This window comes from Pseudophryne corroboree, chromosome 12 (assembly GCF_028390025.1).
Source record: "Pseudophryne corroboree isolate aPseCor3 chromosome 12, aPseCor3.hap2, whole genome shotgun sequence".
Classification (NCBI taxonomy): Eukaryota; Metazoa; Chordata; class Amphibia; order Anura; family Myobatrachidae; genus Pseudophryne; species Pseudophryne corroboree.
The window spans coordinates 16,155,282-16,227,370 of record NC_086455.1 but is presented as its reverse complement, the minus strand read 5'-3'; the positions used below and the strand labels follow the sequence as shown (position 1 = coordinate 16,227,370).

Genomic DNA, 72,089 nt, shown 5'->3' with positions numbered 1-72,089 from the left:
CAATCGTAGTCCACGTGGATCGTTAAGTATGAAAAGGTTCAAAAAAAGAAAAAAAAATCGTGAAAAACTCATGTCGACCTTTTTCCATGTCGACCTTGTCCCTGTCGACATTTTGTCCATGTCGACCTAAGGTGTTTCGACCAATTGGCGTCGACCTAAGGTGTGTCGACCTTTGTGCTGTCGACCTGGAGTCCGGATACCCACAACAACGGTGAGCAGCACTTGGGGGAAGGGGGGGGGGGGGGATCTGCACTGGGGGCATAGCTGGCACTATGGGGGCATGTGGATCTACACTGGGGGGCATACCTGGCACTGTGGGGGCATGTGGATCTCCACTGGGGGCATACCTGGCACTGGGAGGCATGTGGATCTGCACTGGTGGCATAGCTGGCACTGTGGAGGCATGTGGATCTGCACTGGGGGCATACCTGGCACTGTGGGCGCATGTAAATCTGCACTGGGGGCATATATGGCACTGTGGGGGCATGTGGATCTGCACTGGTGGCATAGCTGGCACTGTGGGGACATGTGGATCTGCACTGGGGGCATATCTGGCACTGTAAGGACATGTGTATCTGGCACTGGGGGCATATCTGGCACTGTAAGGACATGTGTATCTGGCACTGGGGGCATAGCTGGCACTGTAAGGACATGTGTATCTGGCACTGGGGGCATATCTGGCACTGTAAGGACATGTGTATCTGGCACTGGTGGCATAGCTTGCACTGTGGGGACATGTGGATCTGCACTGGGGGCATATCTGGCACTGTAAGGACATGGGTATCTGGCACTAGGGGCATATCTGGCACTGTAAGGACATGTGTATCTGGCACTTGGGGGCATATATGGCACTGTAAGGACATGTGTATCTGGCACTTGGGGGCATATATGGCACTGTTAGGACATGTGTATCTGGCACTGGGGGCATAGCTGGCACTGTGGGGGCATGTGTATCTGGCACTGGTGGCATAGCTGGCACTGGGGGCATGTGTATCTGCACTGGGGGCATATCTGGCACTGTGGGGACATGTGTATCTGCACTGGGGGCATATCTGGCACTGTGGGGGCATGTGTATCTGGCACTGGGGGCATAGCTGGCACTGTGGGGGCATGTGTATCTGGCACTGGGGGCATATATTTATCTGGCACTGTGTGGATATATGTGTATCTGGCACTGTGGGGGGGGTATATGTATCTGGCACTGTGGAGGCACCCATTTTTTGTCATTTTTATATGTATGTGGCACTGTACTGGGGCATTATATGTATGTGGCACTGTACTGGGGCATTATATGTATGTGGCACTGTACTGGGACATTATATGTATGTGGCACTGTACAACATGACTTAAAACGGGGCTATGACACAAGCTCATACTCCTACAAATGTCATACCGAAAGGTGCGCGCACAAAAATGGGGTGTGGCTTTGTGAAAACTAGGCCACGCCCCCATTTTTGGGCACGCGCCTACGGCACGCGCATGATAGTGGCTCTTGCCCTTTACTACGGATCTTTTCTGGCTCTTTGCCTCTGACTGGTTGGCCACCCCTGCTTTAGTACATACTCTCCTCTTTTGTGGGGAGCATTATTTGGAAGACGTCAGTGACTGAGAAAATTATTATACCGGTAATAAATACATTGTTGGATGCAGTTATATAACAAAAAAAATGCTAAATAGTCATTAGCGATGTGTATGCAATAACGTATTCATTCTCAGAACTTCATATTTGTAAGCGTCATTTCCAGGAACATGCTACTATTAACCAACCAATGAGACAATACCTTTCACTTTGTAATCCGCAGCTGAAAAATGACATTTAAATTATAACTGGCTGTTAACGGTCACAGCAGTTTGTTTTATTTTTACGCATGCAGCACTTTTGACAACTGTTCCCCACAGACTTTAAAACTATCATTTTTATTATGAAAATCAAACCACTTTCTTTTGCATTTCCCCTAAAGGAAGCTTTTTCCATCTCTTTAATAATAAACCACCGATTTTATGTTGTAAACAGTATTAGGTGCAGTCTGAGATTAGAGAGACATAAGACAGTCTCCAGGCGGAACTTGTCGAAACTCAGATGATCGGATAAGAATACGCAATTAAAAATGAGAAATAACATGAAAATAAGACAAGCAGTTTCGGTTAATTGTAATTTTTGGACATTGGTCGTTTAGCAGCTGACAAACCCCGAGATGTACAATTTTCTGATGTTGTGGACTACAGATCCCAGCAGCGCTGACCGTTTGTACTCAAAACCACATTCCCATAACAGCTGGAGTTACCCACTTATCCTCTGGATAATGAATATAAATGGTGAAAGCTAATGGAAACTCTTTGCTTGCACTGCTATCTAAGGAAATTTGGCTACCCCCACTAACGGCATAGCTATTCTCCACTTGTATATAAAATAAATATTCTTTTTATTCTTTGATCTGTTGTGTGATCCCGTTTGTCAATAACGGGAGACTTTCCAATAGTATTACACCCCGAGAATGATTTTAAGATTGAAAAGGTGCTATTTTTCTCACAGCTTTTCCCATTTGTGGTGGCGCTGTCCGCCTTTGTCGTCTGTAGAGCATTAAGGCTGTACACACGGAGATTGTTATTGCATTTACACAAAGGCCTTTCATTCATGTCTTATTTTAGGTGCTGGGATTAATCCTGCAAGTTAACGTGCAAACAAAATGACAATTAGCTGAGATTCAAAATGATCATCCAAGTGTGTACAGCGCTTGTAAGGCAACGTTGCTGAAATAACGCAAGTATATTTGTCGGCTTCTGAGAAAACCCTTATAGATGGCCTTTGTGGCGTTTGTTCTATGGTTGGCCATGTTTCAGTGGCTAGAATTCATTCCTTGGCGGAATATGTAAATTACACAAAATATAATTTATATAAGACGGTTCTCGGATCTCATGTACAAAATGTATACATAGTACATTTATTAATGGTAGGAGTGTATTTAACTGGGCTTTTTATAGGGAAAGATGTTGACCATCATGTTTTCAGGTTGATAAATCATTTAGAATTAGAGGGAAAATGTTGACGTCAAGAGAAGATCTGAAAGTCTAATGGTGTGTACACACGGTGAGATTTTTTCTTACGATTTTGACTATATAGTCAAAATCGTAAGAAAAGTTAGTGCAGATGGCAAGGTGAAAGTCACCTTGCAATCCCGATTCGATACCGATGCGCGGTCGGCATCGCAAGAATAGATAGACTGTGCAGGCAAGTCAATTTTTACTATCTCTATAGAAGAGATAGTCAAAATTAACACTTAGCCAAAATCGCACATAGGGGGTCATTCCGAGTTGTTCGTTCGTTATTTTTTTCTCGCAACGGAGCGATTAGTCGCTAATGCGCATGCGCAATGTCCGCAGTGCGACTGCGCCAAGTAAATTTGCTATGCAGTTAGGAATTTTACTCACGGCATTACGAGGTTTTTTCTTCGTTCTGGTGATCGTAATGTGATTGACAGGAAGTGGGTGTTTCTGGGCGGAAACGGGCCGTTTTATGGGAGTGTGTGAAAAAATGCTACAGTTTCTGGGAAAAACGCGGGAGTGGCTGGAGAAACGGAGGAGTGTTTGGGCGAACGCTGGGTGTGTTTGTGACGTCAAACCAGGAACGACAAGCACTGAACTGATCGCACTGGAAGAGTAAGTCTCGAGCTACTCAGAAACTGCACAGAGAAGTCTGTCTCTTTTCGCAATATTGCGAATCTTTCGTTCGCAATTTTGATAAGCTAAGATTCACTCCCAGTAGGCGGCGGCTTAGCGTGTGCAAAGCTGCTAAAAGCAGCTTGCGAGGGCCATAGTCAGTATCGCAAGCACATAATGAGTGTGCTTGCGATACTGACTATGTGCCGACCTAGTCCCGGTCGCATAGTGAGAATCGGGCATAGCCCGAATCTCACCGTGTGTATTGGCCATAAGGAAGATCCTGTTGGAAATCTGATGTTAAAGTGGTCAGATGTGCGAAATAATTTATGTATTTATTTACAGTTTCTTATATAGCGCAGCAGATTCCATTGCGCTTTACAATTGAAAACAACAGTAATAAGATAAACTGGGTAATAATAGACAGACGTAGAGGTAGGAGGGCCCTGCTGGCAAGCTTACAATCTATAGGAGCAATACCCACATTATACGCTGGGCTTTGAGGTATACTGTATGTAGCAAATCTTGGAGAGAGAGAAAGTGTCAACCACTCGGCTCCTGTCATGTTACAGGCTGTGTTTGGAAAAAATGACAGGAGATGATTGGCTGGTACTTTATGTCTCTCCAAGATTTGAAACAATCCACCCTCCACCAATGCAGTTGCTGACACAAAGTTTTGCAAATCCTATAAACTGAGGTCCCAGAATCAGTGAAGAAACCAAAGCAGCGTAGAGGATGGATTTTCCGGCAAGGCAGTGATCCAGAACTTTACAGGAAGGCCTTCACGGTCTCCAGGATTTTGCATTAGGGAATATTGTAGAAGAGTCCTGCAAGGAAGAAGACTCTAAGTAGCTGCAAGAAGAAACCTTTGTAAGCCAAAGAAGGGGTTACACAGCGTCGATTGACAGGGTGGCCACAATTTTGAACAGTGCGCCCCCCCCCCCCCCCCCCCCGCCCATGCATTGAATTTAGCAAATGCACGTTGCAAAAAATGTGCAGGTTAATATGTTTAGGGGTCGTGTTCATTCCCTAGAGATTCAGTGACACATAGTCTCATTTATGAAATTGCAAACTGATCATTTTCATTGTTCGCTGATGTCCTTGTAAGGAAATGGCTATGGGCTGTGTGCAAAAGCATTTTTCATCTCTCAAAAGCTTTTAAAAAGCCCCCATAAAAACAATTAGCACACTTATGTGACAGGTTCACCATAAAATGTCATTTTTCCTCTAATTATGGCAACAAGTACAGTAAAATAGATACAAATGACTACTTATGACTAAGGCTATACATAGAAATAAAGTAGGTGTCCGAATGATATAAGAAAATTAAGCAATCTGTTTTAAGACTCCTTGGGCTATTTATGAAGAGCTTCCTTGCGTATCAGAGGAGAAAATGTAAAACTGCACTCAGTCCGTGTAAATCACACTGGCCCAAATGTATTCAGCTGTAACAAGAGATTTATCTCTTGTTAAAGCTTAACACATTGGGCCTAATTCAGGCCTGGTTGTAGCCGTGGAAAATTTAGCATAGCTACGATCAGTCGCATTGACATGCGGGGGTACGCCCAGAACAGGGCTAGTCTGCCACACATGTCTGGCCCTCCCCCCGCCGCACAGCGGCAATGCTTTTGTACCTGAAGAGTAGCTCCCTACCAGCGCAGCTCCTGCGCGCAGGCTGGGAGCTACCCGTCACTCTCCGGGTCGCGGCGGCTGCGTGGCATCCGGGCAATGCAGGCATCCCACAAAACGGTGTCTCAACGCCGTCAGCCGGCCCAGCGATCGCGTCTCAATCAGGCAGAGGCGATCGCTGGGCTGAGATGCTGATAGCATATCTGGCATGCGCCGGCGCACTGCGGCGCCTGCGCAGGTCAGACGTGATCACCCATTGTGCGAAAACGCACAGCAGCAATCAGATCTGAATTAGCCCCTCAGTCCGTGTAAAGCACACTGGGCCAAATGTATTCAGCTTTTACAAGAGATAAAGTGTAGATGGATAAAGAGAGATAAAGTCGCAGCCAATCAGCTCCTAACTGTCATTGTTACAGGCTGTGTTTGAAAAATTACAGTTCGGAAGCTGATTGGCTGGGACTTTATCTCTCTTTGGGGTCTATTTATTAAGCCTTGGATGGAGATAAAGTTGCTGGAGATAAAGTACCAGCCAATCAGCTTCTATTTATCAAACACAGCCTGTGGCATGGCAGTTAGGAGCTGATTGGCTGGTACTTTATCTCCACCCAAGGCTTAGTAAATAGACCCCTTTATCCATCTCCACTTTATCTCTTGTTACAGCTTAATGAATTTGGGCCACACTATACTTTACGATGACCAGCGCCCTTTTAAGTTTTCGACTCGTCAGAAAGCATCGGTGGCTTATAGAAAAGCCGCCGCTTCATAAATAAAGGACTTTGTGTAAGAAAAAAATGATTCTTTTCAGCGAATGTCTTATTAAATGACATTTGTTAAGTAATTTAAATGATGCCTTTGTTTGAATTTTTTTATTCTGTTTTGTCATATAACCCGCTGGTTTACTTATACTATTATGTCATTTGTTTCTTGATGTGATCATAGAGTGAGACTGAGCGGGCATAATGCACCTTTCATTAAATTGAATTGACAACCCACAAGAATGTAAGTGCAGAATGGTAAATGTTTCATTGTATTCCCACAGTTACTCCAGCAAAGCTTTCTAGGTAAAACAGAAGAGTCTATAATCAGACAGATAATAGGAGGAGAGAGGTAAGAGGAAGCGTCTTGTTGGAATATTTTAGTCTTCCCAACATGCTGCCTGCAGTACCCCAGTTTGACCACAAGGGGCTGTAACACACCACACACCTTCCTGTAGTACTCAAATGCGGTGCTTATAATCATTTTCATCCTTCACATCTTTGCTTCTGGCTACCCTTTAAAATCCTTGACTGAGAGGAATTTCGTTCGGCGTCGGGTTTATTTTTGTGGCCTATCAGACAAAGGAGATTTTTTTTGTTAGATCTTCACCTTTGTCTGCAAAACCCCCAGCTGCTCCGGGCTGATATCTCCTAATACATTGCACGTTCCAGCCCTCTTGGATGGATTCCAGTTGATGTTGGATGAGTTTGGGCTTTCTGCCATAGGATCAGGTGGTGTCGAAGATTTTCAATGGGAAAAATGAAGTTGTTTTCGTAGCTTTTAAGGAGCTGTGAGCTTATTGGGAAGAGTAATCTTTATTTTGTGTCGTTTGTGAGGTAATATTCATTTTTCCTATTTTTTTTTTACATTTTCAGTTCACATTTAAAGGGTAACGACACCTAAAATATTATTTTTTTTACACAGCATCCAAAAAAAAATCTCCTCCCCCCCCCCTCCTCTCTTACAACCGTATAGCTTCCTGCGCTAGCTTCACCCACACAGATCCAAGGAACTTACACTCATCAACGGTGTAAAACGTCTTGTCAAGGTGTTGACAACTGACAGAAGGAGATATTCAGTGTTGTCTCCGTGTCTAAGAGAGGAGCTTATAGTGCAGAACAGCGGCTCCGTCCCAAAAGCACTGTAATAACATCTGCTAGCCGATTATATAGGCCCATATTTATCACGCCTTCGAGAGTGATAAATTACATGGTGATAAAGTACTAACTAACTAATCAGACCATGCCTGTCATATTACAGGCTGTGTTTGAAAAATGACAGTTGGGAGCTGATTGGTTGGTGCTTTATCACCGTGCAATTTATCACTCTCCGAGACTTGATAAATCTGGGCCCGTATTTGTCTAAGGTTGCAGCTACCCTCTGTATTTGCAGGACTGAAGGTCCATTCTGGCCATTGCAGCCTATCACCGGTCTCTTCTGTCCTGGAGTCTCCTGCAGTAATAGCAGATTGATATCCTAAATGGGGTGTAGTATGGTAAGCCGGCGGCCGGGATCCCAACAGCCGGCATACTGCATACCACCCCCTAAATTAACATTAGTTCATTGCAATCACCGGCAATCAATTCATTTTTCTTAGGGAGAGAGATCGCAGTCTGTTTCTCTCTGTCTCGTTATGTTATAAGGATGAGCTAGCCTTAGGGTGTGTACACACGGTGAGATAAATCTGTGAGATTTTGACCATATAGTCAAAATCTTATGAAAAGTTAGTGCATATCTCATGGTGCTAGGCAGCTTACGATACACAGATTCGATCCCGATGCGCGCTCCCGTGGGGTTGGTATCGTAAGGTTAGATAGACTGTGCAGGCAAGTCAATCTTGACTATCTAGTGTACAATCTGAGATCCCTGCTATGTTCGATTTTGACTATGCGATTTCCCTTGAACTCCCCCAGAGCCCAGATAGCACAGATTGTACAGATTTTGACTATCTGTGCTTGAGATTTTGTCTATGTACGATTTTGACTAAGTGCCAATTTTGACTATACTTTGTACTAGATTGTACACTAGATAGTCAAGATTGACTTGCCTGCACAGTCTATCTAACCTTACGATACCAACCCCACGGGAGCGCGCATCGGGATCGAATGTGTATCGTAAGCTGCCTAGCACCATGAGATATGCACTAACTTTTCATAAGATTTTGACTATATAGTCAAAATCGCAAGAAAAGTTAGTGCAGATCGCAAGGTGAAAGTCACCTTACGATCCCGATGCGCGGTCCCGCCAGGTCGGCATCGCAAGAAAAGATAGACTGTGCAGGCAAGTCAATCCTTGCTAGATCGGTGTCCTATCTAGTATCTACTATCTAGTTCATCTCACATAAGCCAAAATCGTAAGCACACATAGTCCAGATCTCAAGAAAAGTTAGTCAAAATCTGTGCTATCTGGCCTCCGGGGAGTTCAAGGGAAATCGCAAGTAAAAATCGGCCATAGCAAGGATCTCACCGTGTGTACACACCCTAGAGAGAGATAAAGTGGAGAGAGATATAGTACCAATCAGCCTCTGCCATTTTTTAAACACAGCTGGTAAAATGACAGAAGCTGACTGCTTGATGCCTCATCTCTCCCCACTTTATCTCTCTCCACCTTATCTCTCTTCAAGCTTCGATTCATCTAGCCCAAAGACCAAAGTGATATAAATGGGTATTATTTTGCACACCTGACCACTTTGCTTTGCACACATGACCCTCTTCAGGAGGCACACAATACTCTGCTCCTGGACTTCCCTCTTAATGTCTGATTGCCATCACCTGTGGTGAAACACCTTTCTCATCCATTCACCTGTTCAACACAGGTGCCGGCAATCATAAATTAAGAGAAAAGTCCAGGAGCAGAATATTGTGTCCCTTCTGGAGAGAGTCATGTTGGGAGGTATGTACACCTGGCCACTTTGCTTTGCACACCTTGCCACTTTATTTGCACACCTGGCCACTTTGCTTTGCACACCTGACTACTTTGCTTTGCACTCCTGGCCACTTTGCTTTGCACGCCTGACTACTTTGCTTTGCACACCTGGCCACTTTGCTTTGCACACCTGACTACTTTGCTTTGCACGCCTGACTACTTTGCTTTGCACGCCTGACTACTTTGCTTTGCACGCCTGACTACTTTGCTTTGCTCTTACCACTTTGCTTTGCACGCCTGGCCACTTTGCTTTGCACGCCTGACTACTTTGCTTTGCTCTTACCACTTTGCTTTGCACGCCTGGCCACTTTGCTTTGCACGCCTGACTACTTTGCTTTGCACGCCTGACTACTTTGCTTTGCTCTTACCACTTTGCTTTGCACGCCTGGCCACTTTGCTTTGCACACCTGACTACTTTGCTTTGCACGCCTGGCCACTTTGCTTTGCACACCTGACTACTTTGCTTTGCACTCCTGGCCACTTTGCTTTGCACACCTGACTACTTTGCTTTGCACACCTGGCCACTTTGCTTTGCACACCTGGCCACTTTGCTTTGCACGCCTGACTACTTTGCTTTGCACGCCTGACTACTTTGCTTTGCTCTTACCACTTTGCTTTGCACGCCTGGCCACTTTGCTTTGCACGCCTGACTACTTTGCTTTGCTCTTACCACTTTGCTTTGCACGCCTGGCCACTTTGCTTTGCACGCCTGACTACTTTGCTTTGCACGCCTGACTACTTTGCTTTGCTCTTACCACTTTGCTTTGCACGCCTGGCCACTTTGCTTTGCACACCTGACTACTTTGCTTTGCACGCCTGGCCACTTTGCTTTGCACGCCTGGCCACTTTGCTTTGCACACCTGGCCACTTTGCTTTGCACACCTGGCCACTTTGCTTTGCACACCTGGCCACTTTGCTTTTCATACCTGACTACTTTGCTTTGCACGCCTGGCCACTTTGCTTTGCACGCCTGGCCACTTTGCTTTGCACACCTGACTACTTTGCTTTGCACGCCTGGCCACTTTGCTTTGCACGCCTGGCCACTTTGCTTTGCACACCTGACTACTTTGCTTTGCACGCCTGTCCACTTTGCTTTGCACGCCTGGCCACTTTGCTTTGCACACCTGGCCACTTTGCTTTGCACACCTGGCCACTTTGCTTTTCATACCTGACTACTTTGCTTTGCACGCCTGGCCACTTTGCTTTGCACGCCTGGCCACTTTGCTTTGCACACCCTGACCACTTTGCTTTGCACGCCTGGCCACTTTAACAGCAGATTTACAACAGGTATTCCTTCTAGATCTTCCCTTAACTTCAGCAGTTCCCCATAACTTCTATTTCCTAATGATTTTTCAACACAAAAACTGTTATTTTCAACATCTGTACCCTACAAAAAAGCCCAGTCAGGAGCTGATTGGCTGGTACTTTATCTCTCTCCACGGCTTAGTAAATAGACCACAATGTGTCTTTATGATGTAAGAATGAAATAATAAAGGAATATATAAAGAACACCTGCGTATTAGTATATAAAAAAAAGAACCTTACTGCTGGGAATAGTCTCTGTTGACAACCGTCTGACAATTTACTGACAACCACCAATTTATACTGACATTATTTAGATAAAAAGAAAATGTTTATAAAATACAAATCGTTACTGATCTACAGGACAAAGGCTTCACACACTGGAAATACGGCTATATAACAGCTGTGCTAGTCTCCTGCTCCTTTAACTGCAAAGACCCCCTCCGCAGGCCCCTGGATTGGTTTGTTACATGCCAATATAGGTTTTCATCTTTTGAAGAGCAAAAAATGAAAGTGTATACCTTTTATTTCCCCAAAGTAGGCAACTGCCAGATCCCCCAATCCCAACGCAGAAAGCGTAAGCATGTCCCCTATAGGAATTCTGGGCAATTTTTTAAAAAGTTCTGGCCCAACTATAACCCCAAAACATCAACCCTGGATTTATCAAGCCTTGGAGAATGATAAATGGCATGGTGATAAAGTGCCAACAAACCAGCTCCTAGCTGTCATTTTCAAACACAGCCTTCAATATGACAGTTAGTGGCTGATTGGTTGGTACTTTAGTACTGTGTAATTTATCACTCTCCAAGGCTTGATAAATCTGGGCATTAATTCTGAAAGTGATGTCAAACAGGGCAATCGGATTGGGTGATAACAACAGACAGACCAGACCTTTTTACAAGTTTCTTATTGTATCAACAGGGTGTTGGAGACCCTAAATTGTGATGAAAATTGAATACAATATACAGAAAGCTTTGGGGGCATGATGTCAGATTGGCCCTGTAGAACCAGATAAGGTCTTTGATGTTTCCCCAGACTTTGGCTGGACTCCCGTCTTGAATATTTTAAGTGATGTCCCATTCTACCAGTCTGACTTGATGGGGATGGGGGGCGGCTAATTTAGTTATTTCTCAGACACTTCCCGCCGATCCGGCTGGATGATGCCTATTCATAAGGATTTCACGGCCTGTCACTGCCCTCATTTCTCTATCTGGGGGACGTCTACCCTACAGGAGTCTCACTGCAGGCGTGACCTCCCCCCACTTCTTGTGTGGACCGAAGGCCAAGCCTCTCCAAACGACACTCAGCAACAGGAGACAAGCCTCTTGTATGGGCACTTGGGAGAAGCATAGGCGATAAATTAAGGTCATCAATTCATTCAACATCAGAAAGGAAGTGGTTCTCACTCTGAAGTCATTTTGGGACACATTTGCTCCTTACCCCCAGAAACAAAGTGCCCCTGCTAGCGATCATCTCACAGATAGATGTGAGTTAGGTCTTCTCCCGAGTCATCTCTCTGGTCTATGTTTCAGATGCTTTTGAGAGAATGGGAAAAAATAAACTTCCTAGACATTTTGTTTGACGCCCCTGTATATAATATAGAATAATGAGTTATCACACATAATATAAAGTTAGAAAACAAAGCACATGCGTTAGACGTTTAATGTAATATTAAAAACATCCTCAGCAATACTTGGGATTCGGCTGTATACTAGATGGTGGTAGAGTACCTCAGCAACGTCAGTTTCTGGCGTGACCATCGCAACTAATGAAATTGCGCCCAAAAAAAGTTATTGTAATTGCTGAGTGGAGAGTATACCGTGTGCTTCCTTTACCAATAAGACTAACTTATACTTGAATTACAAAGGCGCGAAATCCCAGTAGTAACCCATAACTGCGGGGTCGGGGGGTGATAGGTACACCAGTGTTTTCTAGCCTTCACATCAGGATTTATTTATGTGCTTTTCCTACCAGGAAACATGAAATATTTGTGAATGCTGAGACAGCTGCTGGATACACTTCAGGGGTCACATGGTTGGTACCCAGGGCTGCATATCACCCGTAGGGCCTGAGTTGGATGCTCTAATGCCAGAGTAAGGGCCAATTCTAGACGTGGGCCAAGGGCGAGAATTTCCTTTGGTGCCTCCCCCACACTCACTACCTCCCACAGCCACACACACACACACACACACACACACACTGCCCCACAGCCTCTCACACTAACTGCTACATAGCCTCATACATGCACTGCCCCCATAACCTCACACGCACGCTGCCTCCATAGCCTGTCACACTCCCTGCCCCACAGCCTCATACATACGCTGCCCCCATAACCTCACACACACACTGCCCCCCCACAGCCACACACACACACACACACACACACACACACACACACACACACACACACACACACTGCCCCACAGCCTCAAACACACTCACTACCCCCCACAGCCACACACACACACACACACACACACTGCCCCCACAGCCTCTCACACTCACTGCTACATAGCCTCATACATACACTGTCCCCATAATCTCACACACACACTGCCCCATAACCTCACACACACGCTGCCTCCATAGCCTCTCACACACACTGCCCCCATAGCCTGTCTCACTCACTGCCCCGTAGTCTCATACATACGTTGCCCCCATAACCTCACACACACACTACCCCCACAACCACCCATAGCTTCACACACACTACCCCCATAGCCTCAAACACACACACACTTCCCCATGGCCTCACACACACATACACACTACCCCCATAGCCTCACACACACACACATGCTGACCCCATGGCCTCACACACACACACACACACACACACACACACACACACACACACACACACACACACACACTGCTCCCATAGCCTCACACATGCTGACCCCATGGCCTCACACACACACACACACACACACACACACACACACACACACACACATTGCCCACATAGCCACACACACACACACACACACACACACACACACACACACACACACACACACACAGCCCACATAGCCTCACACATGCTGTCCCCATAGCCTTACACACACACACACACACACACACACACACACACACACACACACACATTGCCCCCTTAGCCTCACACATGCTGAACCCATAGCCTTACACACACACATACACACACACATGCACTGACCCCATGGCCTCACACATATTTCCCCCATAGCCTCACACACACACATGCTGACCCCATAGCTTCACACACACACACACACACACACACACACACACACACACACACACACACACACACACACACATGCACTGACCCCATGGCCTCACACATATTTCCCCCATAGCCTCACACACACACATGCTGACCCCATAGCTTCACACACACACACACACACACACACACGCTGACCCCCATGGCCTCACACACACACACATGCGCTGACCCCATAGCCTCACACACAAACATGCTGGCGGAGGGGTTAACCAGACCACACATCGATAGATCTTTAGGGCAAATGACCTAAGCAGGGACACTACCCACCATCAGATATCCCACACACAGCTAGAAGTGAAGGGGTCAAGCAAGGGAACCATTCCCCCACCACAAACCGGCATTGCATGGGTTAAGGCCCACAAAGGGGCATTATGGGCCGAGAAAACTCCATACAGTGACCGCCATTTCCATGGAGTCGTCGACGTTGTCCCTCCCTTGATAACTTTTAACAGAGGTAGCCGAAGTGCAATCCCCCAATGCTAAAAAGCATTAATCAGTTAACCCCTGCTACCCCTCCCCCCCAATCCCCCACCCATCGTTAACAAATATCCACAACCCACCTTTTACTTCCAGGGACTCTGAGTCATATAAGTCCTCCAGAAGCTGATCCGGCCTCAGTATGTCCTCCTCGCGGTGTTCTCCCACCCACAGTCTGTTATCGAGATCACTCTCTCCCTGCCCCTTGTTGGAGGAAGTATCCACAGTTTTCCCTGACCAAAGCCGGCCCCTCATGCAGGAAGGCCCGCCACAGGACTCAGCAGCAGGGGCTGCCTGGGGCAGTGGTGCAGAAATCTGGCCAGGTGAGTGCCGGGTTCCAGGCGCCATCCTGCAGGCCAAGGGATGTACCCAGCATGGATGTCTCCTCTGCATGGTGGGCCACAGGGCGCGTCTGAGCCAGAAGATGAGCCCAGTGCAGCATGGGCCAGTGGTTCAGCCGGCAGTTGGGGTGGGTTGCAGGGCTGTGCCCTTCCAGGCTATGGCGCTCTCGGGGTGACATGCCTGTGACACTCGCAAAGTTTGTGTCGCCCCTTCAGCCTCGTAAACAAAAAACACATGCAAAAACTAGTTCGAGTAAGCCGAGTCCTTCAGCGCACAATGAACCCTAAGCAAGGTCTAGGTTGCTTAATGAGTGACCTGGTTCTACCAGGGGCCACATCTGAATGTTCCGAGGGACACCTGCAATGTCTGCAGGGAGCAGTCAGTCTGCATTAGCTGAAGATTACTCAGAGTGTCTGTAGGATCCAGGCAACTGGGTCCAGGGAGTGTGTGTCCGATGACACAGACCTTGGACCTGGCAAGCCGACGAAACGGGGCGACACGCCCCCTAATTTGGAAGACCGGTGCCGGTTTCCGTAACTGTTCCGGCTCTCATATGCTGCAGCACGTCATTCATGCTGAGTCTGACGGGAGCCCGTGAGCGTTATCTCACATGCACAGAACGGGTCCTAAACATTGGATTTTCACGTAAACCAAATCTGGTTGAGGCCTTGAGCACATATTAATATACCTATAAAGACTTTGGTTATGAGGCAGTAAGAGGACAGAGAGCGGGCAGCTCAGCATAAGACCTCTGGCGATAACGGGGAGATCTTCGAGTCCCCCTCTATCCTTAGCGCTGATGAAAGACTTACAGGAGCCCTTCATTCGCTGTCAGTATGTGGCAGGTGTAAGCAGTGAAGTGAGCAGGCAAACAGTGACCTTTGTATAGAGATTCACATACAGCGTGCGTGCAGGGGACCAGCCTCTCTATAGCACTCCAGTAGAAGGGGGGCTGGGGGAGAGCGGAAGAATATAATAACCTGCTTATGATTTTATGGCAGCTGGGAAGCCAGTCCACAAAGAGAAGTCTCTCCATTTAAAAATGATCCCTTCATTCAGAAGACATTTCAAGTGTTTCCTTTTTTTTCTTCCCTCTCTCCTCTCAGGATAATCTCCCTTTACAGAATCATGTGAGGTAAATGCGGGCGACGGGCTTAAGTCTGTACGTGGCTGTGGTAACGTGATGCAAATAATGGCTTTAGCCAGAGAAAGAGAACGAGAAATGGAAAAATAAGCTCAAATATGCGCACTTCCCCCACTCACGCAATACTGCGCAGCCTGACGCATGGGAAGAGCGACGGAACAGCTCAGCCATTAAAACACATTGGGGGAGAGATATCAAACCTTCTTAAGAGGAAAAGTGGAGGTGTTACCAAGCTGATGTTTTACACTTTTTATACTAGATAGGTGACAGCTAGAATCAAATTGCTCATTGATACATTGGCCCAGTACAGTCACATATTTCACTGTGATTCTGGGTGCTAATATCACGCCCAGATCACATTGATTATGCGATTAATGATAAATGGGCCTCTATAACTTGGATCAGCTAAAGCAAGAAATAAGGAAAATACATTCCAAAATCAGTGGTAAATGGAAAAAAATAACTCGTACCTGGGAGCCGCCCAGAACGAGAGAGCAGCTGGAGCAGCTGAATATAATGGTGTTTATAGATAACAGCTGGTGTACTACTGTGCAGGCAGAAGCAATACTGCAGACAGAAACAGAGCAGAGCAAAGCAGAAATACCTGTGCAGGACGGTGACCATATTCCTGGGGAGCTGATGCTGAAATACCTGTGCAGGACGGTGACCATGTTCCTGGGGAGTTGATGCTGAAATACCTGTGCAGGACGGTGACCATGTTCCTGGGGAGCCGATGCTGAAATACTTGTGCAGGATGGTGACCATGTTCCTGGGGAGCCGATGCTGAAATACCTGTGCAGGAAGGTGACCATGTTCCTGGGGAGCCGATGCTGAAATACCTGTGCAGGACGGTGACCATGTTCCTGGGGAGCTGATGCTGAAATACCTGTGCAGGAAGGTGACCATGTTCCTGGGGAGTCGATGCTGAAATACCTGTGCAGGACGGTGACCATGTTCCTGGGGAGCCGATGCTGAAATACTTGTGCAGGATGGTGACCATGTTCCTGGGGAGCCGATGCTGAAATACCTGTGCAGGAAGGTGACCATGTTCCTGGGGAGCCGATGCTGAAATACTTGTGCAGGACGGTGACCATGTTCCTGGGGAGCCGATGCTGAAATACTTGTGCAGGACAGTGACCATGTTCCTGGGGAGCCGATGCTGAAATACTTGTGCAGGATGGTAACCATGTTCCTGGGGAGCCGTTGCTGAAATACTTGTGCAGGACGGTGACCATGTTCCTGGGGAGCCGATGCTGAAATACCTGTGCAGGAAGGTGACCATGTTCCGGGGAGCTGATGCTGAAATACTTGTGCAGGATGGTGACCATGTTCCTGGGGAGCCGATGCTGAAATACCTGTGCACTGCAGGACGGTGACCATGTTCCTGGGGAGCCGATGCTAAAATATTTGTGCAGGATGGTGACCATGTTCCTGGGGAGCCGATGCTGAAATACCTGTGCAGGACGGTGACCATGTTCCTGGGGAGCTGATGCTGAAATACCTGTGCAGGACGGTGACCATGTTCCTGGGGAGCCGATGCTGCAAAACCTGTACAGGATGGTGACCATGTTCCTGGGGAGCCGATGCTGAAATACCTATGCAGGACGGTGACCATGTTCCTGGGGAGCCGATGCTGAAATACTTGTGCAGGATGGTGACCATGTTCCTGGGGAGCCGATGCTGCAAAACCTGTACAGGATGGTGACCATGTTCCTGGGGAGCCGATGCTGAAATACCTATGCAGGACGGTGACCATGTTCCTGGGGAGCCGATGCTGAAATACTTGTGCAGGACGGTGACCATGTTCCTGGGGAGCCGATGCTGAAATACTTGTGCAGGACGGTGACCATGTTCCTGGGGAGCCGATGCTGAAATACCTGTGCAGGACGGTGACCATGTTCCTGGGGAGCCGATGCTGAAATACTTGTGCAGGACAGTGACCATGTTCCTGGGGAGCCGATGCTGAAATACTTGTGCAGGATGGTGACCATGTTCCTGGGGAGCCAATGCTGAAATACCTGTGCACTGCAGGACGGTGACCATGTTCCTGGGGAGCCGATGCTGAAATATTTGTGCAGGATGGTGACCATGTTCCTGGGGAGCCGATGCTGAAATACTTGTGCAGGACGGTGACCATGTTCCTGGGGAGCCGATGCTGAAATACCTGTGCAGGACGGTGACCATGTTCCTGGGGAGCCGATGCTGAAATACCTATGCAGGACGGTGACCATGTTCCTGGGGAGCCGATGCTGAAATACTTGTGCAGGACGGTGACCATGTTCCTGGGGAGCCGATGCTGAAATACTTGTGCAGGATGGTGACCATGTTCCTGGGGAGCCGATGCTGAAATACCTGTGCACTGCAGGACGGTGACCATGTTCCTGGGGAGCCGATGCTGAAATATTTGTGCAGGATGGTGACCATGTTCCTGGGGAGCCGATGCTGAAATATTTGTGCAGGATGGTGACCATGTTCCTGGGGAGTCGATGCTGAAATACCTGTGCAGGATGGTGACCATGTTGCTGGGGACCGATGCTGAAATACCTGTGCAGGATGGTGACCATGTTGCTGGGGACCGATGCTGAAATACCTGTGCAGGACGGTGACCATATTCTTGGGGAGCTGATGCTGCAAAACCTGTGCAGGAAGATGACCATGTTCCTGGGGAGCCGATGTTGCAATACCTATGCAGGAAGGTGACCATGTTCCTGGGGAGCCGATGCTGAAATACCTGTGCAGGACGTTGACCATGTTCCTGGAGAGCCGATGCTGCAATACCTGTGCAGGAAGGTGACCATGTTCCTGGGGAGCCGATGTTGCAATACCTATGCAGGAAGGTGACCATGTTCCTGGGGAGCTGATGCTGAAATACTTGTGCAGGAAGGTGACCATGTTGCTGTAGCCATGTACTCACCTCATACTTGCCTACCTGACCCTCTCCATGAGGGGGAAAATGCTCTGTTCCTGGTCTTTCCTGGTAATGTATGATTGCCATCACCTGTGGTGAGCTAGGTAATTGATAAGAAAGGTGTTTCACCACAGGTGATGGCAATCATACATTACCAGGAAAGTCCAGGAACAGAGCATTTTCTCCCTCATGGAGAGGGTCAGGTAGGCAGGTATGACTCACCTGTTCTTCTTGGTATCTGGGATGTTGCACCATGTGGAATACTGTGATAGAGATCACTACTTACCTGGATCAGGACCTGGCACAGTACATACCTCTCACCATGATCCATTCCAGGAGGGACAGAATGTTCTGCTTCTGGACTTCTACTCTTAATTAATGATTGCCATCATCTGTGGCAAAACACATTTTTTAATAAATTAACTAGTGCAACACAGGTGACAGCAATCATAAATGAAGAGCAGAGCATTTTGTTCCTCCTGGAATGGGTCATGTTGGGAAGTATGACAGTGCACAAGAGAAGGGTCACCTACTGGTGTAGGAATGATGGTATCCCAGGTAGGATTCTTTCGGGTACCTTGGGTGCTGCCTGATGAGATGCCTTCTTTTTCCTTTAGGCATGCTACGTGGGCAAGCCGCAAGGTTCTCTAGGGACAGTGATGGTCCCTGCTTAGGGCCCCCAGGCATGGTGGCCTCACTGTTACTGCTCTATTGAAGATGGATGACATGGGCAAAATGCCCCCTGTTAGTGGGTAGATCACCTGTGAAAGCAGATTGTGGTGTGTAGTCCTGCAGAAGGCTGTCCCTTAGTGTTGATGTTGCACTTTAATAAATAATAAACACAGTGCAACATCCAACTCAAGACACCTATATAGTATAGGACGCGTGGGCACTCACTGAGGCTAGAAGAGAGAAGAAAATTCCGTACGCAACGTAGGAAAGGGTTCTTCTCTGTAAGGGGAATAAAGATTTGGAACTCACTGCCGGAGGAAGTAGTAGTAATGGTAGACTCTATAAATGCATTTAAAAACGGATTGGACAAATTTCTAACAGGAAAACGTATCAAGGGCTTTAGCATTTAGCATATTGACATTAAAATTATCTGGGAGTGGTAGGAATCATTGCTATAAATCGGTACTAAACCATTACTTCAGCATGCACATTATAAAATAAACAGATTAATGCAGAATATAGGTTGAACCCGATGGGCATTTTGCCTCTTTTCAACCTCACTGACTATGACACCTGACTGAGGATACAACCATCATCCACTAGCCCAGGGTGCTCCATGCCATGTGAAGAATACAGAGTGCATTATAATAAATACTTGTTTAGGTCAAATGTCTGGCTGTACTTGCACTATGTTCCTCTCTTTTTGAGATATTTGAAGGTGTCATCTATCTCCATCTTATGGGAACATCTATAAGATACACGGAAGAATTTCAACCTGGGGTATTATCCATATTATCCCCTTGGAACGGAAAATCATTGTGCGTGTTGGATATATCATAATGTAAGATGTTCAGCTTACTATGTGAACATTTGTTATTAGCGCTATTGGTGAACTTTTTTCTATTTTTGTGCTCCATGCCATGTGGAAGTATTCACAAGGTGCACACCAAGCCTGGTTGGAGATTTGAATCCAGACCTCCAGCGACTGATAGGCAGAACGGGGCACCAGGCAGCCTTTCAGCTGAGCCACCACATGGCCAAGCATATTCTGAAACCATTACCAATATCATCAGGCAGCCAGGAGGAAAATTACAAATACTGAAGGTAACACCAGTCCTGGGATTTGAACCAGTGACTTCACCATAACCGTGCAGAAAACTTTCCCACTAAGCCACTGTGTCTGCACACAGAACTCTACAGCAGAAATAATTTTTTGAATGTGTTGAACCACCTAGCTGCAACTTTCTAGGAACTTTGTCCCTTAGTGTTGATGTTGCACTTTAATAAATAATAAACACAGTGGCAACATCCAACTCAGGACACCTGACTGAGGATACAACCATTATCTACTAGCCCAGGATGCAGTGCCGTTTCTTGCACAGGCGTGCCGTGCAACCGCACGGGGCGCCCGCCGCAGCACTTCTTGAGGACTTTCAATCCCCCCTCCCCTCCCGAGTGCCCAGCTCGGGGGGCGGGGTTTCGCGGAATGACGCGATTGCTGCATGACGTCACGGCGCAACGCGTCATTCCGCGAAACCCCGCCCCCCGAGCTGGGCACTCGGGAGGACGGAGGAGGGAGAAGGGGGAGCCAAGCCGCGGCGCCACGCAGACGAGTGAGAGGCGGCTGAAGAGCGGGAAGAACCGCTTCAAATGTAAGTCAGCCCCTCTCCCTCTCTCTCTCTCTCTCCCTCCCGCCTCACCACCACTACCTGCCGTAGCGTACTGTGTAAAATGGGGACACCTTTCTGCCGGAATGTGTCAAATGGGGACTCTTGCCTGCCGGAATGTGTAAAATGGGGATGCAGTCTGCCGCAATGTGTAAAATGGGGGCACGTGCCTGCCGCAATGTGTAAAATGGGGACACTTGCCTGTTGTACTGTGTAAAATGGAGGCACGTGCCTGCCGCAATGTGCAAAATGGGGACACTTTCCTGCCGCAATGTGTAAAATGGGGGCACGTGCCTGCCACAATGTGTAAAATGGGGACACTTGCCTGTTGTACTGTGTAAAATGGAGGCACGTGCCTGCCGTGCTGTGTAAAATGGGGACACTTGCCTGCCGTGCTGTGTAAAATGGGGACACTTGCCTGCCGTGCTGTGTAAAATGGGGACACTTGCCTGCCGTGCTGTGTAAAATGGGGACACTTGCCTGCCGTGCTGTGTAAAATGGGGACACTTGCCTGCCGTGCTGTGTAAAATGGGGACACTTGCATGCCGTGCTGTGTAAAATGGGGTCGCGTGCCTGCTGTAATGTGTAAAAGGAGGCCGTGATGATAAGATCTGATGAGGCCACACCCATCTTAACAAAGCCACACCCATTTAATGAGGCCACACACCCCTTGTCAGGAGAGCTATATCTATGGGGGGGGCACTTTTTTTTTTATGTGAATGGGAGGGGGGGCGCATTTTTAAATCTCACACTGGGAGCCAAATTGGCTAGAAACAGCCCTGCCAGGATTCTCCGTGCCATGTGGAAGAATGCTCAAGGTGCACACTAAGCCTGGTTGGAGATTTAAACCCAGACTTCCAGCGAGTGATAAGCAGTACAGGGAAGCAGGCAGCCTTTCAGCTGAGCCACCACATGGCCAAGGATAGTCTGAGACTATTACCAATATCATCAGGCAGCCAGGAGGAAAATTACAAATACTGAAAAGAAACATCAGTCCTGAGATTCGAACCAGTGACCTCACCATAACTGTGCAGGGAACTTCTCCACTAGGCCACTGTGCCTGCATACAGTATTTGGCAGCAGAGACTTTTTTAAATGTGTTGAACCACCCAGCTGCAACTTTCTAGGAACTTTGATTAAAGAGAAGCCAGACAGGATTCAAACCAGGAGCCTCATCATGCTGCATATAGAGTGCCGGGCTGTTAGCCCACTGAGCCAGCTTGCATTGCCTCTGACATATTATACTGTTCTCAATGTTTACAATCAGCCTGCTGAAATATTCAAGGTAATAAAATTAAGGTAGCTTTCGCCTTCAAGATCAGTGTGAATGTATAAGGTTCTGTGCTGGCTTGTACTGTGATGGCGAGGTCCAGGTTCTACTCCACATGTAGCTTCCTTTTGTGTTAGTTAGAAATTCTCCATGTATTTCACTAGATTTATATAGTTCTTGATAAAACTTCAAGTAGTTTTTACACTGTTACAGGCCCAGTGTTAGCTCACATGGCTAATAATCTGAGAGTGCACTGGTTGGTGATGTGGACTGCACTCTGCTGTAGGGTGCTGTGTGCAGGCACAGTGGCCTAGTGGAAAAGTTCCTAGCACCGTTATGGTGAGGTCACTGGTTCGAATCCCAGGACTGCTGTTATTTTCAGTATTTGTAATTTTCCACCTGGCTGCCTGATGATATTGGTAACAGTCTCAGATTATGCTTGTCCATGTGGTGGCTCAGCTGAAAAGCTGCCTGGTGTTCTTCTGCCTATCAGTTGCTGGAGGTCTGGGTTCAAATCTCCAACCAGGCTTGAGCACCTTGAGAATACTTCCACATGGCATGGAGCACCCTGGGCTAGTGGATGATGGTTGTATCCTCAGTCAGGTGTCCTGAGTTGGATGTTGCACTGTGTTTATTATTTATTAAAGTGCAACATCAACACTAAGGGACAGCCTTCTGCAGGACTACACACCACCATCTGCTTTCACAGGTGATCTCTCCACTAACTGGGGGCATTTTGTCCATGTCATCCATCTGCCACAGGAGACAGTAAGAGTGAAGCCACCTAAGTCACCTTGCTGCTAGCCCACTGAGCGGACCAGCGGACCTTTAGGAAGAGCAGATTCGTCTGCAGCAATCACAAGGTACCAAAAGACTTCTACCTGGGACTCCATCATTGCTACCAGTAGGTGACCTCAACTGCTAGTGCCATGTCCTGCTTCAGGTAAGTAGTCAGCTCTATCACTGTATCCCACATGATGCTACATGATCCCTAGAAGAACCTTCATTGGCATGATGAGCACACGGCTACTAGCCAGCTGTGCCAAATCATAAATTAACCAGTGACTACGCCTGGTGTAAGACACAGCTGAGGCAGCTTTTACTTTTGGTCAACTCAGCTATCCTTCTCAATGTCATCTCAGTCTAATACAACAGTAATAAAGAATTAAGGGTAAATTTACTAAAGATCGATTTCAATCAATCTTAAATCAGTGTTGACATGACATTTTTATATTGATTTTTAAGTGCTGCAGACGGAAATGTCTTTTCTTCTTCATGGTGACCTAGTGTGCCACAGAAAGGGGGTGTGGTTTCACATCCCAGACCCCATTTTTCCATCACTCCAGGGGTCCGGGAGTTGCGGACTGCTCATCGGAGACTGCTGTGGTTGCAATGCCATCTCGTTACAATTCCAGCACCCAGCTCCTGTCACTGAGCAGGAGCCAGCTTTTGGTGTCAATCCTCGGCAGGTGACATCTGTGTTCGGCCAGCACCCGCCTTGTGACGCCACTGTAGGATCTTGGTGGCCTCACTCTTACTGTCTCTGTGGAAGATGGATGACATGGACAAAATGCCCCCTGTTAGTGGGGAGATCACCTGTGAAAGCAGATGGTGGTGTGTAGTCCTGCAGAAGGCTGTCCCTTAGTGTTGATGTTGCACTTTAATAAATAATAAACACAGTGCAACATCCAACTCAGGACACCTGACTGAGGATACAACCATCATCCACTAGCCCAGGGTGCTCCATGCCATGTGGAAGCATTCTCAAGGTGCTCAAGCCTGGTTGGAGACTTGAACCAAGACCTCCAGCAACTGATAGGCAGAAGAACACCAGGCAGCCTTTCAGCTGAGCCACCACACGACCAAGCATATCCCGAGACTATTACCAATATCAACAAGAAGCCAGGAGGAAAATGACAAATATTATAAATCACACTGCTTCTGGGATTCGAACCAGTGACCTCACCGTTACTGTGCAGGGAAGTTTTCCACTAGGCCACTGTGCCTGCACACAGAACGCTTTAGCAGAGAGACTTTTTTAAATGTGTTGAACCACCCAGCTGCAACATTGTAGGAACTTTGATCAAAGAGAAGCCAGATAGGATTCAAATTAGGAGCCTCATCACGCTGTATATAGAGTACAGGGCTGTTAGCTCACTGAGCCAGCTTGCATTGCCTCTGACATGTCATACTTTTCTCAATGTTTACAATCAGCCTGCTGCAATATTCAAAGTATTAAAATTAAGGTAGCTTTCACCTTCAAGATCAGTGCGGATGTATAAGGATACGCAGTGTGATGAGGCTCCTGGTTTGAATCATGTCTGGCTTCTTTTTAATCAAAGTTCCTAGAAAGTTGCAGCTGGGTGGTTCAACACATTTAAAAAAGTCTCTCTCCTGCCAAATGCTGTGTGCAGGCACAGTGGCCTAGTGGAAAAGTTCCCTGCACAGTTATGGTGAGGCCACAGGTTTGAATCCCAGGACCGGTGTTATTTTCAGTATTTGTAATTTTCCTCCTGGCTGCCTGATGATATTGGTAATAGTCTCAGTATATTCCTGGCCATGTGGTGGTTCAGCTGAAAGGCTGCCTGGTGCCCCATTCTGCCTATCAGTTGCTGGAGGTCTGAGTTCAAATCTCCAACCAGGCTTGTTGTGCACATTGAGAATGCTTCCACATGTCTTGGAGCACCCTTGTCTAGTGGATGATGGTTGTAGCCTCAGTCAGGAGTTGGATGTTGCACTGTGTTTATTAAAGTGCAACATCTACACTAAGGGACAGCCTTCTGCAGGACTACACACCACCATCTGCTTTCACAAGTGATCTCCCCACTAACTGGGGGCATTTTTTCCATGCCATCCATCTTCCACAGGAGACAGTAACAGTGACACCACCATAACTGTCCCTAGAGCACCTTTGCCTCTAGCCCACTGAGCTGACCTTTGGAAGAGAAGACACTTCATCTGCAGCATCACAAGGTACCAAAAGACTTCTACCCGGGACTCCATCATTGCTACCAGTAGGTGACCTAGACTGCTAGTGTACTGTGCCAGGTCCTGCTTCAGGTAAGTAGTCAGCTCTATCACTGTATCCCACATGATGCATCCCAGATCCCTAGAAGAACCTTCATGAGAGCACACGGCTACTAGTCAACTGTGCCAAATCAAATGGTGCCCATACACTTGTGCGATGCCCCGTGACGCAACATCGAGGGGCATCGCACCGGCAGTTCAGGTGTGATGAAATCGCACCTGAACTGCCAAAGTGATTACCATGCGATCATGCAATAGATCGCATGGTAATCACATGATCAGCACATCCTCGCCGAGTGGGAGCAGCCTCTGGCCGCTTCTGGCGGGTGCACATCGCAGTGCGATATATCTCATGTATTTTTAAAACCACATGCAATCACACTGCGATGCGAGAGATATTAAGTGCAGCACATAATATCTTGAGACGCGACATACGAGCGGCGTGCCCGCGCATCGCGTCTCAAGGTACCTAAAATGTGCATACAATCCTTCGATTTTTCTCACAGATGAGGTAGAAATCGAAGGTTAGCACCGATTATCTCACAAGTGTATGGGCACCAATACATTAACCAAACAGTGATTACCAAGAAGCCTGGTGTAGGAGTATGTTCTAATAGCCGTTCAATATACATGTTGCAAAAGTTGTCCTCAGTAAGGCTTTTCCTGCTGACATATAGATGATACCACTGGGGCTTTGAAAACCTACATTATCAGTGTCAATTGTTACTGTATATCTGTTTCTTGCCAATAAATCATGGGAAAAGAGTAAATGACAGACACCATCAGTATTGGCTGCTTCGCTCAGAATACTCCCAACAGTAATGTCAGATGGTTCATAGATAAGTCCCAGATGATGGTGGGTCTTCTTGTATGAGGATAGGAGTCCAAAATGATAGTGGGTCTTGTTGTTTGAAGATAGGAGTTCCAGAGGATGGTGGGCCTTGTTGTTCGAGGATAGGAGTTCCAGATGATGGTGGGTCTTGTTGTTTGTGGATATGAGTCCCAGATTATGGTGGGTCTTGTACAAACATATCAATCTCAGACTATGGATTGTCTTAGTGGGTCTTGTTGTTCAAGAATATGAGTTTAGGTTATGGAGGGTCATATTGTTGGTGGATTTGAGTCCAGGCCATGCTGCGTCTCATTGTTGGAGAATCAGAATCCCGGCAATGCTGGGTTTTGTTGTTCAAGGCTACAAATCCAATCTGTGGTGTTTTTGTTGTTGTACAATGATATGAGTCCCAGACTATTGTGGATCTTGTTGTTTGAGCATATGAGTTTAGGTTATGGAGAGTCACAATTTTGGACTATTTGAGTCCAGGCTATGTTGGGTCTTGTTTAAGGGAATAAATCTAAACTGTGGTGGGTCTTGTTGTTTGGGGATTTGAGTCCAGACTATGGAGGATCTTGCCTTGACTGACAACAAGGCTATCAACATTTGCTTAATATTGACAAACGTTTCCCACATTATTATGGAAATGAGTAGAGCTAGGTCCAAGGTCACAGTCATAGCAGACACCCCATGCAGTGGGACTTTCAGTAGGTTTCTATTAAGTCTACTCTTAGGGTCACAAATGTTGTAGCAGCCAGATGACTGTGGCTGTACAGGTTCCTCGTAAAACAGCCCTCTCTGTGTGCCCTGCTGTCAGGCTGTCCTCGTCTGTCTCAGGAACGTCTACTGTTTGCACCATTTTATTAGAAGATTGACATTTTATTATTATGAGCATTTCCCTGGGTCACTTTTAAATGATAGACTTACACGAGTTTTGTGCATTGATAGAGGTCTTTTGACATACCAAGAAACAAGCCTGTTTGATAGTCAAACTGTGTTTGCAAAGAAAAAAAAAAAAGAAACACATTACAAGAAACAGACAGTGATGCCACAAAGAAGATCTAGAAGCTTAAAAAAAAAAAGACAAAAAAAAGGTTTCTTTACATTTTAATAGAAGGCCCATCCAGCCAACATGTACTGTAGAAAGGAGTGTTTTTCATCTTTTTTATTCTCCCACGATTAATATAATAGGTATGCTGGTATCTCTGTTAATTTATATTAATAATGCAATACAAAAAATTCCTGCGGAGCTTATACTTATAATGCAAGGAGCAAGATTTGCACTTTACTAGAGCAGCCAATGAATAATCAGCTTTTATCTGGCAAGTTCAAATTAGACATTTAAAGCACGGGTGATTGGTGTTATGGTTTTTTACATCGCACAACTTTTACATCAGGTGGCACGGTTGGCATAGTGGTTAGCATTTATATCTCACACACCTGTGGTTGAGAGTTCAAATGCTGACTAAAGCACTATCTGTGGTGACTTTGGGGTAAAATTTCTAAGAATCATATCTCATCCGTGTTTGCCCGAGAACATGAGTGAGATCAATCAGAAACAGGTGGTTTTTCATAACTAAAACACAGGAATTTACTCTGTTCCTGTGTTTTAGTTAATCATGTTTTCCGATGGTGTATGGGCACGTTTTTGTGCTGTGCTTCTCTGTTAAAATGTGTGTAAAGTGTTAAACAAAAAGGAAAAAAAAAAAACGGTGGGCCTAGTTCAGATCCGATTGTAGATGTGCTAAGTTTAGCTCATCTACGACCAGTTTCTCTGACATGTGGTTCTCCAAGTACCAGCATGCGGGGACAGCTTGCTGAGACCCGTAGTCCCTCATGTAAAAGACTGTGTATTTACATCACTAAACTAACTAATGGACTATCAACTCGGCACCCACATCCCAGGGGTGTCAGGGATAGCCCCGGGCTTTAATATAAGTGTGTCCCCTGGCTGTGCATTACCTCCTCGGCCAGTGGAGCCTGGTGCTGATTTCAAGAATATGGGGGACCCCCTGCATCTTTGTTCCCCTGTATTTTTTAAACCAGGACTGGTCAAGAGCCTGATGCTGGTTCTTAAAATACAGGGGGACCTCACACCTTTTTACACCTGGATTTTTTGAACCAGGACAAGCTCAAACACCCGGGGGCTGGTTATGCTTGTTGGGGGGGGGGGGGGGGCAGAGGGGGAAGACCCCAGTTTTTTCCTATTTTCTGGCACATGACACACATTTTAATTTATTTTAATAGAGAAGCACAGCACAGATCTTACAGATCTGTGCAGGCTTCCCTGGACACGCTGATGAGAGGGACGTCTGTTTGAAAGGTGCACGTTGATCCGAGTTTGCACAACTACAGGGCGTGTTTGCATAAGTGACTCTACGTAAATTCCTGTATCTCAGGGTTATCTATGGAAATTACATCCCGGTTTGGCTGATGGTGTATTTGATCGTATGTCCATGTCCACCCGTGTTTTGAACTTCTATTTTAACCAACACTCCCATGTTTGCTAACTTGGGCAAACACAGACTTTAATAAATTTACCCCTATGTGTGCCTTATAAGAAAAAAAATTAGATAGTAATAATTAAAAATAAAGGGGTCTATTTACTAAGCCTTGGATGTAGATAAAGTTGCTGGAGATAAAGTTCCAACCAGCCATCTCCAATATGACCGTTTGTACCATGACAATTAGGAGCTGATTGGCTGGTACTTTTTCTCGTCCACTTTATCTCCGTCCAAGGCATAGTAAATAAACCCAATAGATTTTAATACACCAGCCTTCTCTCCCGGAAGGGCGTGAGGCTCCCACAAATAGGGTGGCATACCACTACCCCACCACCACCACCACCCACCGTCCGCACACCACGCTCCACCTGCACACCACCACCCGCACCCCTGGCAGCATCCAATCACACAGGAGAAGTTGGCACCCCAGGATGACTAGGCACACGGGGCCTAATTCAGACCTGATCGCAGCAGCAAATTTGTTAGCAGTTGGGCAAAACCATGGGGGTCATTCCAACCCAATCGAACGCTGCGCTTCTTTGCAGCCGTGCAATTGGGTCAGAACTGCGCATGCACAGCGGCCGCATTGCGCAGGCGCGTCATGGGCAGCGATGCTGCTAACGAAGAAAGCGGTCGCAGCGGCGACCGCAAGAAGATTGACAGTAGGAAGGCGGAACAGGGCGTCAACTCATCGTTTTCTGGGCGTGGAGATCCAAATGCAGGCGTGTCCAGGCGTTTGGAAGGGTGGATGTCTGACCTCAATTCCGGAACCTGCAGCGCTGGATTGATCGCACAGGGTAAGTAACTCTTACCCTGGTCTTGTTCTACACAAAACTTTTTTTGCGTAGCAGGGCTGCACAAGCGATCGCAGCCTTGCTATGCAAAAATACACTCCCCCATAGGTGGCGTCTAGTTGATCACAGGGGCTGCAAAAAGTTGCAGCGTACAATCAACTCGGAATGACCCCCTCCATGTGCACTGCAGGGGGGGCAGATGTAACATGTGCAGAGAGGGTTAGATTTGGGTGGGTTATTTTGTTTCTGTGCAGGGTAAATACTGCCTGCTTTATTTTTACACTGCAATTTAGATTTCAGTTTGAACACACCGCACCCAAATCGAACTCTCTCTGCACATGTTACATCTGCCCCCCCTGCAGTGCACATGGTTTTGCTCATCTGCTAACAAAGTTGCTGCTACGATCAGGTCTGAATTAGTCCCACAGTTCGGGAACCACTGCCATACACAAATACTGTAAGATATAATTATTTTATAACACACTACGTTAGTTGAATTCTTGTAACCTACAACCTGTTGTCCTGTTTGACAGTTATTGATCTTGCTTTTTAATATTTTATATAAGGATACAAATTTCACAGTTGATGAGTAGAAAATGGCCATTATTATTGTACTTACATGTTTTCATGTATTCTTTGTCTGTTTTGGAGGAAAGGTCCTTTTTTCGCTTTGGTTCAATCTTCTGAACTACCACGAAGAGCCTACGAGCGCACACAATAAAAGTAATGGTATTTTAAAATCATATGCATTTTAAAGCAACATTTGATCGTTATTCTTAAATTACAAAGAGCCAGCAACTATCTCTTGAGGAGGCCAGGTCCTCTGCGTTCCGAGACAAGGGAAGGGAGCTGATGGAAGGACACTACACTCATGGAATGGAGGAGAAAGATGTGCTGCCACAGCCGACCAATTCCAGAGAGATTCCCCCCAGAGAAGAAGAGTTGTAGTATGGCCAGAGAATAGGTAGGCATCACTGCAGGAGCTGATGGAGAGAGAACAGTCCACAGAGCCTTCCAAAGATCTAAGGAGTCGCTGGAAGAGTCAGTACTATGGGTATAAGTGCTGCAGAGATAGGCAAAGACAGAGCAGGTAGCACCATTGTAGTAAGTCCAAAGGTGATTAGAAGGACACCAAAGCCATTGCAGAGGAAGCTGCATGTGTGACAGAAACAGCTGCCAGCCTTATATATAAAGCCGCCAATCTTGTTGAAAGACAGGCGGCTATATAAAAATGTCTTTTTACCAAAGATTTCTTCTGAGTCATAGACAGCCGCCAAAGTAGGTCTGCTTACAGAATGGGTACAGGGTGTGCCGAGTGCGGAACAAGGGAACCATGTGTACTGCACCGCCTGCACCCATTGTAAATACTTCCATTTCTATAGGGCCTATTTATCATTGGTGGCAGTGAGGGCCCCGAAATGTATCATTCCTTATCACTGCTCATTGTGGCAATAAGGGGGGGTGGTATCGTTATCCCAACGGTTGGGATCTCAACGTGCAGAATCCAGACACCTGCTAGGTAAGTATTGTAACCCTCCCCACCCTCAGCCTGACCATAACTCCCCCACCATAGCCTAACCCTCCTCTTACCATCCCTACCCGTAGCCTAACCCTAACCTTCGCACCCACCCCAGCAGACTAACCCTAACCCTCTCTGGCATGCTTACAATCAAAATTCTGTTGGCGCCATTGTGATTAATGTCGGAATCCTGACGTCGATCTTTTGACCAGTTTCGGGATTCTGGCGTTAGTATTCTGACTGCTGTCATCCCTAACGCCGGTATGGTAACCGGATCCCCAGTAAGGTGTAGGCCGTCCAAATACCACCTAATTTACAGTTTGAGGGCATTTTTTTTAAATTGTGATGCAAATGGAGGAGCTATTTAGGTTCTGCCTTGTGTTCTAACCAGGACTTCAAGCCCACCCACATATACTATGCCCATTTGACTATATGTCTCAAGAGGGTAATTAACATAGAGGGCAGGATATACTTCCGCCAAACATGTACTATCATATACGATTCGTTTCGCAACCGGAATGAGCGGCCTTTTGTGAAACCGGGAATTCCGTGTTTCGGCCCTGGGACAAGATGGCTACGGGGCGTACTGAGAGGATCTGATTGGATACCTCTCAGGAAGAAGCTCATCGTCTTCTGGTTATGCTAGAAGGGATCCTCTCAGGAAGATTGCAAAAAGAAGACCATAGGCTTCTATAGGGAGCAAAAGCATTACCTTCTATACTGGAAACTTGGGGTCCCAAGGTAAATATCCTCTTAGTACATCCCGCCCATAATGTGATGATCAGTTTTTTCGAAGTACAGTGTAAAAATCGAAGAGACTCTAAAGTAGTGGGAGAACATATAGGCCTCAGAGGGCCCCTGACATACTTGTAGGAATGAGAACCCTTATGTGAACATCCGTTTCATTAGGGGAACTCCTTGGGAATGTGAGATTGTTTATGAATCTAAACATATGGTATCGCCTCTGGGGGAGGAGGTGGCTGTACCCCAAATGAAACACGAGAAAGCCATTGTGGGACCTGGCTTTAGGGAGCTTGGACCTAGTTTGCTAGTACAGTATATAGTAGCAACATCCTCTGTGGCAGACTGTATACACCCAGCTGGTTTGAACCAGTGGAGGGGCGCAATAATAAAGCTTGGTGAAGATATTGTGTAGGAGACTACAGAGCCCCAAGGTTGGCCAAGTCAGCACAGGGCATGACGTGCTTAGATCAGAAAAAGTTCTGTTTTTAAGGATGGAATTGGGGGACCATGACAAAACCAAATTAGAGCCGCTCCGGTTCCATCTCTGTTAAGAAGCAGGTTAAAAAGAAAACCTTGATAAACGCCATTTTTGGCTATAGCAGGCGAAAGCCAAGGGTGTGATATGATAGATCGACGGTCACGATATCGACACAAGACTGTCAACAGGGTATGTCGGCATGTTGACATTCATCATCATGTCTACCTGTATGATATGTCCACAAACCACCCTTGGTGGTCTGGTGGTCTCTTACCTTTTTCCCAACGTCATCATCAGCTCCAGTTTCTACTTCTGGGTCCCGGCAGCCATGCGACAGCGATTCCGGTGCGGACCTCCAATGCCGTAGCGTTCCATTGAGTATTTCTCATCCTATGCCTAAACTAACCCCTCTACCTAATTACTTATCCCTAAACCCATCCCCCACCTGCATCCTAACCTCCCCCTGCAGCCTAACTCTAACCCTCCCAGCGGCGCCTCTCATGGTAACATTTCAAATGCTGACATTGTGAACATTGTGGCGTTGACCAACATTGGGGTGTTTGGCTGTCCGTATCTGGTCAAATGGTGAACAGTCCGTTCTCCATTCGACTAGATACGGACAGCGAAACACTCCACCGTACACATTTCTTTGCTTAGTGAGGAGATAATAAAATACCAGCTAGAACACAAAGGCCGATTGGTTTTTGGGCCTAACTTAGACCTGATCACTCCTCTGCGAGTTTGCAGAGGTTTGCGATCGGATAGTCGCCGCACAGACAGAGTGAATAACTGCCCCGTGCAAGTCTACGTACGCCGTGTGAAAAGCTTTGCATATGCTGGTCAGCTGCAAATCCATTCCTACTCACTCACCATCGAATGATTTTTCCAGTGTGTGCGTAGCCCAGGACTTACTCCTACAGTGCGATAGAAACGGCTGATCGGGGCGGAGATGACATCACACACCCGCCCTGAAAACGCTTGGGAACGCCTGCGTTTATCCTGATACTCCCATAAAACGTCCAGTTACCACCCACAAACGTCCTCTTCCTGTCAATCACCTTGCGTACGCCTAGCTATCAAAAAAAGACGCAGGATTCTTTCACAGTTTGGCCTCGTGCCTGCGCACTACAATCCGTACGCTTGCTTAGTCAATCGATAATTGGCCGCCTTGCGAATTCGCACAACAGCGATCCGGTCTGAATTGATTAATTAATTAATTATATACAGTATACTGAATAAAGGAGACTCTGTTGGGGAATTACATTTTGCGCAGTGTGCCTCCGCTGTATTCTGCTGCTCACATGGCCGAATATTACGGTGGCCAAATATCGCTAATTTTCCCCTTGCACCTCTAATGGGATACAAGGGAAGATCAGCAATGTTATTGGGCGCAACGTGCCTTCCCCAAACCATTCCGGAGCGCCCATCGTGCGGAATCGAATGACTTCCCTATCTTTGATAAATTCTTTGGGTGACGTGTAATAGGATGAGATTTTTAGACTTTTGAGACTTTTAGTCGACAAACGGCCGAAATCGCCTGTTTTGAGAACTTCGCAAATGTAATAGGATGCGCATTGCACTCTAATTCGCATTTTTCGCAGAGAAAATTGCACATTTTCACCTGTCGTTTTTATTTCGCACTTCAAATCGCATCCAGATGTTTTCCCATTCAAAAGTATACAAATCGCAAATGAAATAGGAATGCGATTCCTATTACATTTGCGAATTACTCAAAACAGGCGATTTTGGCCGTTTTTCGACTAAATGTCTCAAAAGTCTAAAAATCTCATTTTCACCTTTTAATGAAGCTGCAGAAGGAGTGTGTGTGTGTGTGTGTGTGTGTATGTATATATAGATAGATAGATACACACACACACACACACACACACACACACACACACACACACTAAATACATACACAAACACCCCCATAATACATATATATACACACACACACACACACACACACACACACACACACACACACACACACACACACACACACACACATATATATATATATATATATGCATACACACCACACACACACACACACACACACACACACACCCACACCATTATTCCTCATCTGGCATCACAGATTGCACCTACAAATGAAGTTTCGTAGGCCGGTTTGGTTACCATGGTTACCTTTGCCAGTGCACACCAATGAGAGACGAAGACGGTCTGCTGGCAAGAGGGAGCGAAGAACAATCTGCTTCTCCAGCCCCCCAAGAAAAAAAATTAAATGGGGGTTGGGGGTCTATCATGGCATGCTGCCAGTGACCCGTCTGGCTACAGACATTTGTATTACCGGAATGGATATAAGAGAATAAAAACGCCACGCCACGCAGATACGTCCACCCTGCCTCACATCAAGGGCACAGCTCTATAAATCAAACATATATCCTTTTTATCCTTTCTTTTTCCCATCCTATTTGGCGCTTTGTGCTCCTAATTAAGAGACGGATAAATGTACAAAGAACCTGTTATTTATTTTCTTTTTTTTCCCCCCTACATGCAGAATTTTTAACCCCATCCCTCCTCCTTCCTCTGTCCTTGGCATTTCCCCTCTTCTTCTTTTTTTTTTTTCCTTCCCTCGGCGTGCCCGGCCTCCGCCAGAACAGTAGTGACTGGTTTTGCGAATTTACATGACAAAACGCCAGCCCCTGTGAACTTGAGTGACCTCCTGACCTCCACGATTTGACTAGTGAATTGCTCCAGTCTGGGACACACTGTCGTGTCATTCTGATTCCTGGATGAATACATTCTTAATCTCTCAAGTCGGTGTCACAGACGTGTCCTCATTCAGAGTCTTCCCATTCCGGAATCCTGACATAAACCCTCTCTTTCTAAAGCTTCTATCTATTTTATGTGGGGTTTTTTATTTATTTTTTCGCACCTGCATTTTTTTTTTCTTCTTCTAAACCAGGGAGGAAATAAGGGTGGAAAAAAAGGGAGGGGGTAAAATCGGAATTCCCTTATTCCCCGCAAAACAAACCCAGGACTGTTAACGAAACAAACTCTGATTCATTGCGTTCGGTCCCCTTTTTAGCCGCTTTATCTATTTTTCTCCTTTTGTCCAACTCTCGGACCTCCCAAAAATAATCCATCCACTGTATTATTTCTTGTTAACTTTCCACTTATAAATGCGTTTTTTAGGGTTTTTTCTCCTTCTTTGCAATCGATAGTGTAAAGTTAATTTTAGCAATGTATATCGGTCAATGTTAGTGTTCCATACTATAAGGCTTTCCTATAGATCATATCATTATAGAAGTTTACAAAAAAAACAAACAAACAAGAGTTATGAGTTCTTGACCTAGCCACAATGTTTCGGATAATGTAGTAGGTTGCGAACATTATCTTTTAATTAACATATTGTTGTGTACAGGCTGAGGATGTACAGTAGCAGATTCTCTGTACACACCAGCAGATGCCTTACAGCTATAGCCCACTGGAGTGGTTTTATTGAAGATTAAGCAGGTACAGCCGTACTCACTGTTATATACACTGTTTTAGATGGAGCGGATCAGGGTGTCATACAGCTCACTAGCTGGTGATTGTATGTAGAGACCCGGTAGCGGTGCAGGATGCTGGAACAGCGATTACATCTCAGGTAATCGCGGGTCTCTTTGGAGTTAAGTGGCACTCACACAGTCCCAAGATGACTAGTCGTAGCCTTGGTCGCCATCTTGGTACAGGGAATGAAGCTTCCCTTGGAAGAGTAGCAATACGGAGTCTGCGCACTCCACTTTCAACACAAATTACCAATATAAATTGGAGGTAATCCTTGAAAAAGTGCGCTGAGACGCAAGGGGGCACGAGACACTGCTACTCGCTACCCGCTTCCCCTGCCGGCGGCTTGGCCGTAATATCACCCGCAGAGACCCGTGATCGCTGGAAGCGGTCTAGGGTGAATCGAACACAGAGCATCAGTGCAGCCCTGCTGGGACACGGACTCCATCACGGGCCGCAAGGTAGGGAAAAGCAGGGACAGTGTAGAGTTACAACGGACTATCTACTCGGACTGTGCCTACTCAATTAACTCCTAAGAGAGTTGTAAACATTATTTAACCATTTTCTTACTTTTCAGGTGGCACATTTATTTATTTATTTATTTATGTATTTATTCACAGCGCTTGTTCACATACAAATTCTTCTAGTTACATTATACTGAGCAGCTTCTTAAACTTGCACAGCGCAGCTATATAATATAATAAATTTGCGTTACTGATGTGTTAAAATAATGTGCCTCCATAATCTACCCGCTACTAGTACTGTTCCTCAGTGATGTCATTGGTTTCCGCTGAACAGATAGCGTTGAGATTACAGCCTATTGGTTCAGCAAACAAAATGGCTGCCTCCAGTCATGCAGGTGACAACAACAGCTTAACAATTTAATTAGTACTACAAAAAAATAAATGCAAAAGATATCTTACTGTTTAGTGATTTACAGCACATGTATTTAAATTAGAGATGAGCGGGTTTGGTTCCCTGAGAAACTAACCCTACCAGACTTCACTACCCGAGCCCGCATACGAGTACGGCTCAGGTTTTCCCGCCTGACTCGGAAACCAGAACGAGGCAAAACGCCATCATCCCCCTGTCGGATTCTTGCGGGGTTTGGATTCCATATAAGGAGCCGCGCGTCGCCGACATTTTCACTCCGGCATTGGAGAGTGTAGAGAGAGGACTCGTCTCCGTCCTCAGTGTCCTGCATCAGTACAGTGGTAGTGTTTTGTGCTCCATCAGTCCAGTCACACTGGTGGTGTCCTCTGCTGCCATATGTCCAGTGCTGCTGTATAAGTCCAGTCCATTGCAGTGGTGCTGTGTTGTCCTGCATCAGTCCAGTGGTGGTGTCCCTGTGCTGCTGTATATGTCCAGTGGTACTGCAGTATCTGTCCAGCGGTACTAGTGTATAATTCCAGTGGTACTGCCGTATAATTCCAGTCCAGTGATACTGCTGTATAACTCCAGTGGTACTGCCGTATAACTCCAGTGGTACTGCCCTGTGCTGTATATTATTTACTCCAAATAAAGGGGTTATTAATATTTAATCCAAATAATTTTCACAGGGTTTGCCCTGTGTGGTGTAGAGGTACGCTCTCCTGTACCGCATATTGTTATATAGCTCCAGAAAAATAATGCAGAACACAAATTTGGAGGATAAAATAGGGAAAGATCAAGAACCACTTCCTCCTAGTGCTGAAGCTGCTGCCACTAGTCATGACATAGATGATGAAATACCATCAACGTCATCTGCCAAGGCCGATGCCCAATGTGATAGTAGAGGGCATGTAAAATCCAAAAAGCCAAAGTTCAGTAAAAAATAAAATAAATGTAAATGGTCTGAGGAGAAACGTAAACTTGCCAATATGCCATTTATGACATGGAGTGGCAAGGAACGGCTGAGGCCCTGGCCTATGTTCATGGCTAGTGGTTCAGCTTCACATGACGATGGAAGCCCACAGTCCAGTTTCTGATATTCAAATTGAAGATGTCACTGTTGAAGTACACCAGGATGAGGATATGGGTGTTGCTGGCTCTGAGGAGGAAGTTGACGATGAGGATTCTGATGGTGATGTGGTTTGTTTAAATCAGGCACCGGGGGAGACACCTGTTGTCTGTGGGATGAATAAGGCCATTGTGGCGCCTGGGAAAAATACCCCAAAAGCCACCACTTCGGTGTAGAATTATTTCTCCACAAATCTGGACAACAGGTGTCAAGCCGTGTGTTGCCTTTGTCAATCCATAATAAGTAGGGGTAAGGACGTAACCCACCTAGGAACATCCTACCCTTATACGTCACCTGCTGCGCATTCATCAGAAGTCAGAGTCAAGTTGTGAAACTTTAGGTAAGAGCGTAAGCAGTCTACTGACACCTAAATCCCTTCTTCCTCTTGTACCCAAGCTCCTGCAAGCCACACCAACCAACTCCCTCAACGTCAACTTCCTTCTCAGTCAGGAACATCAGTAGTCCTGCAGGCCATGTCACTGGCAAGACTGAGGAGTCCTCTCCTAACCGGGATTCCTCCGGAGGATCCTTGAGTGGTAGGCCTACTGCTATTGTTGCTGCTGGGAGTCAATCGTCATCCCAGAGAGGAAGTTGGAAGACCACTTGTACTACTTCAACTAAGCAATTGACTGTCCAACAGTTCTTTGTGAGGAAGATGAAATATGGGGGTCATTCCGAGTTGATCGCTCGCTGCTGATTTTCGCAGCACAGCAATCAGGTAATAAAATGGCAAAACTGCGCATGCGTATGAACCGCAATGTTCAGGTGCGTCGTACGGGTACAAAGAGGATCGGTGCTGGGCGATGGCTTTAGCGAAGATTCCATTCGCACAACCGAACACACGGTGATTGACAGAAAGAGGGCGTTTATGGGTGTCAACTGACCGTTTTCTGGGAGTGTTTGGGAAAACGCAGGCATGTCCATAGTCTGACGTCAATTCCGGCACCAAAGAGACTGAAGTGATCGCAAGGGCTAAGTAAGTCCGGAGCTACTCTGAAACTGCACAAAATGTTTTTGCTGCGCTCGGCTGCAAAGGCATTCGCACACTTGCAAAGCGAAAATACACTCCCCCGTGGGCGGCGACTATGCGTTTGCACGGCTGCTAAAAGTAGCTAACGAGAAACTCAGAATGACCCCCTATGACAGCAGTCATCCTGTTGCAAAGCGCATAACTGAGGCCTTGACAACTATGTTGGTGTTAGACGTGCGTCCGGTATCCGCCATTAGTTCAGTGGGACTTAGAGAATTGATGGAAGTAGTGTGTCCCTGGTACCAAATCCCATCTAGGTTCCACTTCACTAGGCAGGCAATACCGAGAATGTACGGAGACGTCAGAAAAAGTGTCCTCAGTGTCCTAAACAATGCAGTTGTACCCACTGTCCATTTAACCACAGACATGTGGACAAGTGGAACAGGGCAGACCAAGGACTATATGACTGACAGCCCACTGGGTAGATGTATTGCCTCCCGCAGCAACAACAGCAGCGGCACCAGTAGCAGCATCTCGCAAACGCCAACTCGTTCCTAGGTAGGCTATGTATCACCGCTTTCCGTAAGAGGCACACCGCTGATAACCTCTTATGGAAACTGAGGGACATCATCGCACAATGGCTTATCCCAATTGGACTCTCCTGGGGATTTGTGATATCGGCCAACGCCAGCAATATTGTGCGTGCATTACATCTGGGCAAATTCCAGCACGTCCCATGTTTTGCACATCCAATTAATTTGGTGGTGCAGAATTTTTTGAAAAATGACAGGGGCGTGCACGAGATGCTGTCGGTGGCCCGAAAAATTGCGTGCCGAAGACCGCGTGCCGAAGACTGGAGTGCCAGCAAACACTCCTGAACCTGCCCTGCCATCACTTGAAGCAAGCGGTGGTAACGAGATGAAATTCAACCCTCTATATGCTTCAGGGGCCATTCAAGCCTATACAGCCACCTACGATATAGGCAAAGGAGGAGGAATGCACCTGACTTAAGCGCAGTGGAGAATGATTTCCATCTTGTGCAAGGTTCTCCAACCCTTCGAACTTGCCACACGTTCAGACACTGCCAGCCTGAGTCAGGTCATTCCCCTCATCAGGCTTTTGCAGAAGCAGCTGGATAAATTGAAGGAGGAGCTAAGACGGAGCGATTCCGCTAAGTATGTGGGACTTGTGGATGGATCCCTTCATTCGCTTTGCCAGGATTCAAGAGTGGTCAATCTATTGAAATCAGGGCACTATATTTTGGCCACCGTGCTCGATCCTAGCTTTAATCTCTCTTTCCACAAGTCTGCAGAGGTTCAAAGACCTGCTGGTGAGAAAATTGTCAACTCAAGCGGAACGTGACCCGTCAAGAGGTCCACCTTCATTTTCTCCCGCAACTGGGGCTGCAAGGAAAAGGGTAAGATTTCCTAGCCCACCCGCTGGTGGTGATACAGGGCAGTCATTAGCGAGTGCTGACATCTGGTCCGGACTGAAGGACCTGCCAAAGATTACTGACATGTCTACTGTCACTGCATATGATTCTGTCACCCTTGAAAAAATGGTGGAGGATTATATGAGGGACAGCATCCAATTAGGCATGTCAGACGGTCCGTATGTAAACTGGCAGGAAAAAGAGGCAATTTGGATGCCCTTGCACAAACTGGCTTTATTTTACCTAAGTCCCCCCCCCCCCCCCCCCTCCTCCAGTGTGTACTCCGAAAGAGTGTTTAATGCAGCCGGTAACCTTGTCAGCGATCGGCGTAGGAGGTTACTTCCAGAAAATGTGGAGAAAATGATGTTCATCAAAATGAATTATAAATTCCTCCGGGAAGACCTTTACCAGCAATTGCCTCCAGAAAGTACACAGGGACCTGTGATGGTGGATTCCAGTGGGGATGAATTAATACTCTGTGCGGAGGAAGATGTACACACTGAAAGTGGTGAGGAATCGGAGGATGATGATGAGGTGGACATCTTGCCTCTGTAGAGCCAGTTTGTGCAAGGAGAGATTGATTGCTTCTTTTTTGGTGGGGGCCCAAACAAACCAGTCATTTCAGTCACAGTCATGTGGCAGACCCTGTCGCTGAAATGATTGGTTTGTTAAAGTGTGCATGTCCTGTTTATACACCATAAGGGTGGGTGGGAGGGCCCAAGGACAATTCCATCTTGCACCTCTTTTTCTTCTTATCATCATGTGCTGTTTGGGGACTAGTTTTTTGAAGTGCCATCCTGTCTGACACTGCCGTACAAGTCCAGGGGTACTGCCATACAAGTCCAGGGGTACTGCCGTATAAGTCCAGGGGTACTGCCGTACAAGTCCAGTCCAGTGGTGCTGTTTTGTGCTGCATCAGTCCAGTATTGGTGTCTTGTGCTGCCATAAGTCCAGTGGTAGTGTCCTGTGCTGTATATTATTTACTCCAAATAAAAGGCTTATATACAGTACTTATATTATTATCCAAGTATGCTCGCCTATGCTGCATATTATTATAATAGCTCCAAATAAAAGGGTTATTATCCAAATTCATTTTACAGGCTTTGCCGTGTGTGTGCGTGCGCGCGTGTGTGTGTGTGTGTGTGTGTGTGTGTGTGTGTGTGTGTGTGTGTGTGTGTGTGGTTTAGGGGTACGCTCTCCTGTGCCACCAATATTGTGCGTGTATACATCTGGGCAAATTCCAGCACGTCCCAAGTTGTTTGTGTCACACACTTGTGTCGCTTAGCTTCGTCATCCAGCTACCTCATTCCACCTCTTTTTCTTCTTTGCATGATGTGCTGTTTGGGGCCTAGTTTTTTTAAAGTGCCATCCTGTCAGCCACTGCAGTGCCATGCCTAGATGGGCCAGGTGTTTGTGCCGCACACTTGTGTCGTTTAGCTTAGTCATCCAGCCACCTCGGTGCAACCTTTTGGCCTATAAACCATATAATGAGGTGTTCAGAATAGACTGGAAATTAATGTTATTGAGGTTAATAATACCGTAGGATCAAAATTACCCCCAAATTCTGTGATTTTAGCTGTTTTTGTGTTTTTTTTTTCCAAAAATCATCCAGATCCAAAACACGAAAGGGTGGTTTTGGCAAAACCAATCCAGATCCAACACATGAGCATGGAACCAGAACCAAAACATGAAGCGTCCGCCGCTTCATACACTAGTCATCAGGGAGGGGTTCTGCTTAGTACACTGATCATCAGGGAGGGGTTCTGCTTAGTACACTGATCATCAGGGAGGGGTTCTGCTTAGTACACTGATCATCAGGGAGGGGTTCTGCTTAGTACACTGGTCATCAGGGAGGCTCTGCTTAGTACACTGGTCATCGGGGGAGGGGTGGCTCTGCTCCCTACACCGTCCACCAGAGTGACCTCTGCTCCCTACACCGTCCACCAGAGTGACCTCTGCTCCCTACACCATCCACCAGAGTGACCTCTGCTCCCTACACCATCCACCAGAGTGACCTCTGCTCCCTACACCATCCACCAGAGTGACCTCTGCTCCCTACACCATCCACCAGAGTGAACTCTGCTCCCTACACCGTCCACCAGAGTGACCTCTGCTCACTACACCGTCCACCAGAGTGAACTCTGCTCACTACACCGTCCATCAGAGTGACCTCTGCTCACTACACCGTCCACCAGAGTGAACTCCTCTCACTACACCGTCCACCAGAGTGACCTCTGCTCACTACACCGTCCATCAGAGAGGGCTCTGCTTAGCACACTGGTCATCAGATAGCCCTGTGCAATTAGTACTGGTCAGAAGTAGCAGCGATGTACTTAATTATAGTGCTTATATCATGAAATTTGCTTTATATGGAAATGCATGTTCTACAATTCAAGTTAAATGTTTTGGAAAAGCGCTTTCATGTCCAAGTCATCCAATGAAGTAAAAACACAAAATCCAGACAGTAGTAAGTGCAGGCCTGATGTCCCTACACTGTCACCATTAATTTAAGACATAAATTAAGCTAAACCACCCAAGCGGTATTGTGGGAGAAGCAATAAAACGCTGGGGTGGTAGCCATAACTGTTCCATCTTCCCGCCCTTGCGCAATTTCAGGTACACGCACAAGGCCTTGTGCAGATTTTGTGACTGAGGGTAGTTTGATGTGTAGACTAATAGGAGCTTGACCAAACATAAGAGCAGGGCACGTCCGCATTCCCTGCAGTTTGTAAATGAATCATAATGTGGTCAAAAGTGTCAATTCATTGCCTTTCCCCTGCGGCATGGTGCTGGTTAAGGGCTGGAGACTTGTTGGGGGCTTACTAACGCCTCTGCAGAAGATTAGGGCCATCAGCGTTGTGTGATTTTTCCTTTATTTAGTTCATTGCTGGAGAATCTTTCAGATCCACCTAGACGTTTCCATAACAACAGAAGTCAGCACAATTTACAGGAAAGATGGAAAGACCGGCCAGTCTCCACGCTGAAGGCTCTGCCGCGGCCTTCATCTCCAAAGGAGAACACCAAGGAGCACGCTAGCCAGAGATGCAGTTGTCTTTAAGTGTCACCTCTCAGCGCTGCTTGTAGTTATTCGTATACTAGTTTTATGCTGACTGATATTTAGGAAAAAAAAGAGCCTCAATGTATGTCAGCATGTTTCCTCCGACACACAGTACAGTTATACCAAGGCATAGGGGCCGGATTATCATTCTCCAGTCCGTATAAAGCCAGGACTGTAAATCCACCTAATGGTGCAGCGTTGTGCTGTCCATTCACATCAGGTCCTGAAGCAATAGTGATGACACTTGTAAAGAAAGACTTTATATTTCCATTTAGGGTGAATGTTTCTGCAGTTTGTCCTGTTTGTGCTACAGTAAGTGCTATGGCAGCATGTGACTCAGAGGTCCATCCGTACCTGTAGAAGCCCCTCTTATATTCCACCTGAAAGTATGTTTTAAAGCAGGGGTGGGGAACCTCAGGCCCGCGGGCCGTATAAGGCCCTCAGAGCCACTTGATCCGGCCCGGCCAGGCGCTCCTAAACGTGGAGATGCTGGGCTCCCATTGAGATTTTGTTACTAGCGGGCGCCTGGCTTCTTCCCCTCAGCAGAAGCCGGAGGCAGGAGCTCACTCCTGAGCTCCTGCTTCTAGTTCTGGCAGTGTGCGTGTGCGGCTGTGCAGTGCTATGGGACAGATGTCATGACGTCTCTCCCATAGTTCTGAGGAGCGGGCGGCCAAGCGGAGGGCAACGGTCTGGAAGCAGGAGTGGGGGTGGTGAGTATTGTGGTTTTTTTTTCTTTTAATGTGTGCGTGTAAGCGGCGCTACTAGAGGGCATATCTAATGGGGCATAACTACTGACTGGGGGCATATCTAATGGGGCATAACTACTGACTGGGGGCATATCTAATGGGGTATAACAAGTGACTGGGGGCATATCTACTGGGGCATAACAACTGACTGGGGGTATATCTACTGGGGGCATAACTACTGATTGGGGGCATAACTACTGACTTGGGGCATATCTACTGGGGGCAGGCTCATTTTTAAGTTGATAATTTTTGTATGGCCCCCAAAGGATTTTATAAATATCCAAATGGCCCTTGGTAGAAAAAAGGTTCCCCATCCCTGTTTTAAAGTATACTTTCTAATCCGTCAAACTGCACAGTACTATTTACGTATTAATGCCGCTTGTAATTCTCAGTATCTGTTCTGTAAGAGCCGGCCCTAGGCATAGGCAAACCAGGCAAATGCCTAGGGGCACAATCAGCTTCTGCCGATTAAAATGATATGCGGCATGCCTATATTCTGTGTGTGACTGCGGCTCTATCTGCATATGAAATGCATTACTAATGTGCGGCATTATGTGTATAAGGTACTGCAGTAGTTGGTGGTGAACCGTATAGAAAGGGCACTAATGTGTGGTCTAATGTGAATAAAGAGCAATATGGTGTGGTGTAATGTGAATAAGGGGCACTACTGTGAGGAGTAACACAGTACTACTGTGTGATGATTAAGACACTATTGCATGATATAATGTGAATAAAGTTGCAGTACTGTGTGGCGTAATTTCAACTGGGGGTATTATTGTGTGGCCATGCCCCTTCCCAGCAAGAACACGCCCAGTTTTGGGCTGCGCACCGAATGTGCGCACTGTTCCTATGTAAAATAAAAGGGGGGTAGGAGCACAAAAATGAGGACTGCTATGGGTGAGGGGTGATGGTGCTGGGAAAGGGGTACAGGGTCAGAGGTGGAACTAGTGTCTGTGCAAGGGGGCATCAGCCAAAATCTTACCTAGGGCATCATATTGGTTAGGGCCGGCTCTGTGTTCTGTTCCTGTACGTATGAACAACTGCAAATATTACGTCAACTTGCAATATTTGCTGAATATTATTTTCAGTATAAGTATTTATTTAGTAACTGCACATTACCACTGGTTGCAGTGTAACTCTCATAGGGGGTAATTCAGACCTGATCGTCATCGTAGCAACAAATTTGTTAGCGGTTGGGCAAAACCATGTGCAGTACAGGGGGAGCAAATGTAACGTACAGAGAAAGTTAGATTTGGGTGGGTTATATTGTTTCTGTGCAGGGTAAATACTGGCTGCTTTATTTTTACACTGCAATTTAGATTTCAGTTTGAACACACCCCACCCAAATCTAACTCTCTCTGCACGTTACACCTGCCCCACTGCACTGCACATGGGCCCTCATTCCGAGTTGTTCGCTCGCAAGCGGATTTTAGCAGATTTGCTCATGCTAAGCCGCCGCCTACTGGGAGTGAATCTTAGCATCTTAAAATTGCGAACGATGTTTTCGCAATATTGCGATTACACACCTCGTAGCAGTTTCTGAGTAGCTCCAGACTTACTCGGCATCTGCGATCATTTCACTGCTTGTCGTTCCTGGTTTGATGTCACAAACACACCCAGCGTTCGCCCAGACACTCCTCCGTTTCTCCGGCCACTCCTGCGTTTTTTCCCGGAAACGGTAGCGTTTTTCCCCACACGCCCATAAAACGGCCTGTTTCCGCCCAGTAACACCCATTTCCTGTCAATCACATTACGATCGCCAGAACGATGAAAAAGCCGTGAGTAAAAATCCTATCTGCATAGCAAATTTACTTGGCGCAGTCGCAGAGCGGACATTGCGCATGCGCATTAAGCGGAAAATCGCTGCGATGCGAAGATTTTTACCGAGCGAACAACTCGGAATGACCTCCATGGTTTTGCCCAACTGCTAACAAATTTGCTGCTGCGATCAACTCTAAAGTACCACCATTGGTGATCATTCCGAGTTGTTAGCTCGCTAGCAGTTTTTAGCAGCCGTGTAAACGCTATGCCACCGCCCACTGGGAGTGTATTTTAGCTTAGCAGAAATGCGAACGAAAGGATCGCTGTGCGGCTACAAAGTTTTTTTTCGTGCAGTTTCAGAGTAGCTCAAAACCTACTCAGCGCTTGCGATCACTTCAGACTGTTCAGTTCCTGTTTTGACGTCACAAACACGCCCTGCGTTCGCCCAGCCACGCCTGCGTTTTTCCTGGCACGCCTGCGTTTTTTCGAACACTCCCTGAAAACGGACAGTTGACACCCAGAAACATCCACTTCCTGTCAATCACTCTGCAGCATCCAGTGCGACTGAAAAGCATTGCTAGACCCTGTGCGAAACTACATCGTTCGTTGTAATAGTACGTCACGCGTGCGCATTGCCCCGCTTACGCATGCGCAGAAGTGCCGTTTTTGTGCCTCATCGCTGCACAGCGAACGAATGCAGCTAACGATCAACTCGGAATGACCACCATTATCTCTTGTGTAAGGGTAGGCAACAACTGTATACCACACCTTTCTATTTCTCTGTATACTAGACACAATTCTCAGTATACAGTATGTGCTTATTCTCTGTGTCCACACTACTACTTCTCGAAGGTTGTACATATGCTGTGCAATTAAAAAATGTATCAAGAGCAGTGGTACTATGCGGTTGTCCATAATAAATAAATAATAAGAAAATACACTGATAATTACTCCTAGTATATAGGGCAATAGAAGTGGTACTGTGCAGTTGTCCATAAATATGGAATATGAAAATACACTGCTAATTATTTCTAGTATATAAAGCAGTAGAAGTGGTACTATGCCGTTGTCCATAAATAAGGAATAAGAAAATAGACTGATAATTACTCCTAATATAGAGAGCAATAGAAGTGATACTGTGCAGTTGAATATACATGCATACTGAATATATATTGATAATTACATGTAGTATACATAGCAATAGAAGTAGTACTGTGTAGTTATCAATAAATAAGGACTAAAAAGACACTAATTAATCCTAGTTTATAGATCAATAGAAGTGGTACTGCACAATTGTCCATAAATAAGGACTAAAAAATACACTGAGCATTCATCCTAGTTTCTTTCTAGAGCAATAGAAGTGGTACTGTGCCAATTTCCACAAATAAAGACTAAAAAAAAAACACTGATAATTACTCCTAGTATACAGAGCAATAGAAATGTGCAATTGTCCATAAATAAGGACTAAGAAATTAATTGATAATTAATCCTAGTTTATAGAGTAATAGCAGTAGTACTGTTCAATTGTCCATACAAATAGAAAATGAAAGCACATTGATAATTAATCCTAGTATTTAGAGAAATATAAGTGGGAATTGCATATAAAATATATACTGATAATTACATATAGTATACATAGCAATCGAAGTGGTACTGTGCAACTGTCCATAAATTAGGACTAAAATAAATACACTGATAATTACTACTAGTATACAGAGCAATAGAAGTGGTACTGTGCAGTTAGCCATGAATACAGATTAAAAATACACTGATAATTAATCCTAGTATACAGACCAATATAAGTGGTACTGTGCAGTTGCCCATAAATATGGAATAAGAAAATACATTGATAATTACTCTTAGTATACAGTGCACCACAGCAATAGAAGTGATACTGTGCAGTTGTCCATGAATACAGTATAAGAAGATACACTGATAATTACTCCTAACATATAGAGAAATAGAAGTGGTACTGTGCAGTTGTCCATGAATACAGGATAAGAAAATACACTGAAATTCTAGTATATAGAGTAATAGAAGTGGTACTGTGCACATAATTATATACGAACAGATTATACACTGCTAACTAAATCTACGTAGTATACAGAGCAGACAAAATGCATTATATAGTTGCTCTACGGGAATACAAGATATGGGGCCAGATTTACTAAGACAACTTTTGGTAGTCACCAGTTCTCTGTGATTGACCCCTAGATGTACCATACTTGCCTACCTGACCCTCTCCATGAGGAAGAAAATGCTCTGTTCCTGGACTTTCCTGGTAATGTATGATTGCCATCACCTGTGGTGAAACACCTTTCTTATCAATTAACTAGCTCACCACAGGTGATGGCAATCATTCATTACCAGGAAAGTCCAGGAACAGAGCATTTTCTCCCTCATGGAGAGGGTCAGGTAGGCAAGTATGAGATGTACTGTAAAACGAGAATTATTAAATACTAAAACAGGTGCGTTTTGCATTCAGTATTACTGCTGGTTTACATTTTTTGGATAAAAACCAACGACGCTTAGTACCACATGCAATTGTGTAGCATGTGGTATAAAAAAACATCAAAATGCCGACATGGCCGAATGTCGACACTGTAAAATCGCACTCTCAACATTCTGTAATTCACTTTGAATGTAACACTAACCACAGTTTACTATAACTGTAATCTAACCCTAGCTGCAGCCTAACCCTAACCCCAGCCAACCCTAACGCTAATCTAACCCTAGCTGCAGCCTAACCCTAACCCCAGCCTATCCTTACACTAACCTAACCCTAGCTGCAGCATAACCCTAACCACAGCCTATCCTAACACTAACCTAATCATAGCTGCAGGCTAACCCTAACCTAGTGTAACCCTAACCCCAGCCTACCCTAACACTAACCGAACCCTAGCTGCAGCCTAACCCTAACCACAGCCTATCCTAACACTAACCTAATCATAGCTGCAGGCTAACCCTAACCTAGTGTAACCCTAACCCCAGCCTACCCTAACACTAACCTAACCCTAGCTGCAGCCTAACCCTAACCACAGCCTACCCTAACACTAACCTAATCATAGCTGCAGCCTAACCCTAACCTAGTGTAACCCTAACACCAGCCTACCCCAACATTAATCTAACCCTAGCTGCAGCCTAACTCTATCCCCAGGCTACCCTAACCGCAGCCTAACACCCTAGTTTACCCTAACCCTAATCTAACCGTAGCTGCAGCCTAACCCCAGCCTACCCCAATACTAATCTAACCCTAGCTGCAGCCTAACCCCAGCCTACCTAACACTAATCTAACCCTAGCTGCAGTCTAACCCCAGCCAACCCTAACGCTAATCTAACCCTAGCTGCAGCCTAACCCTAACCCCAGCCTATCCTTACACTAACCTAACCCTAGCTGCAGCATAACCCTAACCACAGCCTATCCTAACACTAACCTAATCATAGCTGCAGGCTAACCCTAACCTAGTGTAACCCTAACCCCAGCCTACCCTAACACTAACCGAACCCTAGCTGCAGCCTAACCCTAACCACAGCCTATCCTAACACTAACCTAATCATAGCTGCAGGCTAACCCTAACCTAGTGTAACCCTAACCCCAGCCTACCCTAACACTAACCTAACCCTAGCTGCAGCCTAACCCTAACCACAGCCTACCCTAACACTAACCTAATCATAGCTGCAGCCTAACCCTAACCTAGTGTAACCCTAACACCAGCCTACCCCAACATTAATCTAACCCTAGCTGCAGCCTAACTCTATCCCCAGGCTACCCTAACCGCAGCCTAACACCCTAGTTTACCCTAACCCTAATCTAACCGTAGCTGCAACCTAACCCCAGCCTACCCCAATACTAATCTAACCCTAGCTGCAGTCTAACCCCAGCCTACCCTAACACTAATGTAACCTTAGCTGCAGCCTAACCCTAACCCAGGCCTACCCTAACGCTAATCTAAGTCTAGCTACAGCTTAACCCTAACCCCAGTCTACCCTAATACTAATCTAATCCTAACCCTAACTGCAGCCTAACCCTAACCCTAGTTTACTCTAACACTAATCTAACCATAGCTGCTGCCTAACCCTAACTCCAGCATACCCTAACACTAATCTTACCCTAGCTGCAGCCTAACCCTAACTCCAGCATACCCTAACACTAATCTTACCCTAGCTGCAGCCTAACCACAGCCTACCCTAAAACTAATCTAACCCTAACTGCAGCCTAACCCTAACCCGCTTAAGAATTCAATGTATTCCGGAGATTGGAGCTGGTGGCTAACTCCATTGACAATGCTAAATTCCTTTGTCGTATAAACAACCCTTATGAAGCTAAGAACACTGTACGCTGCTTACTTAAGAAATACCGTAATGATACGCTATTTGCGTAACGATCGCTCAGCCGTAGGCGAGACGCTCAAGCGTCACGTTCGCTCACGGCCCAGTGATCACAGGACACGTTATTGGTTATGTCTAGGGGAATGATTCGCTGTAGCGTAGCATACGCTCGAGACCACGAGGAGGTCACCAGCGATGCAGACGCTCACAACACTATACCTTTATGTTAAACCTTATACCGATGAAACACACAGAATACCTTAATGTGAGTACAGGGTGTAAATGCAACCTTGTGTAACCTGACTATCTACAAAGCTGTTTGAGCGTCACCGACGCTCAAGTGAACACTTAACACTATAGTAAATACACAGATACTGGTTTAGGTTTCCAAGGCCTATTAACTGTATTATGTCTAATATACTTGTAAAAGGGGATAACAGTACATATGATACACTACAATATAACAGAGACTTCCTAACCACAGAACTAAACAATAAATACAAAAAGACAATACTACACTGACCTAAATGCAATACGATACAATACTATAATACTATAAGGTATTTAAGAGAAAAAGAGGAGAGAGAGAGATAGAGAGAGAGAGAGAGAGAGATTGGCTCGCAGAAAGACAATGATTATGGAGAGAACTTACGCACAAAGGGTATGATCGCCAGCGCCTCGATATCCAGCTCCCGATTATCAGCAGATAACCGTTGATGAGAGAGTGAGAGCTGGATGTGGTCGGCCTGCCTATTTATGCTCCACGCACAATGCAATCTCCTGGTCCTACAATCCCATTGTCCATTGGCCGAAGGAATTCGGCCCTGCATCATAACAAAAGGTCATAGGGTGATTCATACAGGTGGGCTGTGACGATTTCCAACAGCTCAGGTGGGTGGGAAACTGGGTTTCCCGCCGCATACCTGAGTATGTGCAAATCATAGAAATGGACATAAACTTCTTATGTCCATAACTATTCGCACGAGCGATTAATACGCTCCAAACCAACACCGGAATATTGCTAATTAAATACTCTTCCGATGGGTACCAAACACTGCAGTATGATTCCTGTTAAACCCTTCGTACGATGCAAAGAGGGATTCCTCAGCTCTGGGACATTATACTTTAACCAAACTTACAGAAACTATCAAAGGGATCATGATCTATAAACTACATTAATTGTGAACATTTGTAACTAATGAGTCGCACGCTACGATCACATAAACTCTACCGTAAATGCGCATACTGCGCGTGCGAGTGCACGCTATTGCGGGTATGCGCTTCCACGGGAGAGCGTACGCATGCGCAGCACGGACCAGTGTGCGGTGCAAATATGGCAACGTGCATTGAGACATTTTTCTGACTTTGACAGTCCACCCTTTGGCAGTCAATAATAACTGCCACAAAATATTTAAGGAGAAAAATGTAAGTCAGGGGTTAATTGATTTCCATGGTGGGGAAAGGAAGAAGAATGGAGTAGGTGTGAAGAGGGTATGACCTAGTGAGAAAGTAGAAGCATGTGTGTATGAGTCCATGTTTGGAGGGTCATGTATCATCGTGCCGTACGTGCGGTAAATCAAGCTTCGAGGTATTGCGAAGTATACATTTGAATTCCTTCTTATCCTGTGGTACAGGTCTGTGGATGGGCTGTCAAACTCTACCGAGCTCATTTCGGCTGTGGTTGTAACACAATGGGGATGCACATTTTAGTTGATGATACATGAATTGGGGGGGGGTATGTGGTTGCTGCTATCTGTGCCTGTATTCCCTATCGTCTATGTGTGTCATTACCTGAGGGTTGTAGAGATGAAGATAGAGAACACTTATGAAAAATGCAATGGTATTCTATGTCAGGGAAATGTACGTTCGTCGATTGGGGTCTTGCTTGGTGTCGGTTGATTGGAGTCTTCTTCTTTGTGCTTTTTGCTCATAAATCGTGAGTAAAGCATACAACGTCCATGGATTTACAAAAAATGTTGGGCTAGCGTGATTTTAAAGTTCCTAGGGAAACTGGGGTACCCATGGCATTGTCCATCAAAATCTTGTTTATCAGGTCGTCTGCTCTTCTTCTTTCCATCTTTCCGTTGTCGGCCCCTTGGCTCATCAAATCCTTCGTCTACGTGGGTCTTTGTACCTCGGAGGAAAACATAGAAATGGGTGAAAGACGGACCGTATACTCATTACATCATTACGTCATGGTTTCTAGCATTGGGTCATAAATCAAATCCAGGTTAATTACAGTTTCCTCACTCCTTAAGCTCATCACTTTCGTACTTTGCTTGCACCTCATCAAAGCCTGCCCGCATCTAAATATCAATCCAAACGATATAACGACACCCAAAATACATAGGAGAAACTTTCCAACATCCATTATGACTCCTTGAGCCCAGTCTCCTAAACCGGAGAACCAATTTCGCGGGTTCAACCATGACACCCAACCAGTCAGCTCATTACCTACAGCAGCAAGGGTGAGATTGTGTTTTCGACGAAATTCCCACTTTAATTGCAGAATATCGTCCATCTTTTGGTCTATGACCTCTACCGGATCCTCGGTGCTATTTGTGATATACGTGCAACACTTTATGCCGTACTGTGTTGCCAATGTAACACAATATCCGCCTGTTACTGCTGTAAGATAATTAAGAACCATCCTATGCTGAACTAGTTCTGTTTTATAAGCTTGAAGTTCTCTTCCAGTGTATCTAAACGTGTCATCATACATTTCAGTGATATTATCTAACAAATTGGCGAGTGCGGAAATGTATCTATAATTCATCACACCTCGAGCGGTGCGAGTGAAATCTAACGCTACCAGAACCTGAATCCCGGTGGATTCATGGATAAGATCAGAGGCCGGATGCTCTAACCTTTCTGACAGTTGTCTTTTAACAAGGTGCTCGTAGTGAGTGTGAGTATAAGGAGTTTGGGCACCACGGTGTATGTCCTTCATTTTGTCATGTGTAACAGTCATCACTTCAGGCAATACTTTTCCAATATAACACAATCCTTCAGAGTTTGGGGCAAGCCACTTGTACGCCTTTCTCCCGCATATGAAATATGCATCATCGGGGAGAACATAAGGGACGGAGAAGGACATGACCATGTTACAAACCTTCCAGGTGAAATCTCCTGACCCTAATTCTTCCATCTGTCTAATGCACGTATCAGTTTGTACGATATGTGCACAGTATCCTGGTGATACCTCTCCAACTTTAGTAATCCTATTTCCTAAGGTATATCGATACCGGAATGATTTTCCTCTACTGGCTATGTGGCGTACGAGTTCTGTATCTGTAGGCATTCTATCTGCTCTGTGTGAAAAGGTCATGGTAAGGTTGCTCCATGACACTTCCCAATTTCCCGGTTTTCTGGGATTGGAGATGTTAAAACATATGAGGGACCTATCCACATGGTATTGGTGGAGCTTCAAACTAGGAGGGCTGGAGATGTTAAACCTCCGGTCCACCGGTCTCCCACCACTTAGCTCAAGTACCTCCCCTAACGTTAAAGGAAATGGTACTAGCCCTGATTTACTGTGACCCTGAGGTACTTGAGAGCATACCCAACAATCTGTTTGGTTTAACACGTTACCCACTAAGGAGTGATAGTCACTCAATGGATGCCGGTCTATATGGATATTAAAACTAGATTGGCATTTCTTTATGCATCCATCTTCAACCAGATTATCACATAGCCTACAGATACAATTTTCCTCAGCTAACAATCCATCACAATTTCTTCTATCGGATCGTTTTCTGATACTCGCCTTTGCTTGTTGGCTTGGTTGATCTTGGAAAACTACGCCTCCATCATCATAATCGGAACCCATTCCAGAACCTCTCTCGACCTCTATGGTACTCTCGCCGGAACAGACTGCTCTGGTCAACATCATGGTTAACATCAAAATCCGGACCACAGTCTCTTGGGGCAAGTCCATCTTTGAGGAGGAAATAGAGAAGAATGAGAAGGGGGAAAAAGAAATTTTAAAGGAGAGGGGATGGGAAGTGGAGAAAACAATAAAAGGGAGAGGGGAGTCGACAGCTGCTTTCGGTCTTCAAGGCTCAGGTGCCGCCTCAGTCCTCCTGGAACAGACACTCTAGTGATACAACCTCTACCGTCTGTTCCTTATCACGGGACTTCTTTGGATCAGCAACCTTCTTGCAGTGGGATGAATGGACCCAAGTCTCTCTCTCAGCAACCTTCAATGCTGTGGTGCTAGTCAATAAGACTTGGTATGGTCCTTCCCATCTATCAATAAGACAACCTGAGCGTAGAAAATTTCGTATCATTACATAATCCCCAGGTTCAATGTCATGACAATTACTATCTGGTAAATCAGGAATCACCAACTTCAGATTATCATTTTGATTCCTCAACTGTTTACTCATGTTAATCAAGTACTTTACAGTTACTTCATTGTTACATTTCAAATCATCCTGAGGGTTAATCATGACATGCGGTTGTCGACCAAACAGAATTTCAAAAGGAGACAGATTAAGAGGGGACCTGGGAGTGGTTCTGATGCTATACAAAACAATGGGTAAAGCTTCTGGCCACGTCAATCCTGTCTCTGCCATTACTTTACTCAATTTATTTTTAATAGTGCTGTTCACTCTTTCGACCTTCGCACTCGCCTGTGGACGGTACGGAGTGTGCAGCTTGCTATCAATTCCCATCAACTTACACATTCCTTGAAAGACATCACCTGTAAAATGGGTACCCCTATCACTTTCAATGATTCTAGGGATACCATATCTACATACAAATTCCTGCACAATTTTCTTAGCTGTAAACATAGCGGTATTTGTAGCTGCTGGAAAAGCCTCGACCCAATTCGAGAAAACATCTATACAAACAAGTACATATTTCAAATTTCTACATGGGGGTAGTTGAATGAAGTCAATTTGTATTACTTGGAAAGGGCCGCCGGCAGGTGGGATATGGGATGGTTCTGTTGGTATTGCTTTTCCAATATTCTTTCTCAGACAGGTAAGGCATGACATTGCTCTTTTACTAGCATGAGAGGAGAATCCTGGGGCGCACCAGTATGCTCTTACCAATTTGCACATCCCCTCCTTGCCTAGATGAGTCAGCCCGTGAGCTGCTTCAGCCAGACACGGAAGGTATGCCCTGGGGGCCACTGGTTTACCATGTCCATCCGTCCAGAGCCCTGAGGACTCCTGGCCATATCCCTTTGCCTTCCAGACTGCTCTCTCCTGAGTGGAACACAAATTCTGCATTTCACACAACTTTTGTGTGTTGATGGTATTAAATACCATCAGTTGTGTGGTGTCTGTCCGTATGGGGGTAGCAGCTGCAAGCTTTGCAGCTTCGTCTGCTCGGCTGTTACCAAGGGATACTGGGTCTTGACTATATGTATGTGCTTTACATTTGATAACAGCCACTCTGTCGGGTTCCTGTATCGCTGTTAGAAGCCTTTTTATGTGAGCTGCATGCGCTATCGGTGTACCAGCTGCCGTCATGAAATTTCTGAGACGCCATAGCGCTCCGAAATCATGGACTACCCCGAACGCGTATCTAGAATCGGTGTAGATATTGGCAGACTTACCCTTAGCCAATTCACATGCTCTGGTTAGGGCGACCAGTTCAGCAACCTGGGCTGAGTGAGGTGGGCCTAGCGGTTCCGCTTCTATGGTGTCTTGGTCATCTACGACTGCGTATCCAGTACACAAGTCTCCCGAGTCTGACTGTCTGTGACAACTACCGTCCGTGTAGAACGTGAGTTCTGCATCTTCTAGTGGATTGTCACTGATGTCAGGCCTTGCGGTAAAATTTTGGGTCAAATATTCCATACAATCATGTGTATCTTCCTTTGCATTAAATCCTCCTTCCCCATCACTCTCACCTCCCACCCTTTGTGCCTGTCCAGGCACACCTGGGAGAAATGTTGCAGGGTTTAATGCGCTGCATCTCCTTATGGTGATGTTTACTGGGGCCATTAATGCCAATTCCCATCTCGTAAACCTTGCTGATGAGACATGTCTGGTTTGGGCAGAATTCAATAAGGCCGATACCGCATGTGGTGTATGGATTGTGAGGTTGTGGCCTAGCACGACATCTTCGCTTTTCGTCACTAGCAATGCTATCGCCGCAACGCTACGCAAGCATGTGGGGAGGGATCGCGCTACCGTGTCTAGCTGAGCGCTGTAGTATGCAATTGGCCTGCTGGCATCACCGTGTTTTTGTGTTAGTACACCTGCTGCGCACCCAGCACTTTCTGTTCCGTATAGTTCAAAGGGTTTCCCATAGTCTGGCATACCTAGTGCTGGTGCCTGCGTTAGGCACTGTTTGAGTCTCTCAAATGCTGTTTCAGATTCGTCTGTATGCGAAATCCGATCAGGTTTGTTTGAAGAGACCATTTCCTGCAAAGGTAGCGCCAATATGGAAAACCCTGGGATCCAATTACGGCAATACCCACACATTCCTAAAAACGTCCTGATCTGTTGCTGGGTTTGTGGCAGTGTCATGTCTCTAATGGCTTGGATTCTATCAGCGGTCAGGTGTCTCAGTCCTTGTGTTAGACAGTGTCCCAAGTATTTTACCTTAGCTTGGCATAATTGCAATTTGTCTTTGGAGACCTTGTGACCTGTGTCTGAAAGATGAAACAGGAGCTGTTTCGTATCCTTCAGGGATGCCTCCAATGAATCAGAACACAGCAGTAGATCATCCACGTACTGTATCAACACTGATCCACTTTCCGGTTGGAAAGACTGTAAACAATCATGCAAAGCCTGAGAAAATATACTTGGACTATCTATGAAACCTTGGGGTAACCGAGTCCACGTGTATTGGACTCCTCTGTATGTGAATGCAAACAAATATTGGCTGTCAGGGTGCAGAGGTACCGAAAAGAAAGCGGAGCAGAGGTCAATAACAGTGAAAAATTTGGCAGTGGGAGGAATTTGCATTAGGATGACAGCTGGATTAGGCACTACGGGGAACTGACTCTCAACTATTTTGTTAATCCCCCTTAGATCCTGCACTAGCCTGTAACCCCTCCCCCCGCTCTTTTTAACAGGGAAGATGGGACTATTTGCTGTGCTGGACGTTCTTACTAGAATGCCCTGTTGTAGCAAGCGCTCTATTACCGGGAAAACTCCTAACTCCACCTCTGGCTTCAGAGGATACTGTGGGATTTTTGGAGCTATCCTACCATCTTTTACTTGTACTACTACTGGAGCTACATTTGCCATTAATCCAGTGTCCTGTCCATCTTTTGTCCAAAGCGACTCTGGTATCTGAGATGTCATCTCTTCTATTTGGGATGGATTCCTATTTGTCATAATGGAATGTGACATTAATTTTGATGGGGAGTCTAACATGTCTCGTACTTCCTGAGCGTGATTCTCAGGGATGTCCAAGAATACACCTTCAGGAGTACAATAAATGACGCAACCCATTTTACATAGTAAGTCTCTTCCCAGGAGATTGGTCGGTGCCGATGCAGCCAGCAAAAAGGAATGCTTGGTATGCAAAGGCCCTATTGTAATCTCGGCTGGTTTGCTAACAGGGTAGTGCTGGACTACTCCTGTTACTCCCATGGCTGGAATTGTCCTACCAGTGGTTCTCATGCCCACTGTCGAATTTATCACTGACTTGGCCGCCCCTGTGTCTACAAGAAAGTTTAAAGTTTTACCGGCTACATTGATTGCAATCTCTGGTTCGCTTCCAAGACTGGCAATCAATTTAACTGGTTGCAGATTACAGGTATGGCCACACCCCTATTGGGTATGTTGACCTCCCTGAATCCCGCTGGCAGCAACTACTTGTGAGGGAGTTAGCTGGGAACTACCAGAGGCATGCCAATCTCTGTTTGGGGGATATCTTTTTGTTTCCCCTGTATGTGGCTCAAAACTCCGCCTCTGTGGACCCTGCTCCCAATGTCGTGTGTGGTGTTGTTGTCTAGGGGGTTGAAAAGATCTTTGTACATTTCTTACTCTACAGTCTCGTGCAAAATGTCCTGGTTTGTTACAAGAAAAACATGTTATTACACTTGCCTTACCCACAGGATTCGGTGGTACATACGCAGGCTGCCTTGTGGTCAGCGCCTGTATACTTACGGACATCAACTTATCACTTTGCGACTCCCTGTGCCTAGTGATATTTCTGTCGTGATCAATAGCAGCCTCTCTCAAGGTGGACACTGACAGACCTCGCCAACATGGCTGCGTGGTCTGTACCCTAGCTTTTAATGTTTCTTTCAAACCATCCATCAGTACAGATACTGCTACTTCTCGATGGTTTGGGTTGGTCTTTATGTCTTCTATACCAGTGTACTTTGCCATTTCTAATAGTGCCCGGTGAAAATATTCTATTGCCGTTTCGGACTCCTTTTGCTTAATGGAAAATATTTTATTCCATTTAACAACGGCAGGGAAATACTCCTTTAGCTGTAAATTTATCCTTTTTACATTATCCTTGTTGTACACGTCTGTAAGCGGTACATCTTTATCCAATGCACAATCAGCTAAAAACTGAGTTGCATCGACATTGGAAGGTAAACAAGCTCTTAGCAGTATCTGCCAATCCTTGTTGTTGGGTTCTACCGTGTTACCTAAATCCCTGATATATTTTTGGCTAGCAACTAAATCCTTCCTGGGGTCAGGAAATTCGGACACTATTGTTCTTAATTCCATTCTGGAAAAGGGAGTGTACATGGCAATGTTCCTTATGGGAGTGGCTCCAGACACATCTGTTTTTCCATTGGGAACTGCTATTACCCTTACAGGAGCAATTCTAACAGCCTCTTCCTGTGTAGATTCTACAGCTTGTTGTGGTACAATTGTTTCAGTGTAGTGCATGGTGCCGTACTTACCCGTTGACACGACCTCACCTATCCCTCCGCTAGGGGCTTTCACTAATCTCGTGGGTGTCGCTGTGCCTACTGTGGTCTCTGCTATGGTGGCTGCAAGAGAGAGAGCTGAAATTGTTGCTGAATCGTCTTCTTGATCACACTCCTGAGGAAGGTTCAAAACAGGGTACATCTTGCACGGGTTAATACTTGCATGAGTTATTTGGTTAACATCATTAACATTTACAGTGTTACTAAGAGTTTGTGTTTTACAACCCAGTGCGTTTCTCTCCGCAATCAACTTCTCTCCTGCAATGTATGGTGGGGGAGGAGCTGTGGCAATCAACTTCCTGACTGCCCCAGATCCCGCCGCCAGAGCCAAACCTCTCTGTATCTCACCTTCCTGGTGCCATAACTGTAAATAATCATGATGCTGAATTCGTCTCTTTGCTGATTTTACGAGACATATCCTCCTCCTTAAATTTTGTAACACCTCTGGACTGAAGCTACCTATTCTTGGGAACTTGTCCCTGTCTTGTACAGTCATTCTTTGCCATTCATCACATAAAACCTCTGTGTGACTACCGTATTTTTCACACATAATGTATCTTGCCGACCCAACTGGTCGGTCCTCCGAATCAACCTGAACCTGGGTTGATCGCCCCCTACCTGAGCAACTGGCCCCCATAGTCTGTAGGTGTTGCTTAGTCCTCCTTGGATTTTCTGTATCAAGGTTTTCAGCAAGCCTTTACAGACAACCAAATTACTCCACAGTAGGCCGGCGGTGGCGGTTTACCGAGTACCCCACTCACTCGCCCACCTCGACCAATACGACCTGTAAACACCGTTATGATGCCAGCGTACTCGATACAGGGCCCCTATGGAACCTTCAGTTTACTGGAACATATGAGGGTTACCCGCAGGACACTTACTCTTTCCAGTAAAGTTGGGGTTGTTAGATAGTTCCTGAGTGACCAGCGAACTTCCCTTCCAAAAATAAAAAATTACACAAATCACGTCAGAATGTACAAATAGCGTTTGTGACCACTTTACTCTAATGGTATTTAGGTCAGATTACTAACTACTGCACACAATTACGTGTGGTCCAATCGTTCAGTACACGAGCACTACTTGTCATGTACTGAAAGACCAATGGAATCGATGTTTCCGGCCGCGATTCCTTCAGCAAGAGCTTATGGCCTATATGGGTTCTGCACCAACACCCCAGGCGTTGTGCCACTGGACTTTTATAGCGGACCTTTTACCTTACGACCTCCTGGTCTTGTTCCTTATGACCTCCTGGTCTTGTTACCTTATGACCTCCTGGTCTTGTTCCTTATGACCTCCTGGTCTTGTTACCTTATGGTCCGCTATACTCTAATGCTCAAATATTATTTAACCAGGGATGCCTCCCTGGCCACCGTATATGTCACTTACACGTATGTTCCTTAACGAGTACCCGACTTTCCTTTTGGTTCCACCTTAAAGTTATATAAACTTTTGTATACAAAACACACTCACTCAACACATGTACACTTTTGTTTCTATATCTATTTCTGCGCAGAAATTGTCTTCAGGCCAAGAGTGTTACCAATTAGGAGCAGGATCTGTTAAACTAAATTTCAGATTTTCTAAAAACAGATTTGCGTTATTTACCGCTTCGCGTTATCTACCGCTGTGCGTTACTTATCGCTTTTGCGCTAATTATCGCTTTGCGCTTAATTATCGCTTTTCGTGACTTGGGCTACGTGGGCGTAACCAGACGCTACGTTGCGTAATGAACGCTGCGTGCGTCTGCCTTTTGGATTGCGTACGCTAGTCTTTGTTAGCGACACGTGTACGCAATGCAAAGGATCCACCGTAACACAATATATTTATTTATCAATGTAGATGATCCCTGATCATCTACCGCAATCCACACTGACTGCCTTGTATCTCAGACAAACCGTGTGTTTGTTCTATACTTTAACTATTACCTCTACTTTTAAATAACAGCAAATCTCTTTTTAGCACTTTCTATCAACTATAAAAAAATTGGCAAACAGGAATAGTGATATACGAAAATGAAATACACAAGTGAAAAGAAATGCAGGTATGTATGCGTACGCAAGACAAAAGAAAAATAAACAGTTTTAAAAAGACACAAGCGTTTTGTTCTTACTTCCGGTTACCGGGTTCCTTCAGCACTCTTTGTCTAAGCGAAGCAGACGCTTATCCCGTCAGCAACTGCGAGATAACCTCCCACCCTTTTGCTGGGGGATAATGTCTGCTGATCTACCTAGTGCAGATGTGAAAAGGACCGGACGAGCCCGCAATTGACAATGCTAAATTCCTTTGTCGTATAAACAACCCTTATGAAGCTAAGAACACTGTACGCTGCTTACTTAAGAAATACCGTAATGATACGCTATTTGCGTAACGATCGCTCAGCCGTAGGCGAGACGCTCAAGCGTCACGTTCGCTCACGGCCCAGTGATCACAGGACACGTTATTGGTTATGTCTAGGGGAATGATTCGCTGTAGCGTAGCATACGCTCGAGACCACGAGGAGGTCACCAGCGATGCAGACGCTCACAACACTATACCTTTATGTTAAACCTTATACCGATGAAACACACAGAATACCTTAATGTGAGTACAGGGTGTAAATGCAACCTTGTGTAACCTGACTATCTACAAAGCTGTTTGAGCGTCACCGACGCTCAAGTGAACACTTAACACTATAGTAAATACACAGATACTGGTTTAGGTTTCCAAGGCCTATTAACTGTATTATGTCTAATATACTTGTAAAAGGGGATAACAGTACATATGATACACTACAATATAACAGAGACTTCCTAACCACAGAACTAAACAATAAATACAAAAAGACAATACTACACTGACCTAAATGCAATACGATACAATACTATAATACTATAAGGTATTTAAGAGAAAAAGAGGAGAGAGAGAGATAGAGAGAGAGAGAGAGAGAGAGAGATTGGCTCGCAGAAAGACAATGATTATGGAGAGAACTTACGCACAAAGGGTATGATCGCCAGCGCCTCGATATCCAGCTCCCGATTATCAGCAGATAACCGTTGATGAGAGAGTGAGAGCTGGATGTGGTCGGCCTGCCTATTTATGCTCCACACACAATGCAATCTCCTGGTCCTACAATCCCATTGTCCATTGGCCGAAGGAATTCGGCCCTGCATCATAACAAAAGGTCATAGGGTGATTCATACAGGTGGGCTGTGACGATTTCCAACAGCTCAGGTGGGTGGGAAACTGGGTTTCCCGCCGCATACCTGAGTATGTGCAAATCATAGAAATGGACATAAACTTCTTATGTCCATAACTATTCGCACGAGCGATTAATACGCTCCAAACCAACACCGGAATATTGCTAATTAAATACTCTTCCGATGGGTACCAAACACTGCAGTATGATTCCTGTTAAACCCTTCGTACGATGCAAAGAGGGATTCCTCAGCTCTGGGACATTATACTTTAACCAAACTTACAGAAACTATCAAAGGGATCATGATCTATAAACTACATTAATTGTGAACATTTGTAACTAATGAGTCGCACGCTACGATCACATAAACTCTACCGTAAATGCGCATACTGCGCGTGCGAGTGCACGCTATTGCGGGTATGCGCTTCCACGGGAGAGCGTACGCATGCGCAGCACGGACCAGTGTGCGGTGCAAATATGGCAACGTGCATTGAGACATTTTTCTGACTTTGACACCATCTTTGGGTGGCCTTTCCCAATAGTAGACTATGGCCTTCTTTTTGCAACTCCCCCCAAGAGGGATCCAATCAGATCCATCCCAGCACCCCCCACGTCCAAAACCTGGAAATCCACACACACCGCTAAGGATGGCTCTTATTGGGAGAACTGCCCTTTGCGATACTAATCACATTTGTTATTACATATGCAATTAGCATGTACTCGGTAAGGGTCAGGTTTTAATGCAGCGCGGATGCGACGCTTAGTATATACCGACCCAGTGTATGGCTACACGATATCTGTGAGATTTTCCCGCTCCTCCGCTATGAAGGTACAGGGGAAATGTCAGCCAGTCAGCTGCTGCAGCGCATACACTGCCCGATGCGGCCAACTTGAAAAATATCCCGTTGAACGGACATGGCGGACAATTTGGCATATCCAACCGACCAATACATTTGGCGGTCGCACGCATACACGGATATTAGGCAGTTCGCCTAGATATATGGTGATTTATCTGTGATGTGCTATAACCACCTGGTTGTTCAGAAATAATATAAATCTTTCCTCAGATAATATGGAAAGTGAAATTGCATAGATTAATTATTTACCACAGTCGTAAAGCTGCTGAGAACGGATCGTGAGGCAAACTGGTATTTTCCCACACACACGTCTTTTGTCGTCCATGGTATAGGTGATGTCACAAGACCCTTAACGTAAATGAAAGCCTAATTTGCATAAATCATAATGGACTCCAGAGCGATATATTTTAAATAGGCCAGCCATGGCACATGGCAGCACCCCAGACTGTTGACCCAGAACAGAAGGGGTTAAGAGAAATTGTTGGATTGATCCCAAGATTCTAACCGTGAGACACTTTTAATTATGAATATAGGACGCAAATGAAAGGGCGAGGGGACATATTAAAATTACTATGGTAACCTCACAGCTCGGATTGGGATTCCCCCTGTGAAGAGAGCAACCAGAGCAATTTTTTGTTTTTCCACCCTTCGGGACTTTGTTGTTCTGTAGATATATCACCCACAATAATATATTCCATTATCTGGGCTGTGCGCTGGAATTCCCATGTATTTATCTGGCTGTTTTATGTAAACCTTATGCACTATGTGTTCTGGCCCTAATCAGCACTTTCCAGAAAAAGCGTCTTTGGGTTTGAAGAAAGGAAGGGGGGGGGGGGGGGGGGACACCCACAATGGGACGTCCTTGGATTACAGTTTCACACTCGGCGGAATCTCTTTATCCCCAGAGAATCCTGCCATGAAAGGGTTAATGAATTGAATAAGCCGTTCCATTTGGGATTTTTAATTATTATTTTATTTTTTTATTTTTTATGCAACGCCATGATAATTTCTTACGTTTGAAGAGTACAAATCGGGGGGTGGGGGGGAGGAGACTGATATCACAGGACGCATAAAATGAAGCACATGATAATACTGTATAGGTAACGGTTATACTTATCAAATGATAAATACTGAAAAGTGAAAGTCTAACGGCTTTCCCACCCCTGCTGACATTATTTTAAGCTTTTTCCTTCTGGCAGAAATGGATTTCACGGTTGACCACACGGGCCGCAGATATATGGTGGCATAGCTAGAAATCAGTGGATCCCTATGCCGTGCTATTCACTCATTGGATTGGTCAAGCATGTTCCTCTCGGAACGCTGCATGAGAAATTGCTTGAGTTTAAGCCCTACGCCAACCCCAATTTAAACTCGGTTTTTACCTCATCATCATCATCATCATCTTACTCAACAGTTATTCAAAAGCTGGGTTCATAAAATATTAGGCCGAAGTGAAACAGGCCCAGATTTATCAAGCCTTGGAGACTGATAAATTTCACGGTGATAAAGTACCAGCCAATCAGCTCCTGTTATTTTTCAAACTCAGCCTGTAACATGGCAGTTAGGAGCTGATTGGTTGGTAAATTATCACTGTGCAATTTATCATTCTCCAAGGCTTGATAAATCTGGGCCGCACAGAGAATTTTGCACATTATTTTCAGTACTAGGGCCCTCATTCCGAGTTGATCGGTCGCAAGGCGAATTTAGCAGAGTTACACACGCTAAGTCTACGCCTACTGGGAGTGTATCTTAGCATCCTAAAATTGCGACCGATGTATTCGCATTATTGCGATCACAAACTACTTAGCAGTTTTAGAGTAGCTCCACACTTACTCTGCCTGTGCGATCAGTTCAGTGCTTGTCGTTCCTGGATTGACGTCAGAAACACACCCAGCGTTCGCTCAGACACTCCCCCGTTTCTCCGGCCACTCCTGCGTTTTTTCCGGAAACGGTAGCGTTTTCATCCACACGCCCCTAAAACGCCGTGTTTCCGCCCAGTAACACCCATTTCCTGTCAATCACACTACGATCGCCGGAGCGAAGAAAAAGCCGTGAGTAAAAAAACTATCTTCATAGCAAAGTTACTTGGCGCAGTCGCAGTGCGACTATTGCGCATGCGCACTAAGCGAAATTTCACTGCGATGCGATGAAAAATAACGAGCAATCAACTCGGAATGAGGGCCTAGAGTCTGTTGGTAATGCTTTGCAGCACAGGAGTCTTTAGCAGGCACGGAAGCAGGGGATTGTGGGTCGTTTTTTTAAGCTTGCTATTATAGCCATTGCATATACTTTGCAAATAAAGAAATATAACAAACAAGAAATACATCAGATTACCACATGACTATGCGCCAATAGGCCCACGACAAATGAAAAAGGTCCAATTTGAATTGATGCCGGAATTGTTTATCCATTTCAGGAGTGGCAGAACACAATGGGGAATTGGAAACATTGTGTCATTGTGCAAATTCAACCTCAAATTACTGCCGACCGTTCGAACCAAATGTCAAAATACCTCAACTTACAAGCCATTTTACACACACAAAAAATTTTTTGGAGGAAGAGAAAATACTATTTTACCTCAGAGAGCGCCATTAAAAGGTTGTTTCTCTTTAGAACGACAGAAAGATTTTAACTAAAGCCGGCCGGGAGCTATATGAGTGGAAAAAAATAACTTTTGTTTCTCACGAGGAAGCCGTGGAAATTAGCATTGAAATCGTCCCGATGTATTTATTTCCTAAGTCCTCTGTGAATCAAGCCCTTAATGTTTACTTACCCATAATTACTGATTCTTTTATATAATTTTGGTTTATTGTCATGGAAACTCTGCCACAATTTCCTACTCATGTTAATTGTGTAGTGCAGTGGCTTAATCACCAGCTTTTCACTTCTGCGTCCTGTGTTCTGCAACCTAAGTGAATTTATTTCAGTGAGGGACAAGCCAACAGCTTTTTGACTGGGGGGTGGCAAGTGATTGTTAGGGGCTCAACGATCAAGAGACCACTAACCCTCAAACTTCCACTTTGTACATTGCCAGGCCTAAAAAAAAAAAATCCTCTCATTCGAGACAAGTGTGAAATTGCAGGTGACATAAGAAAAGAAACAACGTCAGCTGCTATAGTTTCCTCTCGGAGCTGTCAATCACCTATGTCGGGGTGGCATTACGCCCTTTAACAGTTTTTTAAAGGTTTTTCGTAAAAGTTTAAAAGGGGAACGAAATGATATTTCCACCTGCAGATTGCTTTATTTTACAGTACTGGCTTATGCATGCTTTCCTGTAGCTGCTGCTAAACATATTGCTGTTTCTTCCTAGGGTGCTTCGTAGCCATGCATTTATACAATCAGTAGAATTGTTTTTACATTGGTGCTGGGATACGACACAATCCGGCTTGGATACCGCAGAGTGCAGCTATGACTGGAATACCAAGGCAACAAAGTACACAACGCTGTCAGATGATATAACAGAATGGATGAAAGGCACAGAAAAAAAAATCCAAAAATAGTCGTGTCATCTTTTTAGTAAAAGTTTCAAGAGACAATTTAAAATCCAATGAATTCTAGTGCAGTATATTCTTTAGTTAGCTCCTCCTGGGAACAAGGTAATTAGGCCACCTGGGCGCATGTCTGAAAGCAGGTGGACCGTCCGTTTCCGTGTGTTATAGCAATATGTTTTTATTATATAGTCCTATAAACTCAAGATGAGGAGATTGTAGTGTATACTGAGGAAATTAGATCACGATACGTTTAAAATACAGAATATAGATGCCCCTGGTAAAATAACGGTGGTATGTTGCTTTCACTGTTCTCTTCTAATATATAAAATGTTTTATTAAATTTTATTTTACTTTTTCTGGTTCGCTGTTATGCTGAATTAATGTCATTTTTATTACACATTTATTTTGCATTTTTACCTCACAAAATAACTGTATATATTTATAAATACAGTAAGTTAGTATATTTTAGTGCATTGTTAAGTATCAAATTCTATTGATATAGTCCGTTTGGATATATTTTTAGCCCCGTACCGCTAATGGCACACAAAAAAACAAATGTGCACTTTTTGTGTGTGTATTTTTAACTGAATAGCTTAATAAAAATTTTGATTGCATTGTTGAAAAATAAAATAAAATAAATAATATGTGTATATATATATTGTTATTTCACAGATACAACTGTACAACTGCTGAAGTTCTAAGTTTTACCCTTTTTCCGGAATGTCGTGAAGTGATCTCCTCAATCTCCGCCAGTTTCCATAAAACGAAATCAGCAAATAATCAAATTAAACATCGATTCTGCATACATAGTCATATAACCTTCTGTAGCCGAGATCTCATGAAAAGGAGCACTGAGGAAAAAAAAAAAAAATTAACTACAGTACACAGACACATTTTTGCGTCTACAGTAAGTCGGCAATTACTACCAAAGAAGGCTACTCCAGAGTCCAAGTGTTGTTCTTGTAAACCCTAATTTCTCCACAGTAAACAAGTTAAAAAGTGTTGATAACGTGATCGAGTGCTTAAGAAAACAAGAAATTCCTTGATCATGACGTCGTCATGGTTAGTTGGAAGGTTTCATTATGGCCCGGCCACTAGACTTTCAATAATAAAACCGGCCTGTCAGACTCGACAAGTCTATGAAAAGATGAATTGTTTAAGGTCAGACACAAATAAAATCTGAATAAAAAGAAAAGCCAGGGAATGAGATGTTAGGGGCCGACAGAGGGTGTGCGATCGATTTAGGGGAAAGGGAAGCAGGGCAAGTTAAAATTCCGACGGAGAACCGTAGCTGCTGTCTAGACTGTTATTCACCAGTCGGCCCCTGATTGTCCTATGTCCGCTATTGTCTTAATTAGCCATCTCCACCACTAGGACGCAGACCTTTCCTTCGCCACAATGCCACAGAACACAGACATCCACCCAACATACGTTACAGGAACCCGAGGGAGTCTCAGGCCTTGTTCGGAGGCATGAGAAAATGAATGTTGCCTTAGGAGAAGAATAAGGATTAGCCCAATGTATAGAGTCACATAAAAGGCTACGAGAGCAAATAGTTGGATCCTGTCAAATTGCGTTGTAATTGCCCAGCAAAATGGAGTCTCGATGATGGCCGTTGACACTTCAGTGATTTTGGTTGGTCATTTGCTAAATTAATCAACTGCTACCACTATTTTATTCTATTTTTTTTTTCTTTTTTATAAATTTTTTCAAGAGAAAACAAATCAGCCTTGTACGGAGATAATTTATGTTGATCTGTTTTTTTTTGTATAGGTTGTGTTTGTGTATCACTTTATTGAGCCATGTTTATATGTGCGGCTTTATAAACAGGCTCCGTGTCTTAAACAGACGAGCAACAAAGACATACATGAGAGGCGATCTGTTTTATATTAAATTCCCAGAGGAAGAATTTCAGCACTGTGGGATGTGTAATAATATAATTTGTGAGGTAAAAATTACATGAAATTACAATTTTTCCTTATTATTTTTTTTTTTCTGTTTTAGGAATAAAACGTCGATCCCATTAAACTGTTTTAATGCAATTTTTTTTGTCCTTTTAATTTAGAAAACAAAGAAAACTCACTCTTCATGTAACTGTTCTGAAAATGTTTTCTCCCCCCCCCCCCCTTATTTTTTTATATGCATATGGCACTTCTGAGGATATGGGATAGGGACATTGGCCGTGGCTTAATTCTCACGCTCACACATCATACAGTAATCAAATGCGCAAGTATACCCTAATCTTCAAAATGAGCCAGTCGGTGTCAAAATATAGACCATCTATTTACTAACAATCACAGTGGTCGATGTACTAAAGCCTTGGATGGAGATAAAGTGGACAGAGATAAAGGGGGACATTTACTAAGCAGTGATAAGAGTGGAGAAGTGAGCCAGTGGTGAAGTTGCCCACGGCAACCAATCAGCACTGAAGTAACATCTATAATTTGCATACTATAAAATGATACAGAGCTGCTGATTGGTTGATGGGGAAATTTATCCACTGGCTCACTTCTCCGCTCTTATCACTGCTTAGTAAATGTACCCCAAAGTACCAACCAAGCAGCTCCTGTAATTTTTCAAACCACTGCCTGTGACATGGCAGCTAGATGCTGATTGTCTGGTAGTTTGGGCTGAATGTAATGACTTTGAGTTCAGCGGCCATGCGGGATGCCAGTCGTATTTGGACATTTTTTTATAAAGGGGCAATCATGTACCAAGGCTAAACCATGTCTTGTACATGATTGCCCCTTTAAAAAAAAACGCCCAACTTCGTCCAGCATCCCGCACGGCCGCCAATCTCGAACTTCATTGCATCCCGCCCTTTATCTCTGTCCAATCTACCTCCATCCAAGGCTTAGTAAATAGACCCCACAGTCACCAAGGAAGAGGTAGGATTGCACATAGCCACCAGGGAGACTTCCTTTTTCTGAATGTTACAAAATTAAGGAAAAAACATCCGATTTGGTTCTGTGAGCAATGCCACCATTTTCCTTCGCTCCGGTTGCTATAAATACTGCCCATTTGTGCTCATATGGACAATGCAATGACAATGACTATAATAGAGTGACCATATTATCCCTTTTACGGTTCCGGTATGAATGGTCGACCATGTTATGGTCGACAGTCATTAGGTCGACCACTATTGGTCGACATTGACATGGTCGACATGGACACATGGTCGACACATGAAAATGGTCGACACATGAAAGGTTGACATATGAAAAGGTCGACATGAGTTTTTTTACTTTTTTTGGTGTCGTTTTTTGCGTAAAGTGACTGGGAACCCCAATTAGTGCACCGCGTTCGCTCGCCATGCTTCGGGCATGGTGCCTTCGCTCCGCTACCTCTTCGCTCGGCACACTTTACCGTTCCAATCGTAGTCCATGTGGATCGTAAAGTATGGAAAAGTTCCCCAAAAGAAAAAAAAGTAAAAAAAAAAACTCATGTCGACCTTTTCATGTGTCGACCTTTCATGTGTCGACCATTTTCATGTGTCGACCATGTGTCCATGTCGACCATGTCAATGTCGACCAATAGTGGTCGACCCAATGACTGTCGACCATAACATGGTCGACCATGTGAACGGATACCCCCTTTTACCTGGGACGCTCATGGATTACACAGATTCTGTGGCGGATTAAAATCAGGTGACATGCATGCTTGCAGTCAGCCAGCCCCAGAACCTGTGTAATCCATGAGTGTCCAAGGTAAAAGGGATAATATGGTCACCCGAACTATAAGGTGGTGTTTTCTTGAATTGGTTTTCAAACCTATGTTTAAGGGGGACATGTACTAAGCAGTGATAAAAGTGGAGAAGTGAGCCAGTGGAGAAGTTGCCCATGGCCACCAATCAGCATTGATTTAACATTTCTAATTTGCATACTATACAATTGTACGGAGCAGCTGATTGGTTGCCAATGGGAAATTTCTCCACTGGCTCACTTCTCCACTTTTATCACTGCTTAGTACATGTCCCCCTAAGTTCAGTGGTAACTTATTCTGAAAGTGCAAAACATATGGGCCCACCTGGCGCAAAGGATAGAGGCACATGGAATTGTGCTTCAAAATGGCGTCATTTAAAAGTGGTACGAATGTTTTTATCTTCTGACAGAAGGGGAGCTTGCATTTTCAAAACAGCTTGACTGGACACAGGTGACAGGGAGATTTATCAAAGCTTGCAGAGTGATAAATTACCAATCAATCGGCTCCTAACTTTCATTTTACAAAAACACTCCCTGTAACATGGCAGTTAGGAGCCGAGTGCATTGGCGTTTCTATAATGAGTGCAATGTGTGCTGGGGACCAGGGCTGGTTCTGGCTGTGGTTGCGCCCCGGGCAAAAATATAGGGGTGTGGCTTCACATGGGGGCGTGGTCAGTAACACCCCCATTTGTGCCCCCTGTAGCGCCGATGGAAAAAAAAAAAAAAGTATACTTACCTGATCCAGACCGCTGCAGACAGCCGCCGGCGCCGCTCCTCTCCTCGATCAGCATAGACACTAGAGGTCAATTATGACCCCTAGCGTCTGTGCCACAATGCTGTGCGGTGCCCGATGACGTCATCGCGCACCGCACAGCAAAGGTCCCCTCCACGAAGGGAAACTAGACGCGTAGCGTCTGGTTCTCTTCAGAGCGGGGGACCAGGGAGGGGGCACAGCGGCGGGGGTGACAGCGGGGGGCACAGCGGCGGGGGGGGGGGGCACAGTAGAGGATCTTGCCACGGTGCGGTGCCCTCCGGATGGCGCCGGCACCCTCCGGAAGGCGGCGCCCCGGGCAAAAGTCCTGCTTGCCCGTGGCAAGATCCGCTACTGCTGGGGACCCACACTGCACCCATGTTTTCACTTTTAATACTTACCTTTCCAAAGTCCCATGACAGGCGCTGCAGCCACGGTAAAAATCCCAGCAAAATGGCCTCTGCACATCTGCAGTAGTGAAAGAACATGGTGGCCGCAATGTTTTCGGAGACCTGCACATACACAGTAGACTCCGCCACAATGCCGGAGCCAACTGCGCCATGGAGAAGAGGAGGCCTCCTCCTCTGTTAAAACACCACTGGCTGATAGGTAGCTATGTTATCTCTCTCCAGGCTTTGATAAATCTCCCCCTTAGGGGCTTATTTATCAAATTTATCAGCCCTTTAAATAATCCCTGCAGTTTACTACAGGCTAAGTAACGCATCATGCATTGTAGACTAAAGTATCGCAATTTCTTTGCAGCACATGCATAGTACTGTAGGCAGTGGCGAGAGTACCGTAGGTGCAAGGGGTGCAGCTGCTATGGGGCCCAGGATGCCTGCAGGGCCCCGCCGCTCCCCTGCACCCAGTTGCACCCACTGCATAGTACAGTGAAGTAATCGGGCCTGGAGGTCTTCCCATGAGCCCACGCCCCCTGTAGTGACATCAGCGGGATCCCGCAACGAGCCACTGTCCCAGGAAGAGATATTGATAAATAGCCCCCTTCCGAAAAAGTATTCCTTATTGCCACGATACAGAAAGATACTTTTTGAGGCCCTTAGTACCACCAATGATTAACAGAGTATTTTCTTTTCTGCTTGCGGGTATTTTTTTATCCTTGTACATCATTTGGTCTATTCATTAGCCATTCATTTCCACAAATGTAGGTGAATATTAAAATTTTCACCTATTTTTGTAGAAATTGCCATTCATTCTAAAGGTAACACAGGAGATATCACAGATTCTTCTGCTTACCTATAAGTCCTGCTCTGGACCACTGACCCCATTCACCATTGCTCCGGTACGGAGACAGCTTTGTAGCACTGGTCAACCCGCACTGTATCTGACCCACACTGTATCCGACCCGCTTTGTAACATGTACTGTGTCCGACCCACACTGTAACCTGCATGTCCAGAGTTTTAAAGCATATTTCTGTCCAAGACCAGCTGTCCACTGCATCCAATGAGGCACTCAGTGCTATAAAGGAGACTTTCTGCCAAGACCAAATCGCCAGTACAACGT

General features: G+C 45.5%; 1 long non-coding RNA gene across 1 annotated transcript; it reads right to left on the bottom strand.

Annotated features, from left to right (window-relative positions):
- Positions 1-25,510: 25,510 nt before the first annotated feature.
- Positions 25,511-67,697, bottom strand: LOC134981145 (uncharacterized). The gene is made up of 3 exons (XR_010190518.1): positions 66,824-67,697; positions 29,797-29,879; positions 25,511-26,871 (listed from the first exon to the last, which is right to left on the bottom strand). It is a non-coding gene; the product is annotated as an uncharacterized LOC134981145 (long non-coding RNA).
- Positions 67,698-72,089: the final 4,392 nt, after the last annotated feature.